Source organism: Bufo gargarizans, chromosome 5, assembly GCF_014858855.1.
Source record: "Bufo gargarizans isolate SCDJY-AF-19 chromosome 5, ASM1485885v1, whole genome shotgun sequence".
Classification (NCBI taxonomy): Eukaryota; Metazoa; Chordata; class Amphibia; order Anura; family Bufonidae; genus Bufo; species Bufo gargarizans.
In genome coordinates, this window is record NC_058084.1 from 476235770 (window position 1) to 476307858 (window position 72089).

At 46.3% G+C, this 72089-nt stretch overlaps 1 protein-coding gene across 1 annotated transcript; it reads right to left on the reverse strand.

Moving 5' to 3' along the window:
* Positions 1-13195: 13195 nt before the first annotated feature.
* Positions 13196-50984, reverse strand: MIOS (meiosis regulator for oocyte development). The gene is given in 14 exon segments (XM_044294295.1): positions 13196-13489; positions 28915-29044; positions 29965-30169; positions 31005-31157; positions 36443-36601; positions 39036-39101; positions 39922-39945; positions 39947-39976; positions 39978-40093; positions 41115-41372; positions 42822-42920; positions 45329-46651; positions 50543-50662; positions 50848-50984. Coding segments are annotated over 12 exon segments (2640 nt in total). The 5' UTR covers positions 46632-46651; positions 50543-50662; positions 50848-50984; the 3' UTR covers positions 13196-13392.
* Positions 50985-72089: the final 21105 nt, after the last annotated feature.

Genomic DNA, 72089 nt, shown 5'->3' on the forward strand with positions numbered 1-72089 from the left:
TTTAGTAGCTCCATGCCCTGTAGTATGTTTTGGCAAAAAGTTTTTATAGCCGGGCAGCTCCATAACATATGAACATATCCGGCTGCAGGGCAGAGACATTTCAGACAACAAAATTATTTTTCTTTTTTTCCATACATTTTAGACAAAAGGCCCGGGGTGAGATATAGCCGATGTATTATTTTAAATTGTGTCAGCGGATGCTGGCGCGAACAAGAAGCTATCTTGATATTTTGATATGCCTCCCGCCACGGTAAAGAACTACCTACTCCTAAATCTGCTTCCCATTTACCTACACTCTTAAATTTAAGGACAGTGCTTAATTCTAAATCTAGTGTAAATTTGTGAAACCCTAACTTTTTTCACATATAATAAATTAAATATTATTCCTTTGATAAAGTAAAAGAGAGAATTAGGGTTTGGCAGAAACTCTCTCTTTCGCAGATTAATAGAATGGCACTGATTAAAATGATACTGTTGCCCTGGATATTGTATGTGATCGGCCCCTGCCCCATATGGATCGAGGATGGTTTTTTCAACTGGATTGACCGATTGATCAATGATCTGATATGGGGCAGGAAAAGGGTTCGCATGAAGTTACGATATCTGTCTTTGGCTGAAACTGAGGGCGGTCTCGGTCTGCCATATTTTCAAGGCTACTATCTCGCTTCTCAATTGCAATGGTGCATTAATGCTGGAGACGGTATGTTGTCATCATACCTTGCTAAACAACAGACGCGCCCTATATTGAACATTTTTAGTACATTAGAAACTGGACTTTTAGGTGGGTGTCCGGTAAGTTCTATGTTACAGAAGATGTGGAATAAGACTAAGTCCATCCTGCAGATTACGCATGCTCAGGAATTCACCCCGTTATGGGATAACCCCTTCCTGAACGAATTTCTTGCCCTAAACGACAACAATTACTGGACCCGGAGAGGGATTATGATGCCGTCACATATTTATAGTTTTGGTAAATAAAAAACCTATAGGGGAAATATTTCACGAGACGCCTATCACGGTATTAAACCACTATAGATATGCTCAACTTAAAAACGCACTCACATATACGCGAAACAAAATTTCACAAACTCCAGCCACGCAGACACTGCTGTTTTTGTTATAATTTTTATGGGAAAAAAATGCCCTGGCATTTTAGGGGCCCTAATGTGTGAGAAGTAGTTTGAAATCAAAATGTGTAAAAAATCCCCTGTGAAATCCTAAAGGTGCTCTTTGGAATGTGGGCCCCTTTGCCCACCTAGGCTGCAAAAAAGTGTCACACATGTGGTATCGCCGTACTCAGGGGAAGTTGGGCAATGTGTTTTCCCATTTTTTTATACAAAGTTGGCATTTGACCGAGATATTTATCTCACCCAGCATGGGTATATGTAAAATGACACCCCAAAGCACATTCCCCAACTTCTCCTGAGTACGGCGATACCACATGTGTGACACTTTTGTGGCCTAGGTGGGCAAAGGGGCCCACATTCCAAAGAGCACCTTTCGGATTTCACAGGCCATTTTTTTCAAACTACTTTGCACGCATTTGGGCCCCTAAAATGCCAGGGCAGTATAACTACCCCACAAGTGACCCCATTTTGGAAAGAAGACACCCCAAGGTATTTCATGATGGGCATAGTGAGTTCATGGAAGTTTTTATTTTTTGTCACAAGTTAGTGGAATATGAGACTTTGTAAGGAAAAAAAAATCATAAATCATCATTTTCCGCTAACTTGTGACAAAAAATAAAAAGTTCGATGAACTCACTATGCCCATGAGCGAATACCTTAGGGTGTCTACTTTCCGAAATGGGGTCATTTGTGGGGTGTTTCTACTGTCTGGGCATTGTAGAACCTCAGGAAACATGACAGGTGCTCAGAAAGTCAGACCTGCTTCTAAAAGCGGAAATTCACATTTTTGTACCATAGTTTGAAAACGCTATAACTTTTACCCAAACCATTTTTTTTTTATCAAAGACATGTAGAGTAATAAATTTAGTGAAAAATGTATATATAGATGTAGTTTTTTTTTGAAAAATTTTACAACTGAAAGTGAAACATTTCATTAAATTTCGATTAATAACAAAAAAAGTAAAAATGTCAGCAGCAATAAAATACCACCAAATGAAAGCTCTATTAGTGAGAAGAAAAGGAGGTAAAATTCATTTGGGTGGCAAGTTGCATGACCGAGCAATAAACGGTGAAAGTAGTGTAGTGCAGAATTGTAAAAAGTGGTCTGTCATTAAGGGTGTTTAAGCTAGGGGAGCTGAGGTGGTTAAGACAGTCAGGAATTACTCTGGTGCCCTATCTTGACGGGTTTTTAATAGCCTCTCAGTCAAAAGAAGGGCTAGAAAAAGATATGAAATTCCTCTGCTCCACTTTAGAAAATCTAGCATGGATAATCAATTGGAGAAAATCTAATCTGATTCCTTCTCAAGTTTGCGTTTTTTTGGGGGGATTCAGTTGGACTCCTGTTTACAAAAAAGTTTTCTTCCACCTCAAAGGAGAGAGTCTATTATGGAACAAATATGGTCAGTCTTCCTGTCCTACCAGTGTACTTTCAGGGAAGCGATGGCGGTACTAGGGCAGATGACCTCAGCAATCCTGGCAGTACCTTATGCACAGATCCACTCCAGAGATCTTCAAGCAGACCTCCTAAGATTGTGGGACGGCTCCCCTTATTCCTTGGATCAAAAATTCCACATTTCCCCAAAGGCAAGATGGCTCCCTGTTGTGGTGGATGGTACCAGAACATCTATCACCATGGACATTTCCAGACTATAATTACCACAGACGCCAGCCCTTGGGGTTGGGGAGCCCACTCCCAGAACAGATACTGGCAAGAGAGGTGGGATCTGATTACGAGAAAAGCATCCTCCAATTTCAAGGAGTTAAAAGCAGTAGAGATGGAACCGTCGGTGGCTCTTCCGGAAATAAAAAAAACAGGAAGATTGTGTTTTATTCGGACAATTCAACAGTGGTGGCCTACATAAACCATCAAGGAGGGACGGGGGTCTCTTCCCTCCTACATCTATGCCAGGAGATATTTTGCATTGCAGAAAGAAAAATGCTTTTCCTTTCAGCGGTACATCTGAAGGAGAATGTTATAGCGGACTTCCTCAGTCCAGTTTCCATAGAACAGGGAGAATAGTGTCTGAACAAATAAATAGTTTTACAGATAGGCCAGAGGTACGGTCTTCCTACAGTGGACCTTTTCACCTCAAGAGCCAACAGGAAGGTAGAAATTTTTTTTTTCCTCCCTCAATCATTTGGACAGCCCATCAGCACAGGACTGGAGCCAAGAGTTGGGGTACGCCTTTCCTCCATTTTGCCTTATCCCACAAGTATTGAAGAAAATAGAGGGGAAGCCTCGGTTATTTTGATAGCTCCAAAGTGGCCCAAGAGGTCCTGGTATTCGAATCTTCTGAGGTTGGTAGTACAGCCTCCATGGTCCCTACCATTGAGAGAGGATCTTCTTTACCAGGGACCGCTAGTTCATCCCAGAAGTCCTTCATCTTTCAGCATGGATTTTGAAAGGGAAGGGTATTGTCGGACAATGTGGTTTCCACCTTGCTAAAAAGTAGGAAGACAGTTACCTCCAAAAAATATTAAAATTTTGAATATTTTTCTACCTTCCTAGGTCAGAACCCAGATCCCTTTAAATCTCCAGAAATACCAAGGATACTAGATTTTTTACATGCAGGGCTAGATAGGAATCGTAAGGCTTCCACACTAAAGGTTCAGATCGCTGCTCTAAGTTATTTCTTTGATTATAGGTTATCTGATCATCTATGGATTAAAAGATTGTCAGCAGCCTCCAGCTTGAATCCTTCCTTAAGACCATCGTCTCTGCCCTGGGATTTGAATATTGTTCTTTCGGACCTATCTCAGAAGCCATTTGAACCAGCGAAATCTCTATCAATATGCTTTCTTTTAAAATGGTCTTCCTTCTAGCAATAACCTCGGCTAGACGGGTATCTGAGATTCAGGCATTTTCTGCCTTCCCTCCCTATACCACGATTTTGGAGGATTAAGTGATCATTAGACCAATTCCATCTTTTCAGCCCAAGGTGGTCTCAGACTTTCACAGAAGTCAGGATGTGATACTACCCTCCTTTTTGCCCAAAGAAAAATTTCATTGCCTAGATGTCAGGAGGTGTCTAGTGTTTTACCTAGATTCCACGTCACCTTGGAGGATAGATGAAAATCGTTAATTTCTAACGATAATTTGTTTTCCCTTAGTCCTAACAGCAGCACACAAATATCCCTCCCTAAGTTACATCATACTTGTTAAAGACACGGTGGGCTGGGGGGTGATCTCCTCCCTTTCAGGGAGCTGAAGATCGTTTATTGGTTCTTGGGCTCATTAAAATTCCGCCGGTCCTACCAGTCCACAGGGGCAGTTAACCCCATCTGTGCTGCTGTTAGGACTAAGGGAAAACAAATTATCGTTAGAAATTAACGATTCCCTTACGTCCTACCAGCAGCACAGATGGGGAGATAGCAAGATAAAACCCCTAGGGAGGGTCCTCATGCCTGGCAGAAGTAAGAACTGTCTGCCCAAAGACCGAAAACTCTGCCATCCTAGCATCTATCCTATAATGGGAGATGAAGGTTGACTCAGAGCTCCAGGAGGCCGCCTTACAGATCAACTCTAAGGGGAGAAGGCTTCTTTCCGCAACCGAGGTGGAGACCGCCCTAGTAGAATGGGCTCTCACAAACTCGGGAGGATCTAAGGTTTGGGAGACAAAGGCTTCCTTAATGGCCTCCTTGATCCAGCGACTAATAGGTGGCTTTAGACGCTTTACGGCCTTTAGACTTACCGGCAAACAGGATAAGGAGATTCTCATCTATCCTGAACTCTCTGGATCTATCCACATAGATCTGGAGGCATCTAGAAATATCCAGCGGATCTCTAGCTGGAGTATCAGAGGAGGAGGCTGTAAACAAAACTGGTAAAGAGATTACCTGGTTGATGTTTTGAAAAGTAGGCACCTTAGGTCTGAAGTATGGTAAAAACTTCAGGAGTACTCTGTCTTGTAAGAAAATAATATATGGATGAATTGCAGAGAAGGCCTGCAATTCAGAGACTCTTTTGGCTGAGGCTATAGCCAGAAGAAAAGACCATCTTTAGAGTTAAATATTTGAAATCTAACCTCCTCCAAAGGCTCGAAGGGGGGAGATGCTAGACCCCTGAGCACTACTGAAAGATCCCACTGGGGAATGGGTTTCAGTATAGTAGGCTTTAGTCTTTCCGCTCCCTTCAAGAAGCGTTTGATGAGTGGGTCCCGAGAGTATGGCCTGTTGAGACAGGCCGAGATGGCACAAATTTGTACCTTCAAGGTAGCTGGAGATAGGCCTCTATCTAATCCGTCCTGAAGGAAATGTAGTATCGCAGGAAGGGGCGGATCTGCAGACGCCACCTGTTTGGAATCACACCATGCCACGAAGATTCTCATGATCCTGGAGTAGGCCTTGTTTGTAGACTCTGCTCGGGAATGCGACAAAGTTCTCAGGACCGACTCGGAAAGCCCTTCTATGTTGGGAAGGGACTGATCAACCTCCAGGCTGTCAGGTTGAACCTGTGCAGATCTGGGCAGAGGTGAGTGTCCCACGACACCAGGGTCTGCTCCGGGGGGAGTCTCCAGTATTGTCCCCGACTCATCTGAATGAGCTGGGTAAACCAGGATCTTTTGGGCCAAAACGGTATGATGGCTATTACCGAGGCCTGATCCTGACGGATTTTCATCAATACCCTCGGTATCATGGAAAACGGAGGGAAGATGTAAGCCAGCCTGAACCTCCACGGTATCGACAGAGCATCTATCGCCAGGGGGTTGTCTTCCCTGTACAGGGAACAGAACCTCAGCACCTTGGCGTTGAACCTGGTTGCCATGAGGTCCACCTCTGGCATACCCCAACTGTGAACTAGCTGCCTGAAGACCTCCGGATGCAGAGACCACTCCATGGTCGGTAATCCTCGACTTAAGCGGTCTGCTATCATATTGAGGGAACCTCGGATATGAACGGCAGATAGATGGGAAAGGTTCAGCTCTGCCCACCGAAGGATCACCCCGATCTCTGATAGAAGGGGTAATGACCTTGTGCCTCCCTGCTTGTTTATATAAAGAACCGCAGTCATATTGTCTGACTGGACTTTCACCGCTTTGCCCCGAATCTGAGGGGCGAAGTGAAGGAGGGCTAGCCGGATAGCTCGCATCTCGCGAAGATTGGAGGAAAGATGCCGCTCCAGGGGGGACCAAGATCCCTGCACTTGGGATCCGTCCAGGTGAGCGCCCCAGCCTACAAGGGACGCGTCTGTAGTCAATATGACCCAAACTGGTTGGGTCATAGACTTCCCTGCTGGCAGTCGAAACCACCATCTGAGGGAATTCCGGGTTTGACCGGACAGGGAGCACAGGGAATCTAGCCCCGCAGGGCTGCCGTTCCATAAGTGTAAGACCTCCGACTGAAGAGGACGGAGGTGCCATAGCGCCCAAGGGACTGCGTCCGCAGCCGCTGACATGAGCCCCACCATCTTCATGAGAGTCCGAATAGAGACTCGACGAGGGACATGAAGGACCTTTGCCAGGTCCTGAATCCGCGCTTTCCTTTCTTGAGTCAACCGGAGGGACATCTCCACAGAGTCGACCACGAATCCTAAATAATGGATTGAAGATGATGGGCTCACATTCGACTTCTGCCAGTTGATAATCCAGCCTAGGCGGAGAAGAAAGGAGATTGCGACCTGAAGATGGTGGGTAAGGATCGGAACTGAAGAGGCTATGAAAAGCCAATCGTCCAGATAAGGAATAATAGTCAGCCCTTGAAGTCTCAATGCTGCCACCACCGATACCACCACCTTGGTGAAGATAAGGGGGGCAGAAGAGATTCCGAAGGGGAGCGCGGTGAACTGAAAGTGCCTGCGAACCCCTGAAATCTGGACCGCGATCCTGAGAAATTTCCGGAAGGCGGAATGGATCGGAATGTGAAGATAAGCATCTTTGAGGTCCAGAGTAGCCATGACATCCCCGAGGTTGAGGATATGGGCGACTGACCTTATGGTTTCCATGCGAAACCTTGTTTTCCTTATAAATCGATTGAGAAATCTCAAATCGATGATAATCCGGAGGTCTCCCGTCTTTTTGGGAACCAGGAACACTGGTGAGTAAATGCCTAGGCCTCTCTCCCCTGCCGGCACCTCCTCTAGGGCTCCCTTGGAGATATAGTCCTGGATGTAAGATTCCAGGACCACTTGTTTGGCCGGCCCGAAGTTTCGTGTAGCGACGAATCTCTCTGGGGGGAGAGAGAGAAAGTCTACCCGGTACCCGACGGAGACTAAGTTCAGAACCCAAGGGTCTGCGATCAACTGACTCCAAGAGTCTTTGAAATGGGAGAGACGGCCCCCCACGGGCAGTTTGGGGGAGTGGTACGGGAAAGTCTAGAGGAGACACTGCAGGGACAGCAGGGCTTATCCAAGAGCCTCGAAGAGGCCCATAGTCAGGAGGGTTTTGCCTCCTTAGCGGGTTTACGGGAGCGCCTCGAATATTTACGAGACGGTCCCCCCCAATCTCTGCGCCTAGATTGCTGCCCCGGACGTCCTTCGCGCTTCTTTTCCTGCCTGGGGCGTCCCCGAAAGGGCTGCTGGGGGAGGCTCTTCCCCTTTTTGTCGGAGAGCCCCTCCATTATTTTATCCAATTCGGACCCAAACAGCCTGTCTGGTTCGAAGGGGAGCCCACAAAGATTAAACTTGGACGCGTTGTCCGCGACCCAAGGTTTCAGCCAGAGTGGTCTGCGGGCAGCCGAAACTAAGGCCATAGTTTTGGCGGCCAGCTTCAACTGCATCTGGGTGGAGTCGACTAAGAAATCCATAGCCAGGTTGGCTGACTTGAAAGCTGCTAAGATATCATCCCTGGATACGCTCTGGTCCACATCTGTCTGGATCTGATTGAGCCTAGAGCGTAGATAGGTGGCTACTTCAGTGGCCGCAATCGAAGTTGATGCGGAGGCAGCGGCCGCCGCATAACTCCTTCTGAGGGTGCACTCTGCCCTCCGATCTAGAGGGTCCTGCAGACTAGACCCATCATCTGCAGGGACTAGAGTGCGCCGGGACAACTTGGCTATCGCCATGTCCACCTTGGGAATGGAACCCCACGATTCCACCAAGGGTTTAGCCATCGGGTACATAAGTTTAAACTTTCTAGTGAGAACTGGGCCTTTCTCAGGCTTTCGCCATTCTGTGCGCATCACAGAGAGAAGGGTCTCATCCGCTCTGAAGACACGCTGTGTCCGTACGGCGGGATCGGAGGACTCCCCAATGTCAACATCATGGTCCCCCGACCTGATGGACTTAAGTAGCTTCTGCGTCTTTTCTGGAGGGAAAAAGCAAGAAGTGATCTCTTCTTCCTCAGAAGAAGACCCCACCGAACAGGGGGTGGGTCTTTCGGCTGGTGCGACTGGAGCGGCCACATCCATGGGAGTCTGAGAGGGTCCTGGTAACCTCTCATTCAATAAGCGCACCACTCCCTTAATGGAATCATCCACGTATGTCTTCGTCCACTGAAACATCTCCTGCATCGTGGGTTCCGTGGACGCCGTGCGACAACTCTCACACCTAGAGTAGGGACAGCCGTCGTCTAAGGGCGTGTTACAATCAAAGCACGCCAAATGCTTCCTCTTGGCCCCAGTTTTTCGCTGATCCGGATCCTTGGGGGAAGCCATAGTCTGTAATTGGAAACAAAAAAGACAGGTCATAACACCTACAAAAAAATTGGAGGTGGAGAAACGAGACCTTAAGGGGGCCCACCAGCACTAGAGAAATATAGAGCTGCAGAAGAGGAACACACAAACCCACGTCAAGCAATAATATAAGGATATCACAAGGCACAGGGAACTCTGGAGCTAGCTTGTCAAAGCAATGCAACCAGAGCACTGAATGACAGGCTCTGGGCGCTTAAAAGGAAGAAGCCCCGCCCCCTGGGCAGGGTCCCAAATCGTAAGTATCCTAAGATATAAGGAGCTAAACAAACTAGCTCAACATGCTTTGGATAGCTGCCCCGGGTCATCCTGGATCACAGGATGTCTATAGGGAAGTAATTCTTATCAAGAGGGTGAGGATAGAACCTCAGCCGCGCTGCGAAAAAACCGGAAGTGACGTAGCGCAGCTAGTGCGCGTCACTTCCGGAAGATGGCGGCGCCCATAGCGCCACACGCGTGTGGCGATGGGAGGAACGGGAGACCAGGAGAAACTGAAAGGAGAGGGGAGGGGTGACACCCCGCTCCCCAGGTATAAAAAAATCGCCGCAATCCGCCTGAAATAAAGGCAAAAAGAGAGCCATGTAAAAAAACGGGGCGATCCTTTACAAGAAAGAAAAGGAGCCCCTAACTCTCAGCTCCCAGAAGGAGCGATACGCCAGTCCAACCTGTCCAAAGGACAGAAAAAAACACGGTGGGCTGGGGGGTGATCTCCTCCCTTTCAGGGAGCTGAAGATCGTTTATTGGTTCTTGGGCTCATTAAAATTCCGCCGGTCCTACCAGTCCACAGGGGCAGTTAACCCCATCTGTGCTGCTGGTAGGACGTAAGGGAATCTCCTTATTATCCAGTTTATGGAAAGTGTAGGGGCCGTAAAGTTTCCACTAGTGTTATTGTTAGATGGGTAAAGAATGCTATTTCTCTTGCCTATTCTTCCCTTAGCCTCCTCCAACGGCGTTTGGGGCTCATTCTACCAGGGCCATTGCGACCTCTTGGGCAGATGCTTCTTTGGCCCACATTTGTAGAGCCGCTACTTGGAGCTCTCCCCATAATTTTTTTGGACATTACAGACTGCATCTTGATTCAGCTGCAGCCTTTGGGAGGAAAGTGCTACAAGCTGTAGTGCCCCCCCTAATTTTTCTTTCTTAGGCCTCTTTCACACGGGCGTCAGTTTTTTTGCCCAGATAAGAGGCGGGTGCGTTGCGGGAAAATGCGCGATTTTTTCCGCGCGAGTGCAAAACATTGTCATGCATTGCACTCGTGTGAGAAAAATCGCGCATATTTGGTACCCAAACCCGAACTTCTTCACAGAAGTTCGGGCTTGATGTTCTGAAGATTGTATTATTTTCCCTTATAACATGGTTATAAGGGAAAATAATAGCATTCTGAATACAGAATGCATAGTAAAACAGCGCTGGAGGGGTTAAAAAAACTAAAAATTAATTTAACTCACCTTAGTCCACTTGATCGCGAAGCCGGCATCTCCTTTGCTGAACAGGACCTGGGGTGAGCATTAAATACAGGTAAAGGACCTTTGATGACGTCACTCCGGTCATCACATGGTCTTTTACCATGGTGAATCATGTGACGTACCATGTGATGACCGGAGTGACGTCATCAAAGGTCCTTTACCTTTATTTAATGCTCACCCCAGGTCCTGTTCAGCAAAGGAGACACAAGGAGATGCCGGGCTTCGCGATCAAGTGGACTAAGGTGAGTTAAATTATTTTTTTTAACCCCTCCAGCGCTGTTTTACAATGCATTCTGTATTCAGAATGCTATTATTTTCCCTTATAACCATGTTATAAGGGAAAATAATAATGATCGGGTCTCCATCCCGATAGTCTCCTAGCAACCGTGCGTGTAAATCGCACCGCATCCGCACTTGCTTGCGGATGCTATGCGATTTTCACACACCCCATTCACTTCTATGGGGCCTGCGTCGTGTGAAAATCGGACAATATACAACATGCTGCGATTTTCCCTCAACGCACAAGTGATGTGTGAAAATCACCGCTCATGTGAACAGCCCCATAGAAATGAATGGGTCAGGATTCAGTGCGGGTGCAATACGTTCACCGCACGCATCGCACCCGCACGGAAAACTCGCCCGTGTGAAATTACAGTTTAGTCTCGCATGGGTGAGGGGAAAACAATAATTGCTCTTACCGGTAATTGTTTTTCTTGAAACCCATTACCGCACCCCAAAAATTCCCTCCCTAATATATTTTTTAAAAAATTGGAAAATTAGAGGAGTTACCACATAGGTTCTCTTCTTTAACAGTATGTGTCTCGTTTTCAACTCTTCTATCTTGGTGGTTGGCACGCCTCCGGAGGTCGGTTTATTAGAATCACTGGGATGTGGGGGGGTGAACCATTTTATCTCTTCAGGTTTCCTGTCCTGGATGGGAGGTCCTAGTCTCATGGGTTTCAAGAAAAACAATTACTGGTAAGAGCAATTTATGTTTTCCATCACATTATAACATGGCTGGTTTCCAGAGATCATGACCACCCTGCAATCCAGAAGCGGTGGTCGTGATTGCACATATATATTCCTTATAGGAAAAGGCTGAATTGCGGGACCCCTGGAAACGAGCGGCGTATAATGTGATGGAAAAGCGAGGCAGAACACACCGTGAGCACCCTCCATTCACAGCGGTTGGCGGTCTGGCTCAGCTACTTCCAGTAGTCCCATAACAGTGAATAGAGCGGTGGCAGCGCGTGCGCCGTTTGTTAGGAGGCCCTGTTCTGATTCTAGGGGTGGGATCCCCACCTATTGGATATTTATGTATGAGAGGAGCTAACCCCCTTAAGGCATCTGTCAGCAGTTTTGTCCCTATGACACTGGCTGACCTGTTACATGTGCGCTTCGCAGCTGAAGGCTTCTGCGTTGGTCCCATGTCCATATGTGCCCACATTGCTGAGAAAAATTATGTTTTATTATATGCAAATGAGCCTCTAGGAGCAACGGGGGCGTTCCCATTACACCTAGAGGCTCTGCTCTATCTGCAACTGTGACAGCGAAAGGCAGTGAACACCTCATCACACCTGGCCCTGCCCTTTAAAGGGAGTCTTTCACCTAATCTGAGCGTTTTAGACCGCTCAGATCAGGTTATAGACTCTTTTTAACCCTCATTACGATCATACCTGTCTCTTATCTGTCCCTCGCCCAGATAATGAAAATAACACTTTTTAAACGTATGCAAATTACCTTCTGAAGGTGCCCAGGGGCGGCGTTACTGGGCGATGTGCCCAGAAAAACACACCTCCAGCCGGCGGACGTCACGAGCGGCACCACAGGACGGCGGGCTGGGAACTGGCCCGCACCTGCGCACTGCTCTGCCCATTATGGGCAGATGAACAGCTTTTCATATTGCGCATGCGCCGGCCGGCTGTCTTTAGTTGGCCGGCGCATGCGCAATATGAAAAGCTGTTCATCTGCCCATAATGGGCAGAGCAGTGCGCAGGTGCGGGCCAGTTCCCAGCCCGCCGTCCTCTGGTGCCGCTCGTGACGTCCGCCAGCTGGAGGTGTGTTTTTCTGGGCACATCGCCCAGTAACGCCGCCCCTGGGCACCTTCAGAAGGTAATTTGCATAAGTTTAAAAAGTGTTATTTTCATTATCTGGGCGAGGGACAGATAAGAGAAAGGTATGATCGTAATGAGGGTTAAAGAGTCTATAACCGGATCTGAGCGGTCTAAAACGCTCAGATTAGGTGAAAGACTCCCTTTAAGGCCTGTTTCACTGAGTATTTTAGTCAATATTGGTTACTAAAAACAGTAGTGCAGCTCTTACATTCTACTCCAGAATTTCACAAAGCCAGAAAGTACTATCCACAACACTGCAGTGTAAATGGGGGAGCAAAAAAACATCAACTTCCCCAGATTATCCTTCAGGACTTGAATGATAAAATGTTACCAAATAATAGGCGACAACTGGGAGTAAGGCCTCATGCACACGAACGTACTTTCTTTCCGTGTCTGTTCCGTTTTTTGCGGACCCATTCATTTCAATGGGTCTGCAAAAAAAAAAAAAAAAAAAAAAAAAACACAGAAGCTACTCGGTGCGCATGCCATATGTCCATTTTGCGAATAATAAGATAGGACTGTTCTATTAGAGGCATCTTATGGAATGCACACGCACGTCATCTGTATTTTATTCGGGCCACAAAATACAGACGGTCGTGTGCATGAGCCCCTTAGGGAGGGTTTACATCCCACATTAAATGTATATCATATAGCGGCATCCATCACCATAGAGTTCCATTGTAAAAAAAAAAGTAAATGTATACATTTTTAACTGGATGATGGAGATGTATGGTGCACTACACTTCTCAATTTTTTTTATTTTTTCCCCCCTTCAACCAGCTGAGCACAGATCCCAATGCTTCAGTCCGTGGCCGGCTCCAGTGATAAATTCAGAAATTAATTTTTTTCCTTTAAAAATAAACAACTTTTTTTTAATTTTATTTCTTAGCAAATCTTTTTGAGCAGAGGAGAGAACATTTCCTTGAGTCGGTCCTTCATAACTGACCACACTGTGTAAGCTGCACCATCCGTGATGCGGCAGAAGGTCTCCTGCTGTCAGGTAGCTCACAAATACACGTCTCTGAAGCTCGGCCAAAAGTCTCTTGTGAGGGTCCCACCTCAGGCCTGTGCGGTCTCTGCAGGAACGAGGTTGCCCGTTGTATCCAGCTGCATGCATTTACAGGAGCAGGCGGACACTGGGCACTCCGTATGATCTCTGCAAAACATAAGGGGACACATGTGACTGAGCGGTGACCACTCAGTGCCTGCCGTGTTGAGATAAGGTGATACTATTAGGCCCCTTTCACACGAGTGAGTTTTCCGCGCGGGTGCGATGCGTGACGTGAACGCATAGCACCCACACTGAATCCTGACCCATTCATTTCAATGGGTCTGTGCACATGAGCGTTTTTCTTTTTCACGCATTGGTTCTGCGTTGCGTGAAAAACGCAGCATGTTCTATATTCTGCATTTTTCACGCAGCCCTGGCCCCATAGGAAAAACGCAGCCCCCCTGCCTTAGGCCTCTTTCACATGAGTGTGACGGATTAGGTCAGGATGCGTTCAGTGAAACTCGCACCATTTTGCAAGCAAGTTCAGTCAGTTTTGTCTGCAATTGCGTTAGATTTTTCTGTGCGGGTTTAATGCGTTCTGATGCGTTTTTCATGCGAGTGATAAAAAACAGAAGATTACAAACAACATCTCCTAGCAATCATCAGTGACAAACGCATCGCACCCGCACTTACTTGCGGATGCAATGCGTTGTTCACTGAAGCCCCATTCACTTCTATGGGGCCAGGGCTGCGTGAAAAATGCAGAATATAGAACATGCTGTGACTTTCACAGAAAGCAGAACTGATGCGTGAAAAAAAAAAAAAACCGCTCATGTACACAGACCTATTGAAATGAATGGGTCAGGATTCAGTACGGGTGCAATGCGTTCACGTCACGTATTGTACCCGCGTGGAAAACTCGCTCATGTGAAAGGGGCCTAAGGGTGGGTTCATGTGTGGTTTTCAATGGCTGCCGGCCGCACATCTCACACCCTGAAATCCTCAGCAATTCTGCATCTAAACCTTCATCAGAGTTCGCAGGTAAGAAGTTCAGATTTTGCTGAGCAATTTTCCGTGGTATAAGATCACACCGCGTGTGAATTAGTATCAGATTATTTAGGGCTCATGCACACGAATGGGTTATGCATTGCGGTCCCCAGTGCACGTGCCCTGTCCGTGTGGCTGGATGGAGACCCATTCAACTTGAATAGGTCCACGATTCGTCTGCACTGCAAAAAAAATTGAGCATGTTCTATTTCTTTTTGCGATGCGGAGGAACTCGGTAGCGTTTCCATGGCCTTCCAGATTGTGGATCCATTCAAGTGAATGGGACCACATCCGTGAAACAGTGTGCACACAGCCGTTGCCAGTACATTGTGGACCCGCTGTTTGCAGGCTGGCACACGGTCGTGTGCATGAGCCCTGAGGTTGCGTCTCTCGACACGCCAATTGATTAAAGGGGGCGCAGCACTCCGGCTTCTATATTATTTCTATGGCACAGAGCTGTACTTCAATAGCGGCCTGACTTTTTGATCACTTTTTATAAAAATAATTTTGGGGAGTTGAAGTGACAAAAAAAAAAAAAATGGCAAACTGTCCGTTTATTTTTATTTTTTCCGTATGGGATTAATATATTAATAGTACAGGCATTTTCGCATGTCGATGCCCATGATATGTATTTTTTTTTTATTCGGTAAGAATTTTTACTTTAGGAAAGGGGGGCGATTTTAACCTTTATATTTTTAGAAATTACTTTTATTTATTTTTTACGTTAAGTCACCCTGGGTGCCTATAACTGGCAATCATTAGATTGCCAAATGGGTTCATTGATGGCTATTAGAGATGAGCGAATTTCATGTTATGAAATTCGTTCACGCTTCGTTTGGTGGTAAAAGCAGAATTGCGTTATGGATTCCGTTACCACGGACCATGGCGGAATGCCTTTAGAGGCATTCCGTCATAATAGAAGTCTATGGGCTGCAAAACGGATCCGTCCCATTTCCGTTATGCAGGGGAGTCCTCTCCTGCATAATAGATCAGTTTTGCAGCCCATAGACTTCTATTATGACAGACTGCCTCTAAAGGCATTCTGTTATACATTCCGCCATTGTCCGTGGTAACGGAATCCATAACGCAATTCTGCTTTTACCACCAAACGAAGCGTGAACGAATTTCATAACATGAAATTCGCTCATCTCTAATGGCTATACAGCCCTCATTGAACACTTCATATTCAATATAACAATAGGCAAAAAGAGAGTGTAGGCGTGCTCAAACCGTGTCACACCAAGCACGGACCATGCCAGGAACCACAGCGTTACTAGTGTAAAAAGAGAAAAAGGTCCAGCTCGGTTAAAATGTTACCTTTATTTTTCAGCGCAGATAAAAGCCAGTTACAGTCCAGTCTACATGTTTCGGATCAGAGACAATTGAGGAAGGATCGCTATTGTCTCTGATCCGAAACATGTAGACTGGACTGTAACTGGCTTTTATCTGCACTGAAAAATAAAGGTAACATTTTAACCGAGCTGGACCTTTTTCTCTTTTTACATCAATATAACAATACAATGCTGCCACCTGGTGGCCTGTGTTGGTATTTCTCGTCCATGTCATTGGGGGACACTAAGCAAAGGGATAGCTGCTGCCGCCACTAGGAGGCGGACACTAAGCAAAAAGTGTTAACTCCTCCCACCCACTATACTCCTCCCACCAGCACTGAGCTCATCAGTTTTAGCTTAGTGTCTGTAGGAGGCAGACATCTGCTCTGGAGGTCCTGTCTTTTCTTTATTTTTTATTTTAAAGCTGATCACATACTGGGTCCAGAGTGGAATTATTTCCTGGTTACCCAACTGGCATGCGTCAGGATGTCCCCTAACATCCCTAGCAGCCAGAAAAGGTGGCGTGGAGGACCACCAAATCCTCCAGAGCCCTCCGCCAGCCATAGGCCTTCAATGCTCTGGAAGCTGAAAGAGCCTGCTGGCATCGAGGCCGATCAAGCCACTAGTCTTCTGGGAACAGGAATTAGGAGAGTGTATTACACCCCCCTCCCTCGTGGCTCATTCATGCATGTAACTGCTAGGGTACTAGCAAGCCTATTGGCACATATCGCCAGCACTAGCTGCGGGGCACCTTGCTTGCTTTTATACTACTTCACAAGTGGGACTCTCTCTTCATGGTCCCTGAGCACCCTCGGCAAGGCCTAGCGGCCGACAAGTCCACTGTCAGTCCCTGGATCTAGATGTTGATCAGCGAAGCTTCTCGTTCTGAGGTCCCGGTTCCACCCCTTTGGGTGATGGCCTCTTGGGCGATACAGCACAAGGCCTGACCCTTGGCAAGTGTGCAGGGCAGCTAATTGGTCCTCCCTTTGCACTTTTTTCGAAGTTCTCTAGGGGCTTACTTTTGCATCCTCTGATGCAGCTCGTGGTCACAGGGTGCTGCAAGCAGCGATGCATTGACAGCTCTCATGCTTTGTCTTCCCACCCAAAGGGACTGCTCTTGAACGTCCCAAAGTCTTTGCGGTGTCTCATTCATTGGGGGACACAGCATCCGCCCCTCTTGTATATCATCTGTTCTCTGCACGGTGCATGGTTGCCCTTTTTGGGTTGTTTTCCCCCTCAGTTCGGATAAGTTATTGTTTGCATAGGGTCATTTTCCTTATTACTCGTGTTTTTTTCTCCTACTGCCTCCGTACAAACTGATTAGCTCCGTGCCTGCAGGAGCGGTATAGCGGGAGGTCCGCCCCCTAGTGGCAGCAGCTATACCCAAGGTCTTTGCCGTGTCCTCCAATAAACGAGACGAGAAAGGGATTTTACAGTAACAAAAAAATCCAATTATTTCACTAATCTGAGGGGTGAAATGTATGCAATCAGCCTTATGGCATACATGTGCTGCGGGTCTCTGCTATGGCACCCGCCGCACGCACAAACGGGCGCCATGTTTAAAGAAGCAGCTTCCGCTATACATATATGGCACAGGTCACAGAGGGGCTAAAAGCTGGCCATAGCCATTGAATGGGTTGACCGGGTGTCATCAGAAAACGACCTATTAAATCACGTTTTTATATTACTTTTTATTTTTCCATACCACTATATTAAAAATAAATGTATATAATCCTGCAGTTTTCACGCTGGTCACTAGGCCTAAAGTACGTTAAGACTTCCTGTCTTTTGAGAGCAGCCATGTGGGCCATAGACACAATGGACAGTAGCAGATCCCATTGACTTCTATAGGAGCGTTTTCTAGGCATGCTCTGTGACCTGGCTGTGCAGAGGTCAGGAGGGAGCAGAAAAGCTGTGATATCACCTATTGTGAACGGTGGATCCTATCTTATCTATACAGGGGTGTTACCTGTTATTGTTATCCTGTCTGTGATAATGGCTACAGAAGTGTTACCTGTACAGAACAGGAAATCAGGACCTATTATCAGACCTAGTGGCCACTTAAAAAAAATAAAAAATATAGACATGGAAAAACAAAACAAAAAATAAATTTTTTTTTTTTTAAAAATGTGATTTAATCAATAGGTCATTTTCTGATGCCACTTTCCCTTTAACTGGGTGACTGTCTAATACGTGGTCATCCACTATGTGGCTCTGTGCTTTGGCTGATACCGGCTGAGAAAAATGACGTAATATGGGAAAATGGGCAACCTGTTTACATTATTCGGACAGGATCCCCGGCCTCATGTCTATAGGCACAGATGGGGGTATCACAGTGAAACCGTTAATTCTAAAACATGACTTTTAATATTATCAATTAAAATATTTTGACCCTTTAGATACATAAATAAACAATAAACAGAAATTAACGCAAAAGCTACAGATCACTTGTTTCCAATGTGGCAGGAAGACAAATGAACAATCTATGGGGACAATCACCCTAGTGTTGCCCTAAAATGTTAAGGCCCTGCCTATGAACGGAATGGCCGCCCCGATAGGGGCGATCCCGTGTCTCGTGCCTCCTATATCCCCCTGCAAGACCCTGATGCAGGTGGCGGGTGGACCTAGTTCTGATTGGAGGCTGTTACTGATCTACAGGTATACCAAAAACAAAAAAGGGTTGATTAAATTAGAGGAACACCCAAAACCCATATGATGGGAGTAGAAATAAGAAAGAGCAGTAATAGTTATGACTGTAGAAACGTCCCGACGCGTTTCGCCCAGTTGATGTTGGGCTCCTCAGGGGACCAAAAACCAAAGAAATACAGAGTGTCCAACACCACAGATAAATAATCAAAAAAACAACACAGATAACACATATGTGACCACAATAAGTGTAGCTTAAACTTAAGGTCACCGATTACATCTAGATATATATATAGATATAAGACCCCTCGTCCTTGATATAGGATATTATTCTGGTCTTGGTTTATCAGGCTCCAGCTATATGAAGAGAAAGCAATATATTGATGGCAATATTGATACAATCATCAGGTTATTACCTAATCATCATTGTACGCCCTCCAACTTCGAGGGCGTATAGAAATCAACATGCTGTACAATAGACAATCAGTACACAGTAGTCGCAACAATCTCTGTGGAGGAAATATATATATATATATATACTACAATAGAACTAAAGGTCTGATGTGTCTAATCTCTGATAGTACAGCTATACTTGCGTATCCAGGTAGGTATGGTTACCAATACTGTTCAGTCACTATGGAGGATGTCCACACAGGTAGGAGACTGTAGGTGCTAAGGCTCAGATGTCCCGGCGTGACCGCTGTCTGGATGGAGACGCGGCCGCGACTAGAGGGACGCCAGCTGCGCTATTTAAGCCTAGCTTCCGGGTGTGACGTCAGATCACGTGATCGCACATTGCGGTCACGTGACCTATAGTGGCGTCCTGGATACCGGGCCCATAGTTTCCGGGTGTGACGTCAGACCACGTGATCGCAAGCTGCGGTCACGTGACCTATAGTGGCGTCCCGGATAGCGGGCCCATGTTATCTCTTATCCCCTCATCTAAGGCGGCTGCTCCGAGATCATGTAGTGATCGCCGTCTTTGGGTAATCAGATGTTTATATAGTGACGTACTGAAACATATATAGGGGTGTATACCCAGACAAATTAGATATCGTGGCTGGGCTTAGGGCAAGTAATAATGTTACAAAATATAGGGCATATATATGGCCAATATAATCTTGCTCACAGTATATAGTGAGCTAGTTCTTTTGTTTAAGAAGCCTGGAGCTGATTAGTAATCAGGTCAATAAATAAATTAATTGAGTTATCGGATATTGATGGGTATAGAGAAAAATGGTCTCTATAGATTTAACTGGTGTAGTACCATTGGTATAACAGTTACCATTATTCAGATATATTGATGGTCAACTCATAAAAAGCACGCAAAGTCGATATGTTCATTAAGTCCAGATGGTGTAGTAGTGTTAAGCCTAAAGATCCATTTGGACTCTTTTTGTTTTAAGAGCTTGTCTATGTCCCCTTTTCTGGTTGTAGGTTTTAATACCTCGATTACCGCGAATCGAACTGCCTCAGCAGAACCAGCATGTTTAGTTAAAACATGGCGGGCAAGTGGTTTGTCACGTTTCTTGCGAATGTCCCCAATGTGTTCCAGGACCCTTATTTTAAAAGAGCTTTTCGTCTTGCCTATATATTTAAGGCCACAGATACACGTGGCCATATAAATTACACCCATGGTGTTACAATTGGCAAAGCCATAGACCCGGAATGTTCTATCCTCAGAGCTGTTTTGGAACGTATTACCCGGGGATAGAAAATTGCACGCTTTACATCTACCACATCTAAATGTGCCCATTTGTCTATTCATTAGCCATGTGTTTGGTGTCGGGGGGTCAAAGTGGCTATGGACCAACGTATCCCCTATGCTGCGGCCTCGTCTAAAAGTGATGGACGGGTATTCAGGTAGGACTCCCGTCAGGTCTGAATCTGTTTTGATTAGGGACCAATATCGAGTAAGAATGTCACGGACCTGTTGGGATTCAGAATCATAGGTGCCAATTATTCGGATTGGCCCTGGGGTGTTCGTCATTTCCTTTTTAGATGTTTGTAGAAGGGAGGAACGATCCCTTGATTTGGCCCAATTCCAGGCCTCATAGAGACATTGATTTGGGTAACCCCTTTCTTTAAAACGATGGAATAGTTTCATGGACTCCCTCATAAAAGTCTCCTGATCCGAACAGTTCCGTCGTACCCTTAAGAACTGTCCTTTAGGAATTCCCCTCTTGAGGGATCTGGGATGAAAACTTTCCCATCGAAGAAGGCTATTGGTTGAGGTCTTTTTTCTAAAGAGAGTAGTTTTAATATAATTATCAATATCTCGGTCAAGGGTTACGTCTAGGAAAGTTATTTGGTCATGATGAATTTCTGACGTAAAATAGAGCCCTATCTGGTTGGAATTCAGTATGTCCATAAATGAATGAAATTGTTGTTTCGTTCCAGACCATAGAAGCAGAATGTAGTCAATGAATCTGGACCAAAGAGATATGAATTTGGTCCACTCATTCATGGTTTCGGAGAAGACGATCACGTCTTCCCACCAGCCCAGGAGTAGATTAGCATATGTTGGCGCACAAGGGCTGCCCATAGCGGTACCCCTGAGCTGGTGGTAAAGGCGATCCTCAAACACAAAATAGTTGTGTGTGAGAACGAACTTCAATAGTTCCAAAACAAAATTGTTATGATGAGTCATGGTTGTGGACCGAGTGTCTAGAAAATATTTTGCCGCTGTTAGGCCCTTATTATGGGGGATTGATGTGTAGAGTGCTTCTACATCGATCGAAGCGAACCAGGTGTTGGGCTCCAGGCTCACGCCCTCTAGTCTCTTTAGTAGATCGGTAGTGTCACGGAGATGAGACGGTAGAGCAGATACAAAAGGACGTAAGATGTGATCAATGTAGGTACCTACATGTTGGGTAAGGTTGTCAATACCAGAGACAATGGGACGTCCTTTCAACGGATTAGTTCCTTTATGGATTTTCGGCAATCCATAAAAGGTCGCTATCTTTGGATTAGTTGGTAGCAAAAATTCAAGTTCTTTTTTGTGGGAATTCTGAATTGTCTTGGAATTTAAGGGCTAATTCGGTTAGGTTTTGTTTACGTTTTTCTAGTTGTTCTATATTGACTTTTTCTTGGTCTAGGAGTAGGCGCATAAATCTAATTGAACTTGCAGTGGCCTCAGTTTCCCATTTCACCAATAGTTCGGGGTTACTGACACGTGCAGCCGGACGTATAAAGATTCGTAGACCCCTAGGTACGATTGAGTTTTTTATATAGTTATCTAGGGATTGAATTTCCCACCAGGTTTTGATATAATCTTTGTGGGTCTCATATAGATCTTTAAAGGTAGTTTTAATGGAAGGTGTTGTTATAGAGGGTAGACTAAGTTCTTTATCTGAAAATATCTCAGTAGCTTCTAATAACCATCTATCCTCATTACTTTGCGTGCTGAGAAAGCCAGCCATCACAGGTTAACTATTGATAACGATATAAACTATAATCAATTTGAATATACAAAGAATTCTTTGTATATTCAAATTGATTATAGTTTATATCGTTATCAATAGTTAACCTGTGATGGCTGGCTTTCTCAGCACGCAAAGTAATGAGGATAGATGGTTATTAGAAGCTACTGAGATATTTTCAGATAAAGAACTTAGTCTACCCTCTATAACAACACCTTCCATTAAAACTACCTTTAAAGATCTATATGAGACCCACAAAGATTATATCAAAACCTGGTGGGAAATTCAATCCCTAGATAACTATATAAAAAACTCAATCGTACCTAGGGGTCTACGAATCTTTATACGTCCGGCTGCACGTGTCAGTAACCCCGAACTATTGGTGAAATGGGAAACTGAGGCCACTGCAAGTTCAATTAGATTTATGCGCCTACTCCTAGACCAAGAAAAAGTCAATATAGAACAACTAGAAAAACGTAAACAAAACCTAACCGAATTAGCCCTTAAATTCCAAGACAATTCAGAATTCCCTAAAAAAGAACTCGAACTTCAAAATAACATCGAAAAGTTCAGAAACACCTTGGTAGAGAGAAAACATCGACAGTTTACCAAAGACCTCACAGAGTTCAGGAATAGTACAGCATATATAAATACAAGAACAGACCAGAGGGGTTCTAACACTGATACGTCCGTCTCAGAAGCAGAGAGCTCGGACCCAGAATCGACTACATATCGTTCAACCTACACTTACCCTAGAACACACTGGAGGGGGAGAGGTCGCACTAGGGGGCGTAACAGATATTTGGGACCAAGATCTGCGTGGAGAGGGGAACAATCTACCAACACACAATACTCTAGACAATGGGAGCCACAAAATATGGGAGGGAATGGCGACAAAATACGAAACGACAGAACACAGGAATACACCTCAGACGGCTCTACATTGGGACCCTCTACCTACTCTGCCACATCAGCATCCAATTCCCTCCCTTTTTTAGACCCACCACGAGGAAACAACTACGGATTGAGGGACCGTCCTCTACCCCAACACAAGAAATAAATTCCACCTCACCCGATATGTTGATTATTAATCTTTCAGATATCACCTTATCTAAAGAAGAAATTTCAATCCTGAGAAAGGGTTTAACTTTTGTTCCAACTACGCGTTTTAACTGCTTCGACTGGATTAAGGATATCAATCTTTTCACCAGAAAACTTCGCTGGCATAAAATCTTCGCCACGACAGATAAAAAAAGATGTCTAGAATTAGGCATTGAGAGCGAAGATCTAGATAGCCTGAATGACCTCACTAACCTACTGGATGAGAACGAACGCCCCATAGGACAAGGCCCATTTACATCCCTAAAAAATAGAAGCACCAAAATGCCACCAAGAACCCTCAACGATGCCAATATTGAGATTTTTCTTAAATCAGTAACACGGGACTTGGAAAAACTTAAGGAACAGAATTCATACAAAAATTATACCCACTCTGAAATGATAGCCCTACAAAACCTGAATAAAAACAAAAATATTGTGGTTAAACCATCTGACAAGGGGGGTAATATCGTTATTCTCTCCCTTCTACAATATAGAGATATGTGTCGAATTCTCCTTTCAGACACCAATAGTTACGAGATTCTAAGAGGGGATCCCACATCAACTTATCTTGTTGAATTAACTGAAATTGTACAATGGGGCTACCTAAATGAATGCATTGATAAAAAAGTCAATCAAATATTCAAAAATGGTGGCTCACTCAGGATGTGGTCAGGGAATGGGTGCTACTAACCAACAGGAGGGACACCCACCCTCCAGTCCAGAAAACAGTATTAAGCAAAGAATTTGTGGTGAGCACTCAACAAATGGCGTTTGGAAATTAAAAGTTTAATTAAACACTAAAATTAATACATAAAACATTAAAAGTAATAAGAAGCTGATGAAAATCAATAATATATAACATATACACTAGCATACATTCACATATGTTCAATAGTCAATTGATTGTGCAATTAGTTGTGCATTAGCCCGTCAGATTTAGGCAATATGATTCAGTACGTTGATTGTTTAGTGTCCTGGATAGGTTATTTTGGGGAAAAGTCTCTTCCAGTTTTGGAGCGCTAATTACTCCTGGATAGTGAATTGGTGTCTCCACTATTGTCACTCCTTCTCATATATCCATGGTTTCAGAGTTTTATAGTGCCGGGATATGTAGGGCAGATTGTGGAGGCAACAGTCTCTTACCTTCCTTCTATCTGTCCCCCACACTTTCTATCCTCCAGCATTGGAGACACACGATAGGGATGGCGTGGCTCCGCACGCTACTCCATAGACTCACCCAATTGTCGCGGGAGTTGGAGATCTCTTCCGGCTAAGTCCGTTCACGTGACTTGTATCTTACGTGACACATACAGCAAAGAGTCGGTCTTTTCCAGATTATTCAATTTCTCGCATGGCCATGCAAATTGTTGCGGAGATATTTGCTGTCACCGCGATCCTGCCCAGACGCGTTTCGGGAACTTTATCCCTTCATCAGTGGTCTGATGAAGGGATAAAGTTCCCGAAACGCGTCTGGGCAGGATCGCGGTGACAGCAAATATCTCCGCAACAATTTGCATGGCCATGCGAGAAATTGAATAATCTGGAAAAGACCGACTCTTTGCTGTATGTGTCACGTAAGATACAAGTCACGTGAACGGACTTAGCCGGAAGAGATCTCCAACTCCCGCGACAATTGGGTGAGTCTATGGAGTAGCGTGCGGAGCCACGCCATCCCTATCGTGTGTCTCCAATGCTGGAGGATAGAAAGTGTGGGGGACAGATAGAAGGAAGGTAAGAGACTGTTGCCTCCACAATCTGCCCTACATATCCCGGCACTATAAAACTCTGAAACCATGGATATATGAGAAGGAGTGACAATAGTGGAGACACCAATTCACTATCCAGGAGTAATTAGCGCTCCAAAACTGGAAGAGACTTTTCCCCAAAATAACCTATCCAGGACACTAAACAATCAACGTACTGAATCATATTGCCTAAATCTGACGGGCTAATGCACAACTAATTGCACAATCAATTGACTATTGAACATATGTGAATGTATGCTAGTGTATATGTTATATATTATTGATTTTCATCAGCTTCTTATTACTTTTAATGTTTTATGTATTAATTTTAGTGTTTAATTAAACTTTTAATTTCCAAACGCCATTTGTTGAGTGCTCACCACAAATTCTTTGCTTAATATTGATAAAAAAGAACTTGAATTTTTGCTACCAACTAATCCAAAGATAGCGACCTTTTATGGATTGCCGAAAATCCATAAAGGAACTAATCCGTTGAAAGGACGTCCCATTGTCTCTGGTATTGACAACCTTACCCAACATGTAGGTACCTACATTGATCACATCTTACGTCCTTTTGTATCTGCTCTACCGTCTCATCTCCGTGACACTACCGATCTACTAAAGAGACTAGAGGGCGTGAGCCTGGAGCCCAACACCTGGTTCGCTTCGATCGATGTAGAAGCACTCTACACATCAATCCCCCATAATAAGGGCCTAACAGCGGCAAAATATTTTCTAGACACTCGGTCCACAACCATGACTCATCATAACAATTTTGTTTTGGAACTATTGAAGTTCGTTCTCACACACAACTATTTTGTGTTTGAGGATCGCCTTTACCACCAGCTCAGGGGTACCGCTATGGGCAGCCCTTGTGCGCCAACATATGCTAATCTACTCCTGGGCTGGTGGGAAGACGTGATCGTCTTCTCCGAAACCATGAATGAGTGGACCAAATTCATATCTCTTTGGTCCAGATTCATTGACGACATTCTGCTTCTATGGTCTGGAACGAAACAACAATTTCATTCATTTATGGACATACTGAAATCCAACCAGATAGGGCTCTATTTTACGTCAGAAATTCATCATGACCAAATAACTTTCCTAGACGTAACCCTTGACCGAGATATTGATAATTATATTAAAACTACTCTCTTTAGAAAAAAGACCTCAACCAATAGCCTTCTTCGATGGGAAAGTTTTCATCCCAGATCCCTCAAGAGGGGAATTCCTAAAGGACAGTTCTTAAGGGTACGACGGAACTGTTCGGATCAGGAGACTTTTATGAGGGAGTCCATGAAACTATTCCATCGTTTTAAAGAAAGGGGTTACCCAAATCAATGTCTCTATGAGGCCTGGAATTGGGCCAAATCAAGGGATCGTTCCTCCCTTCTACAAACATCTAAAAAGGAAATGACGAACACCCCAGGGCCAATCCGAATAATTGGCACCTATGATTCTGAATCCCAACAGGTCCGTGACATTCTTACTCGATATTGGTCCCTAATCAAAACAGATTCAGACCTGACGGGAGTCCTACCTGAATACCCGTCCATCACTTTTAGACGAGGCCGCAGCATAGGGGATACGTTGGTCCATAGCCACTTTGACCCCCCGACACCAAACACATGGCTAATGAATAGACAAATGGGCACATTTAGATGTGGTAGATGTAAAGCGTGCAATTTTCTATCCCCGGGTAATACGTTCCAAAACAGCTCTGAGGATAGAACATTCCGGGTCTATGGCTTTGCCAATTGTAACACCATGGGTGTAATTTATATGGCCACGTGTATCTGTGGCCTTAAATATATAGGCAAGACGAAAAGATCTTTTAAAATAAGGGTCCTGGAACACATTGGGGACATTCGCAAGAAACGTGACAAACCACTTGCCCGCCATGTTTTAACTAAACATGCTGGTTCTGCTGAGGCAGTTCGATTCGCGGTAATCGAGGTATTAAAACCTACAACCAGAAAAGGGGACATAGACAAGCTCTTAAAACAAAAAGAGTCCAAATGGATCTTTAGGCTTAACACTACTACACCATCTGGACTTAATGAACATATCGACTTTGCGTGCTTTTTATGAGTTGACCATCAATATATCTGAATAATGGTAACTGTTATACCAATGGTACTACACCAGTTAAATCTATAGAGACCATTTTTCTCTATACCCATCAATATCCGATAACTCAATTAATTTATTTATTGACCTGATTACTAATCAGCTCCAGGCTTCTTAAACAAAAGAACTAGCTCACTATATACTGTGAGCAAGATTATATTGGCCATATATATGCCCTATATTTTGTAACATTATTACTTGCCCTAAGCCCAGCCACGATATCTAATTTGTCTGGGTATACACCCCTATATATGTTTCAGTACGTCACTATATAAACATCTGATTACCCAAAGACGGCGATCACTACATGATCTCGGAGCAGCCGCCTTAGATGAGGGGATAAGAGATAACATGGGCCCGCTATCCGGGACGCCACTATAGGTCACGTGACCGCAGCTTGCGATCACGTGGTCTGACGTCACACCCGGAAACTATGGGCCCGGTATCCAGGACGCCACTATAGGTCACGTGACCGCAATGTGCGATCACGTGATCTGACGTCACACCCGGAAGCTAGGCTTAAATAGCGCAGCTGGCGTCCCTCTAGTCGCGGCCGCGTCTCCATCCAGACAGCGGTCACGCCGGGACATCTGAGCCTTAGCACCTACAGTCTCCTACCTGTGTGGACATCCTCCATAGTGACTGAACAGTATTGGTAACCATACCTACCTGGATACGCAAGTATAGCTGTACTATCAGAGATTAGACACTTCAGACCTTTAGTTCTATTGTAGTATATATATATATATATTTCCTCCACAGAGATTGTTGCGACTACTGTGTACTGATTGTCTATTGTACAGCATGTTGATTTCTATACGCCCTCGAAGTTGGAGGGCGTACAATGATGATTAGGTAATAACCTGATGATTGTATCAATATTGCCATCAATATATTGCTTTCTCTTCATATAGCTGGAGCCTGATAAACCAAGACCAGAATAATATCCTATATCAAGGACGAGGGGTCTTATATCTATATATATATCTAGATGTAATCGGTGACCTTAAGTTTAAGCTACACTTATTGTGGTCACATATGTGTTATCTGTGTTGTTTTTTTGATTATTTATCTGTGGTGTTGGACACTCTGTATTTCTTTGGTTTTTGGTCCCCTGAGGAGCCCAACATCAACTGGGCGAAACGCGTCGGGACGTTTCTACAGTCATAACTATTACTGCTCTTTCTTATTTCTACTCCCATCATATGGGTTTTGGGTGTTCCTCTAATTTAATCAACCCTTTTTTGTTTTTGGTATACCTGTAGATCAGTAACAGCCTCCAATCAGAACTAGGTCCACCCGCCACCTGCATCAGGGTCTTGCAGGGGGATATAGGAGGCACGAGACACGGGATCGCCCCTATCGGGGCGGCCATTCCGTTCATAGGCAGGGCCTTAACATTTTAGGGCAACACTAGGGTGATTGTCCCCATAGATTGTTCATTTGTCTTCCTGCCACATTGGAAACAAGTGATCTGTAGCTTTTGCGTTAATTTCTGTTTATTGTTTATTTATGTATCTAAAGGGTCAAAATATTTTAATTGATAATATTAAAAGTCATGTTTTAGAATTAACGGTTTCACTGTGATACCCCCGTATGTTATGACCTAATTCTATTATAATCCCGTGAACAGGGTTATGTTCAGTCTGTGAATTCTTTATAGGCACAGATGACAAGCTGGACTTCTGATCTTACCACATGCCATTACTTCCGCGTGGTAAGGGACAGATACACACTTATCTCCCTCTGCAGGCCGATGTGTCGGCCGATAATCACTAACGAACATTTGCATAAATGCTCGTTAGCGATCATCTTGCAGTGTAATACTGGCGCCGATTGCCCAATGAACGAGCAAACGCTTGTTCATCGGGCTATTCTGCTTAAAACTCAGCGCTTGCCGGCGGCAGATCGTGCTGTCTAATAGCAATCTGCCACCAGGAAACCACTAGACAGTATGGGGACGGGTGATGGCCTAGTGTCGGAGATTGTTGCTTGTAATAGCAGTGGTCTCCTCCACTAGATAGCAGGCGATTACCGGGAGGGAACGCTTGCTTATCTGCCTGTCTAATGCAGGCTTTAGCTAATCTTGTCTGGTTCCCCCCGATGTGGTGGTCACGGCTCCGGCCTATGTAATTATACCAGCCATTCACCGGCTCCAGCCTCACCTGAACCAGCTCATCATGTGCCCGGCGTGACCTCCATGTCGACAGTTGTGACACCAAGTGAACCAGTTGTTAAACTGCGCCACCTTCTTCTCCTTGCTGAGGTCTATTTTCTCATCAGACTTGGATGCTCCTAGGAAGAGGACGGATCCGTTACAGGGGAAGGGGGGTTATCTGGCTTATATTAATGAAGACGCGCACGTTTCTGCAGAATGTATCCAGTGTAGACAATGCTCTGCGACTCCAGACTGATACATTGTAGCAGAGGGATGTGTACAGCTCACAGAGCATTGTCTGGATACCATTGTGACAAACCCTCAGCTGAGAGCAGAACCAGCTACGTATAGACTTACTGTCTGTGAATGCAGACAAGAGAGTTCTCATTCACTGACTGCAAAGATTTATTTTCAATGATGAAAAGTTGAAAGGCAATGACAGACTGAGCAGCATAAAACTGGTGACAGAGACCCCGATTAACCCCTTCAGGACTGCTTTGTCCATGTGCATCAGAAGTCCAGGGGTTAGAAATGTGGCCTCCTCCAGATTAAATAGCTGCACATACCTCTAAAATGCCATAGAAAATACTAAGTAGTAAAAAAAATAACAATAAAAATAGTTATCGCTGTAATCGTATTGACCCGCAGAATAAGGACGTGGTCGTTTTTAGCACATAGCGAACGCCGTACTTGCCTGAATTGATTTGTGTGTGGTTTTATTTTTTGATTTCACCCCACAAATAATTTTTTCACCGGTTTCCAATACCAGATATAACAAATTAAATGGTTCCATTACAAAACACAACTTATCCTGCAAAATATCAAGCCCTCCTATGGCTATGTGAATGGAAAATTAAAAAAGTTATGGCTGTTGGAATGCAGGAAGGAAGAAATGAAAATGCAAAAAATGAAAATGGGCCCGTTCCTTGAGGGGTTAAATCAGGGTCTGCGTCACCAGCTTACGCTCCCTCTGGCGACATTTTCCATTCGAAGTATAAGGTCTATTAGAAAGCTGTAGGACTTTTCATTTCCCGCCCCCCTATTTGGCGGAGGTTACCTGGACTATTAGACACCGGATTTCCCATGTTGATGAGACACAGAGCGCAGCGCGGAAGAGGCTTCCGGCAGCCGGGGCAGCTGGTGAACTTGGACTTGGTTGGTGACCCGCTGACTCCATACTGACTGAACCCCCGGCCCTGGTGCGGCACCGAGGAGCAGCTGTAAGAGATGGATTTCCCACAGAAATTGCAGCTCACAAATACCTGGAAAATATAAAACCCAACAGAGTAAAATCTTCAGCTCCGGTGACTCCACAACTAGGAAAATATCACCAAAGGCCATTACTGGAGCTTCATCTAATGATGGCACAATACAAAATTCTCATGTGCCTGCTATGTTTCTTCAGTAAAATGTCTGCTTGCTGTCAGTGACTGGAAACATTTACAACCAGAGTGGAGGTTTCTTTAGGGGGAAATTTATCATTCTACTTACGCCTCTTTTTGGTGTAGAAAAGTCAGAAATCCACCAGATGCGTTGCATTTGTGACTTTTCTAGTCGCAATCGGCATTTTAAGCCACCCTCTTCAAGTCTACGAAAAAAGGACTTGGCGAGGAGGGGGGGCATCGGCCTCAGCTAACATATAATTTACCCCTGTGCAAGGAGAGCCGGAGGAGGCAGGTAATGTATAACGCAGCCCGTAGTCTTGTCATACATTACATTCCTTCTCCGCCAGTGTAGGCTCAATCAAGGCTGGAGTGTGCTGTTAAATTACGGCCATGGTTTGTTACAATGTGTCAGTGCAGGATGAGTGTTTCAGCCCGGAGTCCGCGCTGCTTGGCTACAGCCATTTACACTGGGCTGTCAGGCAGCGACAACTACACGTTTCCTAGCCGAAATCAACTCGTATGTGCTGATATAGCAGCGCCGCATGCGCAGTAGTTCAGAGCAAGGGGCGATTTGCTCACATGACCAGGTCACAGGAACGCATGGCCATCGTGTGAGCAAGACGAGGCCAAGGGGAACTGAATTCCAACAGGGGTGTAAGACCTCCCCCTCGCAGCCTGTAGGTATGTAGCCAGCTTTCTAGTAGCAACCAACCTGCGCGAGGGGCTTGGAGCTGGGGTCCAGTTTACTCCTGTGGATATCAAACTCCGCTCTTTTATGCCAAAACCTCCAGGCATCCAGCAAGTTCCTGTAGTTTTCTATCCAGTACTGGACGCGCTCGTCCTTCATCACTTCCGATGGAGATCCCTACACACGTCCACGAGAAAAGCAGAGGGTTAATATCGGTGTTTTATTCAATGCAACTTCCTTATGAAGGATTCAGGCAACCGAGGACTCCAAGGTCCCATCTATCATGTCTATAACGGTTATATCTATATCATACTCGCCGACTTTTTTGCAGATGCCGGAATGGAGCGGTGTGCCGGAAATTTCAGGGTCTTGACCCGTATCCTTTTATTTCTAGACACTACCATATATCATCCAGGTCCTGCCCTATTACTTGCCATTTGACTGCCGGGGCTGTGTTTGACGACTTCGCCCCAGTGCCACACCCAGCTAGCGGCCATTCTCGGGCAGATGAGAGATTTGGCGACACTTCTAGGAGTTCGGGTGTCTCCCCCGTTTTCTGGGAGCCTCCCAGACATTCCCAGGAGAGTTGGCAGGTGTGATCTATAGACTATTAGGCTCCCTATAGTTGTAGTACCGGAGGATGGCGAGCCCAGATACCGGTCTCGATTGGAGAAAGCTTCATCACAGCAATACACTAGGGGGACATTTATCAGAAAACTGAAAAAAGTTTGGTGCGTCAAATGTTTAGCTTGACACTTCTCCAAAAAAGTGGGCAGATCAGTGCAGGAACGGCTACGGTGGGCCCGGGATTTGAATTCTAATCCTCCCTTGCTAGTGCAGATCGCAGTTTTGTCGCATGGACCTGCACAGATGCACCACAATTATTAGGAGGTGTACACTTATTAATGATTGTAGTGCGTCTGATGCCAGCGGGGGATAGACCGACACTGCCGTGTAATATTCTGTCCCCCTATGACTTTAGTCGCACGACTGTTGCATGGACTTGGAACTGGCTCACCGAGACATCCACAGAACGATTTGCGATGCACAGAAGCTGCGTCTTCAACCAGTTTAGACAGGGCCATTAACCCCCTCCTTTCATGATCAGACTTCTTTTTTATTACATGCAGCTTCAAAAGTCATAACTTCTATTTGACCTTTTTTGGTGTTCTATGGGGTTTATTTTTATACCATTTTCATTACATTACTTTCTTTGATACCAGGGAAAATGTAAAATAAAAGGGGAAACATTGTACATTTTTCACATATTCTTAACAGTACAACTTGTAACTATAATATATTTTAAGATGTGCCCCTTTTCAGTAAACAGGCAGGGGATACACGGTCTGTAGTAGAGGGAGGTGGAACTAGAAGCCGCTGTGTAGGCAACTGGTGGGTTTTTCCCCCTTACACTTTGGGCCCCCAATAAGCTCAGCTTATCTGCTCCCCCCCGACCTCCGCACAGGTCACGTAGCATTCTGTGGGGTCAGCTCTTGTCCACTGCGCCTATGTCCATGGTGGCTGCTGTAAAGCCTCTAAGGGTCCGTTCTCATCAGTGTTAATACCATTTATGCAGGAACAGCCGCCTAAAGCCAATGTGAACCTAGTGTCGGCTACAGGCTCCATCGTAGGGACGGGCTGCACCTCAATGGGGAAGGGGCAGCTGTGCTGGGGAGAAGATGGTTAGAAGGTTGGAGGAGTGTTTAAACTAGAGACTGGGGGGGGGGATTACATTATAGGAGGGGAAGATAGTGCAGATAGAGACCGGGGCGAGGGAGTGGGACTGGGGGAGGAATGGAAGGAGGGACTAGAACAGTTCAGAAGGAAAGGTGTAGGGTAAAAAATATACATAAACCTCTTAGGCTACTTTCACACTCGCGTTTTGTGCGGATCCGTCATGGACGGATCCATTCAGATAACACGACCGTCTGCATCTGTTCAGAACGGATCAGTTTGTATTATCTTTAATATAGCCAAGACGGGATCCGTCTTGAACCCCACTGAAAGTCAATGGAGGACGGATCCGTTTTCTATTCTGCCAGATCGTGTCAGTGAAAACGGATTCGTCCCCATTGACTTACATTGGTGTGTCATGACGGATCCGTTTGGCTCAGTTTCATCAGACGGACACCAAAACGCTGCAGGCGGTGTTTTTTTGTGTCCGCCTCCAGAGCGGAATAGAGACGGAACGGAGGCAAATTGATGCATTCTGAGCGGATCCTTTTCCATTCAGAATGCAAAGTGATCCGTTTTGGACCGATTGTGAGAGCCCTGAACGGATCTCACAAACGGAAAGCCAAAACGCAAGTGTGAAAGTAGCCTAGATTGTATGTATACTAATGCCAGAAGCCTGACTAATAAACCGGGGAACTGGAATTAGTGATGTGTGAGGAGGACTATGACATAGTGGGAATAACTGAGACATGGCTGGATGATAGCTATGACAGTGGGAATAACTGAGACATGGCTGGATGATAGCTATGACAGTGGGAATAACTGAGACACGGCTGGATGATAGCTATGACAGTGGGAATAACTGAGACATGGCTGGATAGCTATGACAGTGGGAATAACTGAGACATGGCTGGATGATAGCTATGACAGTGGGAATAACTGAGACATGGCTGGATGATAGCTATGACATAGTGGGAATAACTGAGACATGGCTGGATGATAGCTATGACAGTGGGAATAACTGAGACACGGCTGGATGATAGCTATGACAGTGGGAATAACTGAGACATGGCTGGATGATAGCTATGACAGTGGGAATAACTGAGACATGGCTGGATGATAGCTATGACAGTGGGAATAACTGAGACATGGCTGGATGATAGCTATGACAGTGGGAATAACTGAGACATGGCTGGATGATAGCTATGACAGTGGGAATAACTGAGACACGGCTGGATGATAGCTATGACAGGGGAATAACTGAGACACGGCTGGATGATAGAGACAGTGGGAATGAGAGGCTATGACAGTGGGAATAACTGAGACTGGCTGGATGATAGCTATGACAGTGGGAATAACTGAGACATGGCTGGATGATAGCTATGACAGTGGGAATAACTGAGACACGGCTGGATGATAGCTATGACAGTGGGAATAACTGAGACATGGCTGGATGATAGCTATGACAGTGGGAATAACTGAGACATGGCTGGATGATAGCTATGACAGTGGGAATAACTGAGACATGGCTGGATGATAGCTATGACAGTGGGAATAACTGAGACATGGCTGGATGATAGCTATGACAGTGGGAATAACTGAGACACGGCTGGATGATAGCTATGACAGTGGGAATAACTGAGACATGGCTGGATGATAGCTATGACAGTGGGAATAACTGAGACACGGCTGGATGATAGCTATGACAGTGGGAATAACTGAGACATGGCTGGATGATAGCTATGACAGTGGGAATAACTGAGACACGGCTGGATGATAGCTATGACAGTGGGAATAACTGAGACATGGCTGGATGATAGCTATGACAGTGGGAATAACTGAGACATGGCTGGATGATAGCTATGACAGTGGGAATAACTGAGACATGGCTGGATGATAGCTATGACAGTGGGAATAACTGAGACATGGCTGGATGATAGCTATGACAGTGGGAATAACTGAGACATGGCTGGATGATAGCTATGACAGTGGGAATAACTGAGACATGGCTGGATGATAGCTATGACTGGGCGGTTAATGTACAGGTTACAGTCTGTTTAGAAAGGATCGTCAAAACCGGAGAGGGGAGGGGTCTGCCTTATGTAAAGTCCTGTCTAAAGCCCACAGTCAAGAAGATAAGTGAGGGACATGGACATGTGGAGTCACTGTGGGTAGAATACATGGAGGCAAAAACAATAATAAATTACTAATAGGAGTTTATTATAAACCACCTAATATACCAGAGTCCACAGAAAATCTACTACTAAACGAGATAGACGAGGCGGCAAATCATAATGAGGTGGTTATTATGGGGGACTTCAACTACCCAGATATAGACTGGGAAACTGAAAGCTGTACATCTCATAAAGGGAAACAGGTTCTTGGGCAATAACCAAAGACAATTACCTCTCCCAACTGTTCAGGACCCGACTAGAGGGACGGCCATACTGTACTTAGTAGTAACCAATAGGACCCTGACAGAACAACAGACGTGCAGGTCGGGGGACACCTGGGAAATAGTGACCACAAAGTATAACCTTCCAATTATCATTCAAGAGAGCGTTTCTACAGGGAGGAACAAAAATACCAAACTTCAAAAAAAGCTAAATTTAGCCAACTAGAGAGGGCATAGGCCGAACTAACTGGGACAAAAATACAGCCACAAAATGTGATATTTTTAAAAGCATCCTAAATTCTAATTGTGAGAGGTACATACCGTATGGGAATAAAAGGTTAAGGAACAAGAAAAAACCCAATGTGGATAAATAGAACTGTAACGAAAGCAATAAATGACAAAAAGAAAGCATATAATTCACTGAAACAGGAGGGTAGCACGGAAGCACTGAAAAACTAGAACATGTAAAAAACAAATAAAAGCGGCCAAACTAGAGACCAAGAGATTAATTGCCAAAGAGAGTAAAACTAACCCTAAAATGTTCTTCAATTATATAAATGGTAAAAAGTATAAATCTGAAGGTGTCGGCCCTTTAAAGAGTAATGAGGGGGAAGTCGCAGAGAGCGACGAGGAGAAAGCAAAGCTGTTACCCCCCTCCCTCCCCTGTATTACATTTATTGGTGGCCAGTGCGGCCCCCCTCCCTCCCCAATTGATTTCATTGGTGGCCAGTGCGGCCTCCCCTCTCCCCCCCCCCCTAATTAAAATCACCTTCCTCCATCATTGGGGCCAGTGCGGCCTCCCCTCTCCCCCCCCCCCTCCGTCTGTGTAAAAGTAGCCTACGGCCACGGATCACGGACGCGGATGCCAATCTTGTGTGCATCCGTGTTTTTTCACGGACCCATTGACTTGAATGGGTCCGTGAACCGTTGTCCGTCAAAAAAATAGGACAGGTCATATTTTTTTGACGGACAGGAAACACTGATCACGGCCGCTGATCAACAACGGTGCATTTTCCGAGTTTTCAACGGACCCATTGAAAGTCAATGGGTCCGCAGAAAATCACGGAAAACGGAACAACGGCCACGGATGCACACAACGGTCGTGTGCATGAGGCCTAAGTGGGGAAAATTGGCTTCTACCTCACAGGGGGTTTTTGCCTTCCTCTGGATCAACTTGCAGGATAACAGGCCGAACTAGATGGACAGATGTCATTTTTCGGCCTTATGTACTATGTTACTATGTAAATGGTGTTAGACCAGCTCAGGGAAGATGGCTGCCCCCATGTTCATGAAATAAAATTAAAAAAAAACTACAATCAGAAAATAAAAACAGATCAGAAATGTCCCTTTAAAGTCTACGGCCAATCCAATTTAGGTAGATCACAGTACTTACCTGTAGCATGCAGTAACTCGCCGTCTGCACGTCACCTGTCCTATCCACATAACTTTCAATCAGGTCTACTCCATCCTTTGTCAGTCCGGTCAGGACGATCCCTTCGAGGTTCCCCACGTCCTTCATGTCCTGCGTCAGCTTGTCAATGTACTTAATTAACTGCAACAATTAAAAGTGTCACATGAGAGGAAATCACGGCCCAACGCCAGCGATTTCCAGCATAAAACCAGTCATAGAGAGTATAAATGTTAGCCCTTTGGCACTGTTCCTGAATATCTGCACCTGTCACAGCTCCATGCACATGTATATACCACCCCGTATAACCCTGTGCAGTAGAGACACATGGTTCACACAAGGGACACCCATTGCTCCACCAAATGTTGTAATCATCATAATCATCATCATCAATACTAAATCTTCACACTGGTGACTACTGGTTTACTTACTTACAGGCATCATTACTGGCTTTCATACTCTTTAACCCCTTAATTCTGTGAGGTATCGATCACAATGATCTCATGGGTACTGCCAGTATATGCAGCCATGCCTCTACTGGATCTGCTGGGACTGGAGATAACTCCAATCCTGGCAATGTAATGCCTTAGATGCCACAGTCCATAGCTATTGCTGCAACCAAAATGTCTAACAGTGAAAGGAGGCTCCTCTGTCACCCCACTGGTGCCTTGTGACAGGATCACCTGATGCCAATGGGTTACCATGGCATCCGGGGACCTTACATAATACCTCAGGTCTGCCCATGGATGAAGCTTCCTACGCTCTGCCAGTAACACAAATACCCAATATTCCAATGCACGATAGAGGTGATCAAAAGAAAGTGAAATTAAGATCAATAAACTGTAATAAAATGAAAAGCAGAAACACCGAAAAATGCATTCTAATAAAATATAAAAACATAAAAATACAGAGCATTCAGAAAGTCTTCAGAGCCTTTCACTTTTTTCATATTTTATGTTGCTCCTTGTGCTAAAATAAATAAAAATAGAAAAAAATAAAAAATATCCAGCTGTCCCATGTTTCCACACACGATGCCCCATAATGAGAAAGTGAGAACAGAATGTTAGAAATCTTTACTAAATTATTGAAAAGAAAAAACTAAAATCTTGCACTAAATCAGGATTTAGTTGAAGTCCCTTTGGGGACTTTATGCCATTCTTCTCTGCAGATCCCCTCAATGTCTGTCAGGTTGGATGGGGACCGTAGGTGGAGAACCATTTTCAGGTCTCTCCAGAGATGTTTGGGTTCAGGGCTCGGCCACTCAAGGACATTCACAGAGCTGTATCCCTAAGCCTCTGTGTTGTCTTGGCCATGTGCTTAGAGTCATTGCCTGGTTGGAAGGTGAACCTTCGGCCCAGAACACTCTGGATCAGGGTTTTATTAAGAATACCTCTGGACTTTGCTCATCCAGCTTTTTCTCCGCCCTGACCAGTCTCCCTGTCCCCCCAGCATGATGCTGCCACCACCATGCTTTACTGTAGGGATGGTATTGGGCAGGTGATGAGCAGGGCCTGGTGTCCTCCAGACATGACACTTAGAATGAGGCTAAAATGTTCAATCTTGGTTTCATCAGACCAGAGAATCTAGTTTCTTACAGCCTGAGGGTCCTTCGGGCGCTTTGTTAAACTCCAGGTGGCTTTTACTGAGGAGAGGCTTCTTTCTGGCCACTCTGCTATAAGCCCATGTTCAGCAGTGATGGTTGACCTTCTGAAAGTTTCTCCCATCTGCACACAGGATCTTTGGAGCTCAACCATAGTGACCGTTGGGTTCTTGGTCCTTCTCCACTGATTACTCAGTTTGGTGAGGAAGATTCCTGGTTGTTCCTAACTTCTTCCATGTAAGAATTACGGAGGCCACTGTTCTTTTGGGAACTTTCGATACAGTAGAAATGTTTTTGTCCCCTTCTCAAGATCTGTGCCTCCACACAATCCTGTCTCTGAGCTCTACAGGCAGTTCTTTCCTCCTCTAAATGTCAAGCGTCATAGCAAAGGGTCTGAATACTCATGTCCAGGCGAAATTTTATTTTATCCTTTTTTTAAAATTTGCAAAAATTTCTAAAAATTCCGTTTTCACTTTCTCATTATGGGGGATTGCGTGCAGAATGATAGAAAAATGTAAGTTTTCCCCTTTACAAAATTTGCATAAAGAGCAACATAACAAAATGTGAAAAAAGTGAAAGGGTCTGAAGAGTTTTCAGATGCACTGTATATTTGATATCGCTATAATCACAGCAAGCCACAGAATAAAGATCATTTATTAATTTAAAACACGCCTTAATTAGGTGTATTTCAAGCAAAGATATCTGCGACTCCCTAAACCACCCCCCCCCCCCCCTCTCACGCCAGGTCTAAAATTGTAAGCGCGATGTGGGCGGGGAAGGCAGGTCCGTCTCATTCATCATTTTCTACGCCTGTTTTAGGCGTAGAAAATTGATAAATGTAAGACAGCGAGGAAGCGGTCTTACAGTTAGAACTGTCGCCGGATGTGCCGAAGTTATGGAGAGGCCCCAAATAGGCCCACCTCTTAAAGGGTTAATACGCTGTGACTTTTTAATGCCTTGAAGTTTTTGATGTCTCACCTGAGCGTCATTTAAGAACAAGCAGGCGAAGGCCACGCGATCCCTCACAGCCATGGCGCATTCAAACTGAAAGAATGAGAAGAAATGAGAACCTTCCTTAGTACATACCATAGACAACCATGGCCTCCTTCTGTCCCACTGATCCCCATAGCTATCTAATCCGATCCATGGATCCCATACACAACTAACATGATTGGCTGCACAGAGATTTTATAATGTTGAGTTATTACAAATACAACGCGAAGGCAGAGCATGAATAATAAATATAAATAAATTATATATATATATATATATATATATATATATATATATATTATTTTTATTTTTTTAATAGTAATTAATACTATATTACTCATGCCCAAAACCCACTTTATACTTTTGCCACCAAGGATTATTTTTATTTATTTAAAATTAAAAAAATTAAGCAATTTTGTGCAGTCTACATAAAAAATAAAAACTCCTACTGTTTTGTCCCTACAGCTCCAATACAGACTTGTGTCTCCGTGGTTCCAGACTACAAACAAGCCCTGTGTAGTCTGAACTTGCAGTCACACTCTCTGTCCACCTACTTCTTATTCGGGAGGTTATCAAGAAGTAGGGGGGACAGCTAATTGCAGGATCTGACTACATGGGGTTTGTTTGTAGTCTGTAACCATGGAGATGCACAGGTCTGTATAAGAACGGTAAACGTCCTTGGGGCAGGAGCTGTCTTGATGAACAGTGAGGGATCGTGAAGGGTCAAGTTGTTATTAAAGACATGTCTCGGTTCCTTTGAGACGCCCACGATCACCGACGTGCAGGCTTCGACTACTCTGACTACTAACCTCTTCCAAGTTCTGCGGTGTCATTTGACAAGTTGTGTTCTCCTGTGATTAAACCAACCTACCAGAACGGTGTCGTAGCAGCCAGGGGTCACTGGTGAGGAATGCAAACATGACGGCGAAGGTAAGGGTTACTCAGCTGATTTCGGAGGGAGCTGCACATCTCCCTCCAGAGAGAGTTCTTTTCGTCTGTATATCCGGAGAGCGCCATGGCTACAACATTGAGATTCAGATCTCCTGTATCAAAAAAATAAATAAATATATATATATATATATATATATATATATATATATAAAAATCTAAGTAAGTCATTAGGAACGCTGAATCTCCTGAATGATGATAACGCACAGTGATGCTGGCGCAGATGGCAGAGATACTACCTGGGAGGGCAGCGTGCATCCATATACCCTCCATGGGCTTAGATCTGGTCATTTATATTTATGACCTGTCTCTGGATCTGACCCCTGCCCATGGTCAATTAGAAGAGGTGGGCGCTCCATGAGCACTGCAGCCTCTCCCTTTGCCATGTGACGTCATCATACGTCGGTCAAGTGGCCTAGTTGCAGCTTAGCTCCATTGAAGTGAATGGGGCTGGGCTGCAATACCAAGCGTAACCGCTATATGATGTACGGCGATGCGCCTGGAGAGCTGTCGGCAGCCGGCTGCACTCCCTAGAGCTTTGGCTGAACAGAGCGACTCCCTATAACAGCTGGAGGACTGGGGTGCCAGGACTCGGACCTGCGCCTGATGTGATACCCATAATCCAGGGATGGGCAAACTGCGGCTCTCCAGCTGTTGTAAAACTACAACTCCCAGTATGCCCAGTCTGCCTACAGCTATCAGTCTACAGCAGGGCATGATGGGATTTGTAGTTTTACAACAGCTGGAGAGCCGCAGTTTGCCCATCACTGCCATAACCTATCCTGAGGATATGTCATCGTTACATGTACCTCGATAACCCCTTTAAGCTAGTGATCTGCCCTCCAGGACCCCAGAATGAAGTGGCAGAAGCATTAGGAAAGCATTTCTGCCTCTGTCTTCTATCAGCTCAGAAAGCCTCCTGCTTGGCTTTGTGAGCTGACAGAAGAGGCACATACGGTACTTTCCTAATGCCACTGCCACTTCACAGCATTGGGCAGGGGGCCACCGAGGTCAGACCACAATCGATAGGACACTGGTGCCAATTCCTGGAGATATGCCACCTGCACACGTAAAGGGTGAGATGATAAAGGAGTCAATGAGATTAAAGGCTCCAACCTTTCCCGGTGGACGCCCCCTTATTCAGGATCTGGATGGCACGACGGATATCCAGGTTAAACAACGCGATGGCCGCCGCTCTCTCCCATTCGCCTTCCTGTTCCAACGAGGTCAGGAACAATCCGATATCGGCGTCCGATCCTTTCTTTCTCCAGCCGCAAAGCTGCAGCGCCAAACTCCGCTCTGGGCTCACGTAATGGACCGCGTCCGCCTGCCGGTCGGAGCCGCTCCAGCTGCAGCAGACGCTTTCTGTCGTCCCTGTAAGACGGACACATCGCAGACTGTTAGGGTACATTTGATGCAATGTCTTTTAATTTGCAAGATCTCTGCTTGCTGGCAGTGAAAGGGAATCCCTAACACTTCTGAAGAGGTTCTTACAATTATATCCAGTACCCGGTATGAAAAGAAGAAAAAAAAAATGACCTAGAAGGCAAATCACCGGCGAATGCTCTGTGCAGCCACTGAATGATCATGGAAGGCTGGGAGATTTCAGCTCTGAGGACTGTAAAATTGTGAATGAAATCATTTTTGGGATTCCAGATCTGGAAACTTATTGTTGCTGATCTATACAGCCTTGCTGCTTTCATCCTGATACTACAGAATTAAAGGGGTTGGCCCGTCTCAGGTGGCACATGCTAGGATTGTCCCCAATGTCTGATTGGTGGCTCGGTCCTGGAGATGGGACCTGAACCTAAGTTAAGAAGAGAGCGACCGCGCATGTGCAGCTGCACTGCAAATATCAGACCGTGGTGGCATCTAACTAGGATATGCCACCAAGGTCTGATATATGCAGGGCAGCTGCACATGCGCGGTCGGCTCTTCTTCACTTTGGTGGCTCGTGTGAGATGGGCCAACCCCTTTAAATTGGTTTTCCAGGAAACCGTGGATCCCGCCAACCCACTTTTCCATATACTCCCTGTGGACAAAAGTTTGGAATGTCCTTTAGCAGGTGTCCAGTTTGGTCAATGGACGGGGACGTCACTTCTGCTGTGGACGGGGCCAGAGCTATTCCTCTCCCAGGCGCATGTGCAAACTCCTGAATCCACCTCAATTTGTGCATGCGTCAGGCAGAGGAATGGTTCACAGCAGAAGTGACGTCCCCGTCCATTGACCAAACTGGACACCTGATAAAAGACACCATGTCGGCAAATGCAGGATTTAGATAAGAGAAGCGGCAGGAGACTGGGATCCTGAGCGGCCGATCCGCGCAGATTCACAGTGGTGGGTATATTACAAACTTTCTTCTACAGGGGCGTTTGTAGGACCCGTTGGGCCTTGGAAAACCTGTTAATAAGTAAGCCATAGGATGGGCTATATCAATGTATGATTGGTGGGGGTCCAACCACTGGGATCTCTACTGATAAGCAGAAGAAAGGAGCAGCGGTGTCTTCACTGTAGCGCCCTACGCCTGTGCCGATATGTCTGGCACTGCAGCTCAGTCCACTTCACCCCCAGCGATCATACACCGATGGACTATCCTAACCCCTTTCATGGTCATTTTGCACCCTACTATTATGAGTGCGTTATAGGGCGTAGTGTGGAGAGAAGACTATGGCGCCGCTGATCTATGATGATCAGACGAGTACACAAAATTCAGTGACTATTTTCAGCCATCAGGTCGTCTGCCTGCACCCAACGACACAACACCGCCACCCAGCCGGCAGTATGATGTGTGTGGGTGACCTCCGCACACTCATCTCTCCTTACCCAGCGAGGATTTCACTATCGCCTTGATCCCGGCGTAAACCAACGATCCTTTGTTGCTGGAAGATTTCTGCTCTATGTCTTCAGCGTACTGCTTCATAAGTATTAACGTGTATAGGAAATAAAATAAAAAGTACACGTGTGTCATACAGAACATACAATACCATTACTGCCGTGGGTGAGACATGTCCATAGCGGTGGTCAGCGACCAGATGAGAGACTACAGGGGCATGCTGGGAGTTGTAGACTCCAGGCTCCTATTGCTGGCTTACAGTACGGAACTTATTACTGTATATTATAAAAATGCTGAACTAGGTGGCGCCGTAGAGCCTAAAGCTGCTGAGTATATTCTGTGCTGCTGAAGGCTCATGGGCCTCAGATTCAACACTACAGGTAGAACGTCGCTACTACTACCCCCAGTATGCCAATCAGGAGGCTTGCATTCAGCAAGAGGCCCAATCTACCCTACGTGGATAACGGCAAGGGTTTGCCCGGAGTTCTGGGCACTGTCATTGGGTGCTACCGCACTCCACTCTTAGGGTAACAGGAAGTGGCCCTCCTCTAACGGGCCCCTTTAACGGGCTGGACGAGCACCAATCAATAATAGAAGAAGCCAATCGCCGCTCGTTGCAGACCGATGGAAATTGTGAGGGGCAAAGATCACATGTACGATCATTCTTTCCTCACACCGTTTGCATATTGTTGCTAGCGAATTCACTGTCTACATGGAGGAACGTGCTGGCGAATGCGACAGATCAGTCGTCTGTCAGCTGGGGTGTTTAGGCGACGCTTCCACCTGATCGACGTCCCAAGTAAAAGGGCCTTTAAAAGACCCTACTCCTTAAGGCTAGGTTCAGACCTGAGCATTTTACAGCGCGTTCCTACGCGCTGTAAAACGCTCAACAGGCAAGAACCAATGATTCCCTATGGGAATGGTTCTCACCTGAGCGTTTTACAGCGCGTACGAACGCGCTGTAAAACGCCCGACGCCCCAAGAAGTACGGGAACGCGCGACAATAGGCGTTCGCATACTACCGGAGCCGCGTATGTGAGACGCCGGAGAATCGCCCATACACAGCTGAACCCAGCCTAACAGGGTTGTCTGACTGTGTAATACTCTAATCGGTGGGGGCCCGGCACCTCCGCCTAAGCCAGTGATGTCACGTTCATTGGTCACATGACCTTTCAAATGAATGCGGCTGAGCTGCAATACCAAGCACAGCCACTCTCCAACGTACGGCGCTGTGCTTGGTAAGCTGCGAGGAGGCTGCAGCGCTCACAGGAGCACCACAGCCTCTTCCAACAGCGGATATGTGAGGGCGCAGGGTGTTGGACCCCACCTGAGGATGTCATCAATATTAAACACTGGGAAAATATCCTGCCATAACACTGACAGTATATGGAGAAGATTCCTCACCAATGTCCGACTGGTCAGTATGTGAACGCCCTGACCTCCACCATTGCCCAGGATGACGGTGCTGCAGCCGAGTCCCCTGCGCACTAATGCTTTCTATGGTGGGTCTCCTGGCGTTCATACACATTTATGGCTTATGTACCCAATTAAGTCATAGATTTTGCATGTCGGAAAAACCCCTTTAAGAATTTAGGTTCACACTCAGCAGGTTTCATGCAGAAATCTACAAATCTGCTGCGGAAAAAGTCCCTTTCAAATGTATGGGAGGAATATTCAGTTCTGCAATGAATTATCTGCTGATCCTTAAAGGGGTTGTCCACCTCTTGGATACTGATGATAGGTCATCGATATAAGATTGGTGAGGGTTCGACACCCCCACCGACCATCTGTTTGCCTCAGATATCTGCTCTGAAAACAATGGAAGCTGAAGGCCCCGTCCACCGTGGCGTGGAGGTGCTGCAGCCCAGCTCCCAAGTGAATGCTGCTACACGGCAGACAGAGCCTCCTGCTTCCAGCGTTGCCCACTGTGATGTTTGCAAACTGAGGACCTAAACCACTAACATAAAAAATAAAAAATGCAAACGAGTCAGTCGTACACAACTAGGGATATGTTCACACAGCCAAAAAACAACAACACATAAGTAGAACCTAGCATGTATCGCTGTGGAAGCGGTGGCTGAAATCCACGGCTGACCCTCTGGATTTCTGCTGTGGATCTGCTCGTCATGCCACAGATTTGACCACCTGAATGGGGCCAATCCGAACGCAGCTACCCGGCCACAAACTCCGCCTCAAGAAGGGAGAATTCACTTCTTGACGTGGATGCATCGCAGTATTTGGAGGACGCTGTAAGGCCACGTGAACATACAGAAAAGTCGTAATCCAGCAGCTCGTGACTTCAGCGCCACGGTCACATCGAATGCGTTTAGTAATGCCCCCGCATTCACAATGTTGCGTGACCCAAGGCGCCATAGAGCCCTAGCCTAATGCCATAATTTGAGTGTCAGACTGGTGGCTATATTGGTTGTCAACCAAGTTTTTAATAAAAATTGGAATGTCTTGCAGAATTTTTAGCGCCTTGGCCTTTAAAGGATATAGTGCAAGGTGTACCAGAGAGACTTGAGCTGCGGGTCCTCATTGCCCGCCAGCAGGTGGTTCCTCCAGACTTGCTCCGTGTCCAGGCCATACCGCGATAAAGCCCTGAGCCTCATCTTAGTGGCGATATCCCTCTCGAGGGAACTGTCCTTCCCCTCCTCCGTACATTCATAGAGCTGCCTGCTGCACGCCCACATCAGCGACGTGGTGGGACTCCAGGCCAGAGAGATGCGCTCAAACACTGTGAAATCGGACATGGTCCTGTTGGGGGTCACCACCACCATCCGGTTCTGACTGGTCGGATGCCAAGCGAAGGAGGTAATGTAGTTATCGCAAGGCTGGACGCTCCTCTCTATTATCGTGGGCTCCGTTTCGTCCCCTATGGGTGTGGGGGTGTGCTGCATATCGTACAGTCTGATGATGTTACTGTCCCGGGTCAAGGTGGCAAGTAACCCAGTCCTGGTCGGGCACCAGGCGACTTTGCTCAGAGGCTTCGGCTGCTCCGTAAGGGTCAAAACCGGCTTCTCAAATTTTCTAAGGTCCCAAATGGCCACTTGCCCTTCAAAGAATGAAGCCACCCTGTCGTGGAAGTGGGGGTCCACGGTCACGCCTTGCACCGCTTTGGTGTTCACAAATATCTTCTGGTTGGTGTTTCGGAGGTCGAAGATGGCCAAGTTACGGTGCATCCCGGCCAGGAGCAACTTTTGGTCCCTAGGGAGCCAGCAGAGGGACAGGCAAGCGTCGTTCTGGCCCAGTTCATACAGGGGCTTTGTCACCACCAAGCTTGTTTCGTTGTCACCGGTGGAAAGGCGGACCTTCTCCATGGGGACGGTGACGTCGGGGGTGTACTTGCTGCTGATGTCCCAGACCGATACGGAAAAGTCGGCCCTGTGCTTGTCCAAGCCAGCGGCCAGCCAATTGCTATCCAGGGGATTCCAGGCCAGGGTGTTGCACTGCCTGGCGTGTTTAGGGACAAACTCCTTACCGATCAGATCTCTGCATTTGGAGTTGTGGTCCTGGCCCAGGCTGGTCAACACCACTCTGCCATTCGCCTGACCAACTGCCAAGAGGCATTCTGGGTCGTATTTTGGGTACCAAGCCACACATTTCATGTAGGGCGTGTCCGAGTTGATGGCCAAGAGGGTGGCGGTGGTCTCCTCTGACAGTCGTAGAGATCCCGCCTTGAGTTCAGAGTTGGCGTTGGCCCTGGATTCTATGTGATAGAGGATGAGCTCAGAGTCGCACACCACAAACCTGTCCACGTGGTGGGGGGCCCACAGGATGTCCGGCTTGGAGCCACTCATTTTTCATGGAGCAGAGAACGCTAAAAATAAAAAATAAAATATAAGTAGTAGATGAATTACGAAAAGGTAGAACCAAAGTAATAAACATCCATTATTAAAAAAGGGTTCTTTAGGTCCTGCTACTTGTTCAGCTTCTGATTTAAATTCTGTCTGTAAAAAGTTACTCCACCAGCAGAATAGTGAGTGCAGCTCTGGAGTATAATACAGGATGTAACTCAGGATCAGTACAGGATAAGTAATGTAATGTATGTACACAGTGACTCCACCAGCAGAATAGTGAGTGCAGCTCTGGAGTATTATACAGGATGTAACTCGGGTCAGTACAGGATAAGTAATGTAATGTATGTACACAGTGACTGCACCAGCAGAATAGTGAGTGCAGCTCTGGAGTATAATACAGGATGTAACTTAGGATCAGTACAGGATAAGTAATGTATGTACACAGTGACTGCACCAGCAGAATAGTGAGTGCAGCTCTGGAGTATAATACAGGATGTAACTCATGATCAGTACAGGATAAGTAATGGAATGTATGTACATAGTGACTGCACCAGCAGAATAGTGAGTGCAGCTCTGGAGTATAATACAGGATGTAACTCAGGATCAGTACAGGATAAGTAATGTAATGTCTGTACACAGTGACTGCACCAGCAGAATAGTGAGTGCAGCTCTGGAGTATAATACAGGATATAACTCAGGATCAGTACAGGATAAGTAATGTAATGTATGTACACAGTGACTGCACCAGCAGAATAGTGAGTGCAGCTCTGTAGTATAATACAGGATGTAACTCAGGATCAGTACAGGATAAGTAATGTAATGTATGTACACAGTGACTGCACCAGCAGAATAGTGAGTGCAGCTCTGGAGTATATTACAGGATGTAACTCAGGATCAGTACAGGATAAGTAATGTAATGTATGTACACAGTGACTGCACCAGCAGAATAGTGAGTGCAGCTCTGTAGTATAATACAGGATGTAACTCAGGATCAGTACAGGATAAGTAATGTAATGTATGTACACAGTGACTGCACCAGCAGAATAGTGAGTGCAGCTCTGGAGTATATTTCAGGATGTAACTCAGGGTCAGTACAGGATAAGTAATGTAATGGATGTACACAGTGACTCCCCCAGCAGAATAGTGAGTGCAGCTCTGGAGTATAATACAGGATGTAACTCAGGATCAGTACAGGATAAGTAATGTAATGTATGTACACAGTGACTCCACAAGCAGAATAGTGAGTGCAGCTCTGGAGTATAATACAGGATGTAACTCAGGATCAGTATAGGATAAGTAATGTAATGTATGTACACAGTGACTCCACCAGCAGAATAGTGAGTGCAGCTCTGGAGTATAATACAGGATGTAACTCAGGATCAGTACAGGATAAGTAATGTAATGTATGTACACAGTGACTCCACAAGCAGAATAGTGAGTGCAGCTCTGGAGTATAATACAGGATGTAACTCAGGATCAGTACAGGATAAGTAATGTTATGTATGTACACAGTGACTTCACCAGCAGAATAGTGAGTGCAGCTCTGGAGTATAATACAGGATGTAACTCAGGATCAGTACAGGATAAGTAATGTAATGTCTGTACACAGTGACTGCACCAGCAGAATAGTGAGTGCAGCTCTGGAGTATATTACAGGATGTAACTCAGGATCAGTACAGGATAAGTAATGTAATGTATGTACACAGTGACTGCACCAGCAGAATAGTGAGTGCAGCTCTGTAGTATAATACAGGATGTAACTCAGGATCAGTACAGGATAAGTAATGTAATGTATGTACACAGTGACTGCACCAGCAGAATAGTGAGTGCAGCTCTGGAGTATATTTCAGGATGTAACTCAGGGTCAGTACAGGATAAGTAATGTAATGGATGTACACAGTGACTCCCCCAGCAGAATAGTGAGTGCAGCTCTGGAGTATAATACAGGATGTAACTCAGGATCAGTACAGGATAAGTAATGTAATGTATGTACACAGTGACTCCACAAGCAGAATAGTGAGTGCAGCTCTGGAGTATAATACAGGATGTAACTCAGGATCAGTATAGGATAAGTAATGTAATGTATGTACACAGTGACTCCCCCAGCAGAATAGTGAGTGCAGCTCTGGAGTATAATACAGGATGTAACTCAGGATCAGTACAGGATAAGTAATGTAATGTATGTACACAGTGACTCCACAAGCAGAATAGTGAGTGCAGCTCTGGAGTATAATACAGGATGTAACTCAGGATCAGTACAGGATAAGTAATGTTATGTATGTACACAGTGACTTCACCAGCAGAATAGTGAGTGCCGCTCTGGAGTATTATACAGGATGTAACTCGGGTCAGTACAGGATAAGTAATCTAATGTATGTACACAGTGACTGCACCAGCAGAATAGTGAGTGCAGCTCTGGAGTATAATACAGGATGTAACTTAGGATCAGTACAGGATAAGTAATGTATGTACACAGTGACTGCACCAGCAGAATAGTGAGTGCAGCTCTGGAGTATAATACAGGATGTAACTCATGATTAGAGATGAGCGAACTTCTGTTTTAAGTTCGGCGTCTAAAGTTCGGGGGCGGGTTAGCGGAGAATCCCGATCTGGAACCGGATATGGATTCCGACTTCCGTTGTGGTCCGTGGTAGCGGAATCAATAATCGGCCATTATTGATTCCGCTACCACGGACCACAACGGAAGTCGGAATCCATATCCGGTTCCAGATCGGGATTCTCCGCTAACCCGCCCCCGAACTTTAGACGCCGAACTTAAAACAGAAGTTCGCTCATCTCTACTCATGATCAGTACAGGATAAGTAATGGAATGTATGTACATAGTGACTGCACCAGCAGAATAGTGAGTGCAGCTCTGGAGTATAATACAGGATGTAACTCAGGATCAGTACAGGATAAGTAATGTAATGTCTGTACACAGTGACTGCACCAGCAGAATAGTGAGTGCAGCTCTGGAGTATATTACAGGATGTAACTCAGGATCAGTACAGGATAAGTAATGTAATGTATGTACACAGTGACTGCACCAGCAGAATAGTGAGTGCAGCTCTGTAGTATAATACAGGATGTAACTCAGGATCAGTACAGGATAAGTAATGTAATGTATGTACACAGTGACTGCACCAGCAGAATAGTGAGTGCAGCTCTGGAGTATATTTCAGGATGTAACTCAGGGTCAGTACAGGATAAGTAATGTAATGTATGTACACAGTGACTGCACCAGCAGAATAGTGAGTGCAGCTCTGGAGTATAATACAGGATGTAACTCAGGATCAGTACAGGATAAGTAATGTATGTACACAGTGACTCCACCAGCAGAATAGTGAGTGCAGCTCTGGAGTATAATACAGGATGTAACTCAGGATCAGTACAGGATAAGTAATGTAATGTATGTACACAGTGACTGCACCAGCAGAATAGTGAGTGCAGCTCTTCTGGTGTAGTTGCACTGAAAATAACGGGATTCAAACTGAATATATTAATCAACCGCAACATCATCATTTTTGGGGGGTGGAGAAGGGATTATGGCTTTATAGCTATAAGCCGTCCTACTCCTTTAATAGAAAACATGGCCACTTACCTGCACAGTAACGTGCCGCGGCGCTGCAGATACATAGATGATGAGTAGTGTTGAGCAAACTTGTGTTTTAAGTTCGACATCTAAAGTTCGGGTTATCGAAGAATCGCGTTATGGATTCTAAATTCCGTTATGGTCCATGGTAGCGGAATCCATAACGCGATTCTTCAATAACCCGAACTTTAGACGCCGAACTTAAAACACAAGTTCGCTCAACACTAATGCTGAGGGCCGGTGCACTGCTCGGCGGTTATCAGTATTAGTGAATATGCCCCATTGTATTTGATACTGGTGCACAGCATTAACCACTTACTGCAATCCCAGTAATCCTGTATATGGCCTGGTACTGGGAGGCTCCTGCTGGTGATCTGTATTTGCCCACTTCCACTAGTCTGGCAGCTCAGCGACCACCAATGCCGGATTACTGGGTACTCTGCAGGAGTTGGAAACACAATTATTAAACTGCTCAAATTCCAGCCCCGGTGTCCACCCCATACACGTACACACAGACACAGCCGTGAAAGAACTACAAGTCCCAGGATGCTTTGCAGTCTCCGCCTCCCGATGCATTCTGGGACTCAGGCTGCAAAACCAAAGCCTTGGCCCCACCCACGTTACCTTCCACAGGGGGAAGAGCAGGTCCCCGCCGCTCCGGGGCAGCAGGGTGTCGGTGTCGGTGTCACAGGCGAGCGCTCAGGCCACCTGACCCAGCTACGGGGAGCCTACGCCGTGTACGTCATCACGCTCCTCGCGTCCTGCCGGTGAGGGGGCGTGGCCATGCAAATAGAATAGTATAATGCTTGGAGTTTCGCTATACACCCAGGTATAACAGTACCAAACAGTAATAGCATTATAATACTGTGCGGTCAGCCAAGGTTTACTGAGCATAGGCCTCGTACGGGCAAAGGAGCGGTTTCCTATAGCAACCAATTAGATACCAGCTTTCATTTTGTATCCCGTGGTGTTAAAATGAAAGCTGGCATCTGATTGGCTGAGGAAACCGTTCAGTGAAATCTGGTTGCTATTGGCAACTGCAACATGTTTTGTCCTTATTCACACGTCACTGTGTAGTCAGCGACTATAATCCGACCGAAACGAAATAGTGCAGATATTCCCATGACATCATATTCTGATGGCCGATCCACTCCTGGTGCAAAACAGTGGCGATCAAATGAACTAATAAAGTAGGCAAACAACGAGGCCTTGTACATCTACCGTATGGGCCCATAGTTGCCAGCTGCCTCGCATTTGCGGGACTTTCCCTGTTTTTTTATGGACAGTCCTGGGTAATTTGGGACGTTCCCGGGCAGAGTCATGCCGCTGCTGCATCACCCGCGATGCTAGGGAGGCTCGTTCCTGTCACGGCCTGCTATTGGCTGCCCCCTGGCTAGCGGGGAGATGCAGCAGCGACCGTACAGCGATTCGGAGCCAAGCGGGTGCCGGGGAGTAGGCAAGTATATTGTATACGAGGGGCATTGGGGGGGGGGGGGGGGGGTCATTATAGGGGTTGGATAACCCCTTTAGTATGAGGACCATCGTCATGTACACTTCTGCAGCCATTCACTGGCCCCCGCGGCCACGTGCATGCATGTGCACCACCAATAGATTTTCATAGTTGACTCTGGGACCTCCATTTTCGTGTTTGCATGGGATCTCAGCTGTCGGACCCTTCGCGATCAAACACATCACACTGAGAAGAGAACAAGTCAGTGTGATGTTTTTGTTTGCGAAGGGTCCGACAGCTGAGATCCCATGCAAACACGAAAATGGAGGTCCCAGAGTCAACTATGAAAATCTATTGGTGGTGCACATGCATGACCGCCATTCTCTTCTTCGGCGCTGTCTCCAGCTGTCCCACAGAAGTGAATAGAACTATGGTAGACCGACAGGACCCTTTGCGATAAGGCACTTTTCCCCTATCCTGTGAATGAGGGAAAGCCATCACCAAAAAATAAATCCTGATCAGCTAGTGTGAAATTTTGTTCACAAAATGCTGGAAAACGGCAAGAGAGTTGCACGGATCAAGTGGCCTTATGTTTAAGAAGAAGACAAAACACTTTTGGAGGCAGGATCAGCTGGGTGGTCGATATACATGCTAGAAGGTCCACAGGGAGTGAAATGTCTATGAAGAACAGCCTCGAAATATAGCCCCATGAAAGAATTTGTGCACTGCCCCAATGATGACCCTGAACCACCGGATTGATGGCCTTGAGAATCACATGGCTTGAAGAATTTGGACAGCAAGGTCGTAGACTCGTCCGGACTCTTCCTATTGTGTATACGGAGGTAGAAAGGAGTTGCCATAATGTTGCACAAGAGAGTAATACCCTTATGTTCATATGTCTTTGACCAACAGTTTGGTTAGTTTATCAGATGCACAATAGTCTGGAAGGAACTGAAAGAAGTCAACCTAGTTCATGTAGGAACGTGGAGAAATTGCAGAGTAGAGAGTTGTTCCTCTACCGTAAAGAAGAGAAGCGAAGTGATGAATACTAAATTAGCAAGTACAGCGCTGCCCATAATTATTCATACCCCAGGCAAATTTTGACTTAAAGTTACTTTTATTCAACCAGCAAGTAATTTTTTGACAGGAAATGACATTGGTGTCTCCCAAAAGATAATAAGACGATGTACAAGAGACATTATTGTGGGGGAAAATAACATTTCTCAGCTTTTATTTACATTTGAGCAAAAAGTGTCCAGTCCAAAACTATTCATCCCCTTCTCAATAATCAATAGAAAAGCCTTTATTGGCTATTACAGCAATCAAACGCCTCCTATAATTGCAGACCAGCTTTTTGCAGGTCTCCACAGGTATTTTTGCCCGTTCATCTTTAGCAATGAGCTCCAAATCTTTCAGGTTGGAGGGTCTTCTTGCCATCACCCTGATCTTTAGCTCCCTCCACAGATTCTCAATTGGATTCAAGTCTGGACTCTGGCTGGACCTCTCCAAAACGTTAATGTTGTTGTCTGCTAACCATTTTCTCACCACTTTTGCTGTGTGTTTTGGGTCATTGTCATGCTGAAATGTCCACTGGTGCCCAAGGCCAAGTTTCTCTGAAGACTGCCTGATGTTGTCGTTGAGAATCCTCATGTGTTGCTCTTTTTTCATGGTGCCGTTTACTGTGATTAGGTTCCCTGGTCCATTGGCTGAAAAACACCCCCAAAGCATTAGGTTCCCACCACCATGTTTGACAGTGGGGATGGTGTTTTTTGGTTTGAAGGTTTCTCCTTTTTTACGCCAAATGAAGGAAACATCATTGTGACCAAACAATTCAATTTTTGTTTCATTTGACCATAACACAGAAGACCAGAAGTCAAGCAAGCTTTTGTGTGCCTTATCTGGAGAAGTGGAACCCAGCAGTGTGCAGTGTCCGTTGGATTGTCTGCCTTGAGAAATTGCCACCAGCAGAGCCCAGATTCACCAGGATGGCCTTGGTGGTGATCCTTGGATTCTTTTCACCTCTCTATCTATCCTCCTGGCCAGCACAGGTGTTACTGTTGGCTTCCGACCACGTCCTCTGAGATTTCCCACAGTGCGGAACATCTTTTATTTTTTGCTAAAATGTAAATAAAAGCTGAGAAACATTTTTTTTCCACAATAATGCCGCATGTACATCGTCTTATTATCTTTTGGGAGACGCCTATGTCATTTCCCGTCAAAAAATTACTTGCTGATTGAATTAAAGTAACTTTAGGTCAAAATTTGCCAGGGGTATGAATAATTATGGGCAGCACTGTATATTCTCTGATTGATGGAGGAAGGGAGAGATAACATGTACAACAGTTAGACAGGAAGAGTAGGATCTATATCTCTGTCCTCTCCCTGCAGCCTGTCGGCACCACCCCACTGGTCTTTCTCCACGTTGGCTCAAACCATCTCCGGCCGAAGGGACTGGACTGCTTTACCCTTCTCTATTTCAGGCTGTATAGCAGCAAGATTAGGCGTGAGATCTGCAGATATTACTTACAGATCTTACTCCCCACCTGGTTTCAGGCTCTATCTCTGCCTGTATGCTGGCCAGCACTGGTCTTGTTTTAAAGCTTAGATTATCAGCATTAAAACATGACGTGGATGATATCTCTGTTATACAGCCTGAGACAGAGCAGGCTAAGGCAACCTCGCCCTTCAGCCAGCTGTGGTCTCAGGTACTGAAGGAAAAATTACTGCCTGACTGAGACCTGTAGCAGCTGCTTTAGAGGAAGTTACACACCTAGTACTACTAGACTGTGGGCCACTCATCTCTGACATGTAAACTACATTTGAACATCCACTGGACACAGACAAACATGTGTCCAAATGGTTGGAAGCCACATAGGGACATCACAGACTGCATGTGATCTGAGGGCCTCAGGTTGTGCACCTCAAGTCTACTGTTACTCGGTGGAGTACTAGTGCACTTCCTCATACTACCTAACTGCCCATAATCGAGGCACATAGTTTACTAGGCTGTCTGGTATTCAGTGGGGACCTCTGCGTTTGGCTTAGTTGTAGAAGCCCTTGGGATGGTTTGTCAGCTGTCACTAGTTTGGAGATGGCAAAGGGATCAGATAATCTGAGATTGGGAACCAGGAGTCAGAGTGCAATGGATAGTGTGGCAGCATAATCATTAGACTGTGAAGAGGTTATAGTGAAGGTGCAAAAGTCAGATGGCAGAAGGTGGTACACACTCCAAGCTAATGTAATGTCCTCCTAATGATTTGGGTTGTCCAGAAATAGTATCCACACTGATTTTGGTTTTCACCTATAGCGCCCCCCCCCCCCCCCCCTTCTCGTAGAACTTCACTGTACTCTTTCGGCTCCTGGAATTCAACATGGGGTCCATCGGGCACCACAGCCTCTGCCTACTTCTTCTGCACCCCCACAGCTACACCCCTGGATAAAGAAGTGATCAATGTAGGTGTTGGTCAGCAACAGATGGTATCAGATACACTAGGGGTCCAAGTTTAAGAAGAACAAAATAGTCTGAGGCACTACAAGTCCCAGTCTACATTGTTATTACGCAAAATATATAGGTCTTTGAAAAGATAGATGAACTAGAAAGAGTCTCTAATGCAAAAATAAATTGTGAAATATTGCAGTTTTCACATTGGCCACTAGATGTCAGTACAATAAGCCACTTGACAGTGGTAAAAATACCCAGCAAAAACAGAAAGAATCTCACTTTGCAGCCTACAGTAAAATAAAAGTTATTCTCCGCTGAATTGGAGGAAGAAGGTTAAATATTATTTGAGGTGTCCTTCGGACATGTTCTAGAGAAAAACTCTGTTTTTATACTCTGGTATGCATGGCCCCATTCATGTGGATGTGGTGGAAGGAGTATTGAAGTCTATGGGAGTTATGAAAACAGCTTAGAACAGCCCCCCCCCCCTTTTTCCTGATGAATAAGGGTCCCAGAGGTGGTGCACCCACCTATCAGGCCCGATGACATGTCACTTCTATTATTCTTTATGGGATAAAAGTTTTATACAGTTGGGAATTCCTACAAGTCACAGGCAATTTTTTTGTATAAGTAATAGTAGAAATCGTATGTGCCTGTGACTGAGTCAGAAGCGCATTTAAAGTGCACCTGTCAGCAGATTTGTTGCTATGAAACTTGCTGACCTGTCAAACTTGCTGACCTTGCAGTGTCCCATTTATGTGTGTATAAGTGGTCCCCTTAAATTTCTGTATATGTATTTAATGTATTGTACTTCCTAAGTTCAGGCTGGCATTGTCATTACATCTATTCACCCCTAGGTGGTTCTGTCATTACTTAGATAGAACAGAGAGGAAGAAGTAAATCAGGAAGTGTATGGAGGAGCAGAGCAGGCTCAGTCCACGATGTAGCTGCCTTTCTTTCCTCTGGGCCCTGATCACACGTGGAGAGGATAGACCAAGTAGTCACAGCAGCCTGGCACAGACAAGTGAGTCTATGTACGAATGTAGAGAATTCTAGTGAAGATTAGAGCTGAGTCTAGCCAAGGGACTTCACAAGCACCAGTGACCAGGAGGAACTTAAAGCGGTTGTCCGGGTTCAGAGCTGAACCCGGACATATCCCCATTTTCAACCAGGCAGCCCCCCTGATTTGAGCATCGGAGCAGTTCATGCTCCCATGCTCTCCTTTGCCCTGTGCTAAATCATGCAGGGCAAAGGCATTTTCAGGAGTCCCGTGACGAAATGGGCTCTCCATGGGGCTGCCAGGAAGCCTGGTGACGTCACCGGCACTGATGGGCGGGCTTTAGCGCTGCCCTAGCCAGTAAAACGCCCAGCAGTGTGTTATTGTAAACAAAACATCCTGTGCCCCGATGCTAACAGCAGGGGGGCTGCCTGGGTGAAATTATGGGTATGTCCGGGTTCAGCTCTGAAACCGGACAACCCCTTTAAAGGTACCTGGACACAACCGGATGATTAAAGGCCAGAATTATCCTTTTTCACTAAATGCCTTCCGGGACATAGTGAACCTGAATTTTTGCTCAATATAAAGTAAGGAAACCATTATATTTAGTACCTGAGTGCTAGAGATTGGACTTAAAGTAGAACTATCTAAAAAGAGAACTTTTGTCTTGCCTGTAACGTAACAGCATTAGGAAAACTCCTCAACTGACAAATGCCAGACCTGTTGTAAGGATTACAGCTAAACTAATTTCTGAATCCTCCTTTATGCCATACAAGTGTACTGTACTGATGAACTGTACCAACGGTCTTGAGACATTTGATTTAAGTAAATGTTCAAATGTTTATTACAATTGACTCCTCATCCTTTCTACTATCCTCAACATTTGCACCTTACGGTGCTGGCGTCACGAACAACACAGGGGCCCAGCCACCAAAGCACCTTAAATACCCATTACCATCAAGAGAACCTCAACCACCATCTGGCTGGTGTTCCCTGCAATAGAGAGTGCCCCGGAGGATTTAGTGTTGTCTTCTGTGACACAGTGAGGGGTTGTGTCTGGCAAGGCAGGTATTTTCCTCCCAGCATGTGCGGCTGGGCTGGTTTTCAGCCAGGTGAGGTCAAATTCTGGACCGGAGTTTAAGTACCGGCCGGTCTGGGTTTTGGCAGCACCTGGCTGTCCTTAAATAGGCAGCTGGGCTCAGCAGAGAGAGCTCTGTTTTTGGGATCTGAGGCTTTGTGCCGTGCTGGAGGGCTGAGAGCCGCACGCTGGGGAAACAGGCCCCCTAAAGCCTGCTGTGGACTACTGGAGGCAGAACTGCCAGCAAGGTGACGTGTGTTATATGAACTTTCCATTGCGTGTGAATTAACACCAAGACTGCAAAGTTACCTGCTGTTTTGTGCAATTGACTCAAGTGTGAATAAACACTGACGTTTTGATTTAAGAACTTATATTTTGCCTCTGTACTGTGCCCGCTTACCCTATCTACCAGAGCGAAACCCCACAATTGGTGGAGGATGCGGTCAAGAGCAGTGAGGATGGCGTGAACGCCGATATTTTGGGGTTCTGCATTTTTAAGGCACGGTTGTATGTCGTACATTAAACCAGCTGTATTACAACCAGTTCCCCATGACAAAATACAGGCTTTTGTGAAGGCCCTCATGGAGGCTAATCTGCAGCAATGCGAGGCTAATAAGCAGCAGCAGAAGACTAACCAGTTGCTGCTACAAAACGTGATGGCTTTGAAGATAGCAGGAACACGATGCCCGTAAATCAGTCCGTGCCGCGATTCCTAAGATGACCCCCGCAGACGACATCAAAACCTACCTGGCGATGTACGAGAAAGTAGCCATCAGGGAAAAGCTACCCCATGACCAGTGTGCTGAGGTAGTCGCTCCATTCCTGTCATCTGATTCCCAGCGGGTGTATTTCGACTTGCCGGACGATCAAGCGGCCAACTACCAAAAAGGGTGAGATTTTGGCAAGACTGGGGGTGAATGTGTTGTTCCAGGCCCAGCGGGTACATCAATAGGGGTTTAAGCCGGCTGAGCCTGCTGAGGACCCAGTATTATGACTTACTCCACCTCTTGCAAAAGTGGCTACAGCCTGATGTGCTGAGTCCCACGGCTATGCTGGATAGACTATTGGCTGATATGTTCTGGAGGGCTCTGCCACCCCCTTCTCCAGCACTGGATCGGCCAGGTGTCTCCTGGCAACCCCCTAGAAATGGTGGAGCGCTACGAGGCTACTAAGACTGTTACAGGGGTTCTTTTGGGAGGAGGGCAGTTAAATCCCGTAAATCTCCATCCCAGACCCGGCTACTCGTACCAACCAAACCCACCCGGGGTGTACCCTCTACAGACCTGGCTCCGATAGTCTGCTGGCGGTGTCAGGAGTCAGGCCATGTAAGAGCTGACTGTCCCCATCAGGTGAAACCCATGGATACTAACTATGGCTACCGTCAGTCGCTATATGCCAGGAAGCTGTGTGCAGCAGGTACCCCAAAAACTCTAAACCACCTGTGCCAGGTGGAGGTAGGAGACACTCCAGCAGAGGCTCTACTGGACTCAGGGAGTCTGGTGTCCCTAGTAATGGCTCCCCTGGTACGGTCAGCAGAGTATACTGGCCAGAAAGTCGGGGTCATGTGCATCCATGGAGACTTAAAAGACTATCCCACCGCCCTGGTGTCTCTAACCACAGGGGCTGGCAGATGGACTCACGAAGTGGCAGTTGCCACAAATGTACACTACGAACTTAAGGGAGAGATTTCCCGGGCTTCCCGGCCCTGTGGCCTGCTATGAGAGTGACTGATTCCCATGAGACAGGGGTAACCCTAGCAGAGTGGCTCAGGGGGGAGACCAGAACCCTGGGAACCTGAGACCGAAGGGCCAGCGGTAGGGGTGACCGCCACTTCGGTGGAAGAGGGGGAGACAACCCCGCTAAATGTGATGGTGGGAGACGTGGAGGACTTGCCGCCGGGTCCTGAATTGGCAGACCTCAATGTCTCCGGGGATAATTTTGGTATCACCCAGCATCGGGACCCATCCCTATCCCGCTCCTGGGAAAATGTGTTAATAGTAGATGGTGAACCACAACAACCTGGGGCAGAGTAAGTGTTTCCCCTTTTTGTGGTACATCAGGATATGTTGTATCGGGTAAACCAACTAGGGGGTGAGCCTATTGAACAGTTGATGGTCCCCAAGGCATATCGCAAGCTTGTGTTAGATCTAGCCCACCAACACGTTCTCAGGGGGTCCCCTGGGGCTGCAGAAAACTCAGGATCGTATTCTACAGCGGTTTTACTGGCCCAGCATATTGAAAGAAGTGGAAGAGTTTTGTAAGTCTTGCCCGACCTACCAGATAACTAGCCCCCAGCCACATTTCCGTAGTCCCCTAGTACCTCTCCCGATTGTCGAAGTACCGTTTGACCGAATAGCTATGGACCTCATAGGCCCAGTACCAAAGTCCACCTTAGGGCATCAACACATCTTAGTCACTCTAGACTACACCACTAGGTACCCAGAGGCGGTGCCACTGCGACATACCTTGGCCAAACTCATAGCTAAGGAGTTAATAGAGATGTTTTCCCAAATGGGACTACCTAAAGAGGTTCTGACCGACCAAGGGACCCCTTTTATGTCCAAGGTGATGAGGGAACTCTGTAAGTTGCTGCACGTAAAACAACTACAGACGTCCGTTTACCATCCGCAAATGGACAGTCTGGTAGAACGGTTTAACCAAACATTAAAAAATATGTTGAAAAGGGTAGTGTCTAAAGATGGGAAGGACTGGGACCTCCTCCTGCCCTATCTCATGTTCGCAGTGCGAGAGGTACCCCAGGCCTCTATTGGGTTCTATCTCTTCGAACTGCTATATGGCAGACACCCTCGCGGTCTCTTGGACTTGGCTAAAGGCGTGGGAACAACAACCCACTCCACATAAAAATGTTATTGAGTAGATGCAAGATCGGATAGAGACAGTGTTGCCTCTTGTTAGGGAGCATATGGAGGCAGCTCAGCAAGCCCAGAGTCGTGTCTATAATCCGCAGGCTTGGGTCCGGATCTTTAACCCGGGTGATCAGGTTTTGGTTCTTGTGCCAACTGTGGACAGTAAGTTTCTGGCTAGGTGGCAGGGGCCCTACGAGGTACTCGAGAAAATTGGAGATGTAAACTACAAGGTACACCAGCCAGGGCGGCGAAAGCCGGAGCAGGTTTACCATGTGAATTTACTAAAATCGTGGAAAGATAGGGACACCTGTACAGAAGACAGCCCGTGGCCGGGTTTTCTAGAGGAGAGGTACCGTCCCCTCTGTCTGATGCAAGAGAGGCGGCTTCCACAGTAAAAATTGCTGACAGCCTCTCCTCTAAACAGACTCAGGAGGCCAGGGAGTTCGCTAGTCGGAACTCGGATGTGTTCTCGGACCTCCCTGGACGCACTTCCATAATCCAGCATGACATTGTCATTGAGCCTCAGGCAAAAGTTTGATTAAAACCATACCGGGTACCCAAGGCTCGGCGACAAGCCATATCGGGGGAGGTGCAGCTAATGTTGCAGCTAGACGTCATTGAGGAGTCAAAAAGTGAATGGGCCAGTCCTATAGTATTGATACCCAAGCCGGACGGGACGTTGCGGTTTTGTAACGACTTTCGAAAACTTAACGAGGTTTCCAAATTCGATGCGTATCCCATGCCCCTGGTGGATGAGCTCATCGAAAGGTTAGGACAAGCCCGCTATTTTTCTGTTTTGGACCTCACAAAAGGGTACTGGCAGGGGCCCTTAACGGAGGCTGCCAAAGAGAAAACTGCCTTTATCACGCCTGAGGGGCTGTATCAATATAAGATTTTACCCTTTGGTTTGCATGGCGCCACTTTTCAGCGACTGATGGACACTGTGCTTCTTCTACATCATTGGTACGCTTCGGCTTACCTGGACAATATTGTCATCCACAGTACCGACTGGAAAAGTCACCTACCCAAAGTGCAGGCTGTAGTGGACTCCCTTCGGAAAGCTTGCCTAACCGCTAACCAGGGCCGGCGTCAGCACCCGGCACACCAGGGCAAGTGCTGGGGCCCACTGCTCCCTGGTGGTCCCATTGTGCCCGCTCACTCTTGCAGCAATGCAGACAATTTTCGCTATGTGTACTGCTGGGGTGGGCGGCACCAGGACTCAGAACAGGGTAGATGGAGTTTCCTACCGGCTAAAGGACCTTCCTGATGTCATCCACCCATGTGACCAGTGGGGGAGGAGCCAGAGGAGCAGAATGCTGTGTTCCTGTAGGGACAGGAGCCTGGCTGGAATGTGGTGAGGCCTAGCTGTCTGTCTGTCCGTGTGTGTGTCTCTGTCTGTCCCTGTGTGTGTCTGTGTCTGTCTGTCTGTCCCTGGTTTTGTGTGTCTTTCCCTGTGTGTGTGTCTGTCCCTGTGTTTGCGTCTGGTTTTACATAGGACTGCAGGTAAGGCCTCATGCACACGGCCGTTGTTGTGGTCCGCATCCGAGCCGCATTTTTTGCGGCTCGGGTGCAGACCCATTCACTTCAATGCGCTCCGCGAGCTGTCCTCATCCATTGCTCCGTTCTGTGGCCCCGCAAAAAAATTATAGCATGTCCTATTCTTGTCCGTTTTGCGGACAAGAATAGGCATTTCTACAATGGGCCACCCGTTCCGTAAATTGCGGAAGGCTCACGCGCGGCCTTCGTTTTTTGCGGACCGCTGAAAAAAAAGGAACGGTCGTGTGCATGAGGCCTAACACTAACACATTATTAGCACTAGTGTCATCTGTGGTTTTTCATAGGACTGCAGGTAACACTTCCACATTCTTAGCACTAGTGTCATCTGTGGATTTACATAGGACTGCAGGTAACACCACTACATTTTCTGTACTCAGATAGCCATGACTGTGTTATCTGTGCTGTTACATAGGACTGCAGGTGATATCTGGGGTATGTCATTGGGCGCGGAGTCATCAAACCCCAAGTGAACAAAATAGAGGCGATACGGAATTGGCCCCGACCTGCTACCTCTAGACAAGTAAAGTCGTTCCTGGGAATAGTAGGCTATTACATGAGGTTTGTTCCCCACTTTGCTACTTTAGCCGCGCCCTTGACAGGGCTCTTGAAGGGACGAAAATCAGTGATGGTTCGCTGGGATGAGCGGGCGGAAGAGCCTTTTGCTGCTTTGAAATCGGCCTTATGTGGGTCACCGGTTTTGGTGACGCCCGACTTCAAGAGGGAGTTCATGGTGCAGACGGATGCCTCCGAAGTAGGCCTCAGTGCTGTACTGTCTAAGGAAGTCAACGGGGAGGAACATGTTCCTCCCCGTTGTCTTCCTAAGGGCAAAGCTCACCCCAGCCGAAACCAGGTATAGTATAGTGGAGAGAGAGTGCCTGGCTATCAAGTGGGCACTCGAGTCTCTTCTCTACTATTTGTTGGGGAGAAAGTTCCGCCTGGTGACCGACCACTCCCCTCTCAAGTGGATGAGCCAGGCCAAAGAGAGGAATGCCCGGGTCACCTGATGGTTTTTGTCTCTGCAGAACTTTAAGTTCTCGGTAGAACACAGAGCAGGTTGCAGGGAAATGTGGATGCCCTGTCCCGGGTGCATTGTCTGGCGTGTGTCCACCTACTCAGGGTTGAACAAAGGGGGGGGGGGGGGTATGTGACACAGTGAGGGGTTGTGTCTGGCAAGGCAGGTGTATTTCTCCCAGCATGTGCAGCTGGGCTGGTTTCCAGCCAAGTGAGGTCAAATACCGGACCAGAGTTTAAGTGCCGGTCCGGGTTTTGGCAGCACCTGGCTGTCCTTAAATAGGCAGCTGGGCTCAGCAGAGAGCTCTGTTTTTGGGATCTGAGGCTTTGTGCCGTGCTGGAGGGCTGAGAGCCACACACTATTGAAACAGGCCCCCTTAAGCCTGCTGTGGACTACTGGTGTCACAACCAGACAGCTGAGAAGCTCTGACAGAAGCCTTTCAGAACCTCCTCCTTGAGTTCTCTTTGTTGTAGTATTCAGTTCCTCATCTCGTTAGCCTCTCTCAGCTGTCATGGAGTTGGACTGATTGCATCCCTTTAAATTCCGCCCCATAATGCATTACTGGGCGGCTTATACTTCTTCCTGGAGTGTGTGTGCATGCTCATCCTGTTTTCCTGTCTGCTACAAAGTTAAGTGCTGTACATTTATCTGTTATTTTCTGTTTGCTGGAGCCCAGGTGACCCTGACTCCCTCCGTGTCTGGTGTAGGGAGCCGGTGGTCGTGTCACCTCACTATTGTAGGGTGTTCAAGGGTTATATAGTCGAGGTACGTGGCTATGCAACCATCCACCTCTGGGATCTTTACATAGGCTGAGCAGCCAGGGAAAGTGCTAGGTCTTGTGCAGGGGTCTCCCCTTGGTTCCTTAGCTTTGGATCCAGTGAGTCATATATGCATGTTGCTTTGTCTTGTTTCCTGTACACCGTCCGTGACATTATAAGCCGCCAAAACCGTCTCAAGCATGGATCCGGTTTCACTTTTGGCTGAACGCCTTCAGGGTCTTTCATTGGAGGTAGCTGATCTCAGCAGGACTTTTTCTCAGCTTCAAGTGACCGGTTCAGCTGGCGTTCATGGAGTTTGTTCTGAGCCTAAGATCTCGCTCCCGGATACGTTTTACGGGGGTAGTGAGAATTTTGTGCGTTTTAGAGAGGCTTGCAAACTCCATTTTCGCCTTCTTCCCCATTCCTCTGGTGATGAAGAACGGAGGGTGGGGATCATTATATCGCTGCTCAGGGGTAACGCTCAGTCCTGGGCCTTTTCGCTGCCGGAGGGGGCACGGCCCCTCCGTTCAGTGGATGAATTCTTTTTAGCCCTGGGTCAGATATATGATGATCCGGATCGTATTGCTCTGGCTGAGTCTAGACTACGTCTATTATGCCAGGGTAAACAATCCGCAGAGATATACTGCTTAGAATTTCGGAGATGGGCAGCTGATACTGGTTGGAATGATGCTGCACTCCGAAGTCAATTTTGCCATGGTCTTTCAGAGGGATTGAAAGATGCATTTGCCTTTCATGAAAGGCCTATTTCCTTGGACTCTGCTATGTCTCAGGCCGTTCGTATTGACAGGCGTCTTAGAGAGAGAGGAGAGATATCTCCTTCCTGTCATACTCAGTCCCAGGACAGTGCAGCGGTCTCATTCTGTGCGCAGGGGTCTCAGTCGCTGTCAGCCCCTTCTGAGCAGGAGCCCATGCAGCTGGGGTTGATTGCTTCTGACAATAGAAGATTCAGCTCGCATGGGAGGGTTTGTTTTTGTTGTGGAGGTATAAATCATTTGGCAAATATTTGTCCCTCTAGGAGATTCAGGCAGTTCTCTGGGAGTAATAAAGAAACAAACAGGAAAAAATCTTTTAAAAATGTTCCGTCTGTTACTATTGGCAGGGTTGAGGCAGAAATTGAAGGTTTTCCGTTTGCTTGTAGTTCCCGTTTTGTCCTGCCTGCTAGGGTGGCGCTAGAGAGCAAGATCATTTTTTGTGAGATTTTTGTGGATAGTGGAGCAGCTGTCAATCTCATTGATAATCAATTTGCGATAACTCATGGTTTCCAGGTGCGCACTTTGGGAAAGGATATTCCTGTTTTTGCTATTGATTCCGCTCCACTTTCTCAGAAATCATTAAAGGGCATAGTTCACAATATCCGTTTAATTGTGAGTGATGCTCATGTTAAGGATGTGTCATGTTTCGTCCTTAGCGGTTTGCCTACTCCTCTAGTGTTGGGGCTACCCTGGCTCACTAAACATAACCCCACCATTGATTGGCAAGCGAGGCAAATAAATGGTTGGAGTGACTTTTGCAGAGAGAATTGCCTCATGACATCTGTTTCTGAGGTTGCTACTAAGACTGTACCATCTTTTCTCTCAGAATTTTCGGATGTCTTCTCTGAGAGTGGAGTTCAGGATTTGCCTCCGCACAGGGAGTATGATTGCCCTATTAATCTCATCCCAGGCGCCAAGCTGCCTAAATCTCGTTTATACAATCTTTCCCAACCTGAAAGGATCGCTATGCGTGCTTATATCTCTGAGAGTCTGAGAAAAGGACACATACGACCCTCGAAGTCACCTGTTGCCGCTGGTTTTTTCTTTGTTAAAAAAAAGATGGTTCTTTAAGACCTTGTCTGGATTTCAGGGAGCTGAACAGTATCACTATTCGTGACCCTTATCCGCTTCCTCTGATCCCGGACCTGTTTAACCAGGTTGTTGGGGCTAAAGTCTTTTCCAAATTAGATCTAAGAGGGGCATACAACCTGGTCAGGGTCAGAGAAGGAGACGAATAGAAGACGGCCTTCAATACCCCTGAGGGCCATTTTGAAAATTTGGTTATGCCTTTTGGTTTGATGAATGCCCCAGCCGTTTTTCAGCATTTCGTGAACAGCATTTTTTATCATTTGATGGGAAAATTTGTATTAGTGTATTTGGATGACATTTTGATTTTTTCTCCTGATTTCAAAACTCATAGGGAACATTTACGTCAGGTCTTGCTCATCCTGCGGGAGAATAAATTATATGCGAAACTGGAAAAATGTGTCTTTGCGGTTCCAGAAATTCAATTTCTGGGGTTTCTTCTCTCCGCTTCTGGTTTTCGCATGGACCCCGAGAAGGTCTGCGTTGTGCTTGAGTGGGAGCTTCCTGAGAATCAGAAGGCGCTGATGCGTTTTTTGGGCTTTGCCAATTATTACAGGAAGTTTATTTTGAATTATTCCTCTATTGTTAAACCACTCACTGATATGACCAGAAAGGGGGTAGATTTTTCTTCTTAGTCGGTAGAGGCGCGTAAGGCTTTTTCTAATATCAAGGAGAGTTTTGCTTCCGCTCCCATCTTGGTGCAACCTGATATTTCTTTACCCTTCATAGTTGAGGTTGATGCTTCTGAGGTGGGTGTGGGTGCGGTCTTGTCTCAGGGTTCCTCTCCTGCCAAATGGCGACCGTGTGCCTTTTTCTCTAAAAAACTCTCCTCCGCAGAGAGAAATTACGATGTGGGAGATAGGGAATTGTTGGCCATCAAGTTGGCTTTTGAGGAATGGCGCCATTGGCTAGAGGGAGACACCCTATTACCGTGTTTACTGACCATAAAAATCTGGCCTACTTGGAGTCAGCCAAGCGTTTGAACCCGAGACAGGCCAGATGGTCTTTGTTCTTTTCAAGATTTAATTTTGTTGTCACGTTCCGCCCTGGGGTTAAGAATGTGAAGGCAGATGCCCTGTCACGTTGTTTTCCGGGAGGCGGGAATTTTGAAGACCCGGGTCCCATTTTGGCCGAAGGGGTGGTGGTCTCTGCTCTTTTTTCTGAATTGGAGGCAGAGGTGCAGGCAGCCCAGTCAGAGGCTCCTGATCTTTGTCCTCCTGGGAGGTTGTTTGTGCCTCTCGCTTTAAGAGACAAGATTTTTAAGGAACACCACGATACGGTCCTTGCTGGGCACCCGGGGGCAAGAGCCACACTGGATCTCATCGCTCGGAGATTCTGGTGGCCTGCACTTCGTAAGTCGGTTGAGGGTTTTGTGGCAGCCTGCGAGACTTGCGCTCGTGCCAAAGTCCCTCATTCACGGCCATCAGGTCCTCTCCTTCCCTTACCCATTCCTTCCCGTCCTTGGACACATCTGTCCATGGACTTCATAAAGGACCTGCCTCGTTCCTCGGGGAAGACTGTGATTCTGGTGGTGGTGGACTGTTTTAGCAAAATGGTGCATTTCATCCCTTTTCCTGGTTTGCCCAATGCTAAGACGCTGGCGCAGGCATTTATTGATCACATTGTCAAATTGCACGGTATTCCTTCAGACATAGTCTCTGATAGGGGCACGCAGTTTGTTTCCAGATTCTGGAAGGCTTTCTGTTCCCGCTTGGGGGTTCGGTTGTCATTCTCTTCTGCTTTCCACCCGCAGTCGAATGGCCAGACAGAGCGCGTCAATCAGAATCTGGAGACATATCTGCGCTGTTTTGTGGCGGAGAATCAAGAGGATTGGTGTTCTTTTTTGTCCCTTGCTGAGTTTGCTTTAAATAACCGTCGTCAGGAGTCTTCTGATAAGTCACCATTTTTTGGTGCATATGGGTTTCATCCGCAGTTTGGGACTTTCTCGGGAGAGGGGTCTTCTGGTTTACCTGATGAGGACAGATTCTCCTCGTCTTTGTCATCTATTTGGCAAAAGATTCAGGATAATCTAAAGAGCATGAGTGAGAGATATAAGCGTGTGGCAGATAAGAGACGTGTGCTTGGTCCGGACCTGAATGTTGGTGATCTGGTGTGGTTGTCTACCAAGAATATCAAATTGAAGGTTCCCTCCTGGAAGTTGGGTCCTAGGTTTATTGGGCCTTACAAAATCCTGTCTGTCATCAATCCTGTTGCCTACCGTCTTGATCTTCCTCAGACTTGGAAGATCCATAATGTTTTTCATAAGTCCTTATTGAAACCTTATGTTCAACCCATTGTACCCTCGCCTTTGCCTCCTCCTCCGATTATGGTTGATGGGAATCTTGAATTTCAGGTCTCTAGGATTGTGGATTCTCGTCTTGTCCGCGGTTCTCTCCAGTACCTTGTTCATTGGGAGGGTTATGGTCCTGAGGAGAGGATGTGGGTCCCAGTGACGGACATTAAGGCCTCTCATCTCATCAGGGCTTTCCATAGGTCCCATCCTGAGAAGGTGGGCTCTGAGTGTCCGGAGTCCACTCGTAGAGGGAGGGGTACTGTCACAACCAGACAGCTGAGAAGCTCTGACAGAAGCCTTTCAGAACCTCCTCCTTGAGTTCTCTTTGTTGTGGTATTCAGTTCCTCATCTCGTTAGCCTCTCTCAGCTGTCATGTAGTTGGACTAATTGCATCCCTTTAAATTCCGCCCCATAATGCATTACTGGGCGGCTTATACTTCTTCCTGGAGTGTGTGTGCATGCTCATCCTGTTTTCCTGTCTGCTACAAAGTTAAGTGCTGTACATTTATCTGTTATTTTCTGTTTGCTGGATCCCAGGTGACCCTGACTCCCTCCGTGTCTGGTGTAGGGAGCCGGTGGTCGTGTCCCCTCACTATTGTAGGGTGTTCAGGGGTTATATAGTCGAGGTACGTGGCTATGCAACCATCCACCTCTGGGATCTTTGCATAGGCTGAGCAGCCAGGTAAAGTGCTAGGTCTTGTGCAGGGGTCTCCCCTTGGTTCCTTAGCTTTGGATCCAGTGAGTCATATATGCATGTTGCTTTGTCTTGTTTCCTGTACACCGTCCGTGACAACTGGAGGCAGAAATGCCAGCAAAGTGACTTGTGTTATATGAACTTTCCATTGTGTGTGAATTAACACCAAGACTGCAAAGTTATGTGCTGTTTTGTGCAATTGCTTCAAGTGTGAATAAACACAGATGTTTTGAGTTAAGAACTTGTATTTTGCCTCTGTACTGCGCCCGCTTACCCTATCTACCAGAGCAAAACCCCACACTTCCCACTGCACGCCGGCCCAGGGAGGCTCTGCTAACTGTGAGTACCAACTACTACTACCCCCATCGACCCACCGTAGCCTCAAGTGTTGTCCCTGCAGTCCGGTCCGCTGCACACTTGGAAGACATCTGTATTGGTCCCATGTTCATATGTGCCCGCATTGCTGAGAAAAATTAGGTTATGGTAACAGGGTGTTGGTAACTGGGGATCGAGAGAAGGCAGAGCTCCTAAATGGATTTTTAGCTCTGTATATACAAAAAAGAGGGCATCCCATGAGGGTGGTGCCACTGGTGGAAATACCTCAAATAACATACTTACCTGGCTGATTGTAGAACTAGTCCTTTATATGCTAAAAAAATTAAAACCGAACAAGGCCCCGGGTCCAGATGGATTACACCCTAGAGTTCTAAAGGAGCTCAGTTCAGTTATTGCTTTGACTCTGTTCATAATATTTACAGATTCTTTAATGACTGGCATTGTACCAAGAGACGGCGAATGTGGTGCCCATTTTCAAAAAGGGTGCTAGGTGTTCACCAGGATATTATAGACCAGTAAGCTTAACATCCATAGTGGGAAACATGTTTGAGGGCCTTCTACGGGACTACATACAGGATTATGTAACTGTCAATAATATAATAAGTGATAGCCAACATGGCTTTACTAAGAACAGAAGTTGTCAGACTAACCTGATTTGTTTTTATGAGGAGGGGAGTAGAAGCCTGGACAGAGGGGCGGCTGTGGATATAGTGTTTTTGGACTTTGCAAAGACGTTTGATACTGTCCCGCACAGACGACTAATGGGTAAATTGAGGTCTATTGGTTTAGAAAATATAATTTGTAATTGGATTGAAAATTAGCTTCACGATCGTATTCAAAGAGTTGTGGTCAATGATTCCTCCTCTGAACGGTCCTCGGTTATAAGTGGTGTACCTTGAGGTTCTGTGCTGGGCCCGCTATTATTTAACATATTCATTAATGACATAGAGAATGGGAGTAGTAGTGCTGTTTCTATTTTTGAAGATGACACCAAACTTTGTAATACAGTCCAGTCTATGGAAGATGTTAATAAGTTACAAGCTGACTTGGACAAACTTACTGTTTGGGCCTCAACTTGACAAATGAGGTTCAATATACACTCACCTAAAGAATTATTAGGAACACCATACTAATACGGTGTTGGACCCCTTTTTGCCTTCAGAACTGCCTTAATTCTACGTGGCATTGATTCAACAAGGTGCTGATAGCATTCTTTAGAAATGTTGGCCCATATTGATAGGATAGCATCTTGCAGTTGATGGAGATTTGAGGGATGCACATCCAGGGCATGAAGCTCCCGTTCCACCACATCCCAAAGATGCTCTATTGGGTTGAGATCTGGTGACTGTGGGGGCCATTTTAGTACAGTGAACTCATTGTCATGTTCAAGAAACCAATTTGAAATGATTCAAGCTTTGTGACATGGTGCATTATCCTGCTGGAAGTAGCCATCAGAGGATGGGTACATGGTGGTCATGTACAAGGGGCCTAAAGTGTGCCCAGAAAACATCCCCCACACCATTACACCACCACCACCAGCCTGCACAGTGGTAACAACATTCTGTTGACGCCAAATTCGGACTCTACCATTTGAATGTCTCTACAGAAATCGAGACTCATCAGACCAGGCAACATTTTTCCAGTCTTCAACAGTCCAATTTTGGTGAGCTCGTGCAAATTGTAGCCTCTTTTTCCTATTTGTAGTGGAAATGAGTGGTACCCGGTGGGGGTCTTCTGCTGTTGTAGCCCACCTTTCTTTCCCATTCTGACATTCAGTTTGGAGTTCAGGAGATTGTCTTGACCAGGACCACAACCCTACATGCTTTGAAGCAACTGCCATGTGATTGGTTGACTAGATAATCACATTATTGAGAAATAGAACAGGTGTTCCTAATAATTCTTTAGGTGAGTGTAGATAAATGTAGAGTTATGCACCCAGGGGCTAATAATCTGCATACAGCATATTTCCTAGGGGGAGTAAAACTGGGAGAGTCACTTGTTGAGAAGGATCTGGTTGTATTAGTAGATCATAAACTAAATAACAGCATACAATGCCTGTCAGCTGCCTCTAAGGCCAACAGAATTTTGTCTTGTATTAAAAGAGGCATGGATTTCCAGGGCAGGGATGTAATACTACCACTATACAAAGCATTGGTGCGGCCTCACCTGGAATACGCCATTCAGTTTTAGGCACCAGTCCATAAAAAGGATGCCCTGGAGTTAGAAAAGTACAGAGGAGAGCGACTAAACTGATAAGGGGCCTGGAAGATCTTAGTTATGAGCAAAGGTTAAATTAACTGAATTTGTTTAGCCTTGAAAAAATACATCTAAGGGCTCTTTCACACCTGCGTTCTTTTCTTCCGGCATAGATTTCCGTCGTCGGGGCTCTATGCCGGAAGAATCCTGATCAGTTTTATCCTAATGCATTCTGAATGGAGTGAAATCCGTTCAGGATGCATCAGGATGTCTTCAGTTCCGGAACGGAGCGTTTTTTGGCTGGAGAAAATACCGCAGCATGCTGCGCTTTTTGCTCCAGCCAAAAATCCTGAAGACTTGCCGCAAGGCCGGACCCGGAATTAATGCCCGATGAAAGTGTCACGGCTGAGGATGGGGGAAACCCTCAGCCGTGCGATGCCAGGTGATGTAGTGGCTACTCGGCCATGAGAACAGGATAGGGAGCAGGTCACCTCCTCACGCATCCCTACCCTGACCCTAACTCCTAACCTGCATGGGCCGACCTTTAAGGTAGGAGGACCCATGCGCAGGAACCTCGGAGCCCTGTCTTACCCTCCGCAGATCCCTGAGCTAGGAGCTGGGTAAGACGACCTACTCCTCCTTGGCACGGAGGAGCAGGAGTCTCAATGGCCAAGCTGTTGGGAAAAGGGGGACATGAACAGCCTCACGGGAATGGCAGGCGAACACAAAGTTCCACCAACCTGCCACAGCCTTGCTGACTGGATCCCTGAGCAGACAGGAAACCAGAACCGTGAGCTGCACCAAAACATAGGAAGGTCCCAACAGAACAACATACATTATCACACTCAGCAAAACATAAACAACGACAATACATTTTTATGACCACAGGGGTGGCTCTCACTGGCAAGGAAGATGGAGGTCACAGGAGGCTGCTCCAGCAAACATGGCTGAAGCAACCCACTGAGCCATGCTAACACTCAGGCTATATAGGCCAAGAAGCCACACCCCACAGTCGGACACACCCAGTGACATCACACAAACACTGGGAAGGGAGTTAACCCTTCCAGCACCACAGAAGAGAAAACACACATATAGGGGAAAGTGTCCAACTGCCTCACACACTGTGGCTGTTGCCGCTGGCAACGACATGGGTGGCAACCATGTCCAGGGAGTCAGCCCGAAGGCCGAGACAGTGCCACCACATGTACAGACTACAACAAACGTTGCCACGGGCAACCACAGTGCGGGGAAGGATGTCAGTGCACACCACAAAACACTGTGCACACAGACATACCAAAAGTGCATACACACATGCACACAACTCCCAGGG